The 72089-nt window shown below is 44.8% G+C and overlaps 1 protein-coding gene across 1 annotated transcript; it reads right to left on the bottom strand.

Moving 5' to 3' along the window:
• Positions 1-16562: 16562 nt before the first annotated feature.
• Ubl3 (ubiquitin like 3) lies at positions 16563-62987 on the bottom strand. Its single transcript, XM_032886308.1, has 5 exons — positions 62169-62987; positions 23771-23879; positions 21288-21374; positions 18433-18510; positions 16563-18171 (listed from the first exon to the last, which is right to left on the bottom strand). The coding sequence occupies exons 1-5, from the start codon at positions 62193-62195 to the stop codon at positions 18119-18121; spliced, it is 354 nt and encodes a 117-aa protein (XP_032742199.1). The 5' UTR covers positions 62196-62987; the 3' UTR covers positions 16563-18118.
• Between the last annotated feature and the right edge of the window lie 9102 nt (positions 62988-72089).

The following is a 72089-nucleotide window of genomic DNA, read 5'->3' as shown; positions in this document are numbered from 1 at the left end:
CAGCATCTAAAGGCAACAGATCTCTGTGCTGAAGGCGCCTACGCGGAGACCCTCTACATGTAGTCCTAGCAAATCCACAGCTTTGTGATGAGAACCAGCAGGATCTCAGCAGAGACAGCATGGGTGGTGGTGGCCTGTGGTTTCCGTTCCAGGGAGTAGCTCCTGAATTTGATTCTCTGAGCTCCTTACCTCACTTTCACTGTCACCTCTGGTGACACCAATGTGTCGCCATAGGTGACCAGATAAAGCTTTCCTCTCGCATTGTGCAGGATGACCTACTGTACCCAAGAGGCTCATATATTTTATGAGGTGCAGTCAAGGTTGCTATTTGCGAAAGCTGATGCATCCCAGTAATAAAGTGGGAAGCACGCCAGCTCCGGGATACAGCTAAATACAAGGGGTCAAGCCCTGAATGGCAAAGTAAATTAATTAAATGAAAATTAATGTTTTTAAATCTTATGCATATAAACATTTGCCCGTGTTTATGTTGTTACACGTATGTGCACCCTCAGGGGTGAGAGGGGGACATCAGATGTTATTCTCTCCCCTCTTCTCTCTTCCCACCTCCGGTCTTCGTCCTGCCCTCTCCCTCTTCCTTTGTACTTCTGTCATTGGCTGATGCCCGGCCAATATCGGGACCATGCCTTTGAGTCTGTGGAACTGCGAACTAAGTAAGCATTTTTTTCTTTATAAAACTAACCTTCCCCAGCTCCGGAAAAAAAACAAAAACAAAAACAAAAAAAACAAACAACTAACCTTGCCCGGGCTACTCAGTCACATTAACAGCAAAAGAATTAATATGCAATACACCATGAAAAAATAAGTTCCTGAGAAATCTGCTACACAAAAAATCAACTTGTGAAATTTAACGTAATTAGGCCCAATTTCCTCACATTTGGGAACTAATGTCTCTTCCTCAGAGTGGGGCCAAGATGATGGGGCCCAACTGTGGGAGGCATCCTGAGAGGCCATTGGTGAACTTCCCACGGAACTTTGACTGCAGGACTGGGAAGCCTCTATCTTTGTGTCTTATGAAGAAAGGGGTGGGGCCAGATTTCACACAATGACCGAATTGTTCTGCCAAGTCAATCATTCTGCAGGCTTCACGAGTCTCTGTCCTTTGGCGCAGATTAGCAGGGCCTCCAATGAACCCATCATGGTGCATACTCTGTCTAGCCGCTGCCCTTGGACCCTACACTGAGTTCTTTCTCTGCTCTGTCACCAATCGGCCTTCGCTGTGGCCAGAAGGGCTTGATAGACAAACCAGTAACGGAACATATGTAAGCTGTTTATTCCATCCATAAAGCACAGGCCGGCTCTGAGGAGGAGCCGTGTGACAGGAAAGGTAACAGCCCCCATCCATCATTCAGTGTAAGGATCAGCTGACGGTGGGGACTTGTTTCCAGCAACTGAATAAGCCATTTCACCTGTGTGCAGTCAACCTTGTGGAGAAAGGCAGCCAGACAAAGACAGGGCTGAAGTTGAACTAACGTGTGTTCATGAGCAGTGAGGCTCTTGATGAGGGGCGGGGCTTTCCTTGGAGTCTTGGAAAGGAATATTGTACTCCTTGGTCCAACCTGCACATTTCGGAGCTAAGGAAACCGTGGATGAAGCGATGCTGGTATCACGGTGATCAGCAGAAGAGCAGAGAAAAGCATCCTGACTCTGTCCTGTGTCTCCATGCATATGATGACCACAGACGTAAAGAGAAGCTCTGAGGTGGGGAAGGAGACAGCGCTAATTCTGAGTTAAAGGACCTGGTGCAGGTGGATACCGGACGAGGGAAAGCCAGAGGCTAACTCGGGCAGGAATGAGTGCAGGCACTTCCTGTTTTCCAGAGTCCTCTCTTCCTGCCAGTATCCCGCCTCCTATTTCCTGCCTTAGCTCATTGGCCATCAGCTCTTTTATTGACAGGTGATGCTTAGATTCTACAGTGTCACACTGAGGGTCTAGCTCAGGGGTACAGTACTTTCCGAGCATGAACAGGGACTTTAATCCCTTCACTGTGAGGAAACAAAAACTATAAACTCTATACAGAGAAAAATGTCTCCTTTTTAGGCTGAGGTACAGAACCCACAGATAGGGAAGGCTAACACCAAAACCAGGTGACCAAGCCAGCTCAATCCGCCAATGGGTTCTTCGGGGAAGGAGCAAGGATTAAAAGAAAAAGAGTTAAATAACACTGTAGCATGACCCCAGCAGGTTCTGAGGTGGAAGCGGGTTTATCTTTCTCCTGTCTACTTTTATATCATTCTGAGTACATGCAAAGAAATAAGGTCAGTTCTAGGTCAAGGCAATAAATAAGGTCCTGGATTCAGGGGCTCATCAAGATGATCAGGATCTTGAGCCTACTTCCTTGTCCCAGCCCAAAATCAAATTCCCGCCAAATTCCTAGACGCTGCCCCAAGAGCTCTTCCCAATCAGGCCCAAGCTTAACCAGAAAGAAGTCAGCAGTGTGCATTAGTTAGTGAACAAAGGTTAGACCAAAAACCAGGCCCCCATCTTGGCCAAAGCGCTGTAGCAGTCAGCAGGTGTCACACAGAGAAGTCACATGCAATTGAGGAAGTCACAGCTTTCAAGCCAGAAACCACAACCTGGCTGAGCAGCAAAATGGAGGCTTCACACGCGGTTTTGCTTTCCGCACACTTAGCTGAGAGTGGAAATCTCACCCGGGGCCATCTGTCAGGGGAGCCCTCTGTGCAGGCGTCGGAGAACGAAAGCATCCGGTCTTCACGGGGACGGTTCTGAGGAGCTACCCTCCAGAACCCACTCTGTAAAAAGGAGACTGTTTCTTATTTCTCAGCTAAAGAAGGGTCATTTCAGAAAGTGACTTTGAAAAATATTTCTTTGGACATGTCATGTGTGCCTCGTCTGTCACAAGAGGTCCTACAGTGTATTAAGACTGGTGCAGGCTTGAAGCAGAATCCATAGGCAGAAAGGAGAGTAATGAAACGTGAACTCAGAGCTCGGCAGTACTGAATGGCTGAAGTCCACAGGTAGAAACTGGGCCTCCTGTCCTCAGATCCCTACAACCTCTTCCACAACTCGACCCAGGCTGGGTGCCACCTAAACGGTTAGCATTGAGAAAGCTGAGTGCAAGGTAATGGGAGACTGGCAATAGCCAGATGGGGCACTATGGAGATTAGAATGGGATTACTCCAAACGGAAGCACCCGTCGTCCAAGGAGCCAGCCAGACTTCTCCCAGTGAGAAGTAGTGATCTGGGAGCAGATCACTACAGTTGCTCGTTTGTTTTGCATTCTCTCCTAATGTCCCTCCCACAGGAAGGCTTTGCCCTGGTCAATGATACCCATCTCTCAGGGCGTATCTGCTCCTTACACAGTCACTCGAGCCTTTCTTGGCTCCCCAAGACGCATAGGAATGGGGGAGGGGCACTGAGTAGGATCAAAGGACATTTCTCTGTATGCGCTTTGAATGAAAAATCTCCCAATGAAACCTACTGTTTTGTGTAATTAACATATTGCCATCAAAATCATTAAAGAGGCAAGTAATTAAATAACTGTGTGGAACCGTAGGCATCAGCAGCAGGCTTTCCCCTTCCTCCCGCCTGGCAAAATGAGACAAAGACTTCTGAAAGACTTCCTGGGAGTCAGGGGGTGATGTGAGCAGCGGAGGTGTAGAGGAGCAGGGAGATGGTGGAAAGGGAACCTTGAAGGGGCATCCTACCAAAAAACGTGTAGGGGATCAGCTGAAGCCCGAGGACAAGCCCACGTGGTGACATTAGCCACATTCCTCCAGCTAGGCCACGCGGGTTTCCTGGGTCAAACCAGCGGAGGTTGCAGGGGGCAGCTCTGGCCAGAGAGCCTGAGGCTGCACACGCGGCTTCCCCTCCTCCCCTCTGCCCACTCCATTTCTTTGACTTCAAGACCACTATAATCAGAGAACCGGCATGTAAAGTTGGAAAAAAAAAAAATCAAAGCCCTAGACGTCAGCTGAGAATCAAAGTGCTGACAAAAGAAAAGCAGTACGGAAACTGAGAGGAAGTGCGGATGAAGACTGTGGGACTGTTGTTCACACGCGCAGAAGAGAGACCAGACAGGCACAGGGCTGGAGAGAGCCGGAGGAGAAGCGGGGCTGGGGTGGGGGTGGGGTAAGGGGGTGGGGGTGGGGTTGACGGACGGGGCTGGTAAGGGGGTCACAAGACACAAGGATGAGTACAAAAGACAGGTCTGGTGGCCTCTGCTCTTAAGGCTCTAGGAACTCTGAGATGGGGTTGGGGCGTGGGGGTTTGCTTTAGCCCAGGAATCCAGTGTCTACCAGGGCAACAGAAGAAAGGAAGAGTGGTGAAAGGAGGAAGAAGGGAAGGGGTGTGTGTGTGTGTGTGTGTGTGTGTGTGTGTGTGCGCGCGCGCACACACGCGCACGCAAATCTTCCAGATAGAATTCAACCCACAGACTGAAGGTACACCTCGTGTTCTTGGGAATTTTGGTGCTGAAGTTTCTATGCCAAGACAAACTAGGAAATGTCCAATGTCCAGGCACCCAGGGGGAAAAAAAAATCAGTTGCAACAGAAACAACTTAGACGGGCCTGTGATCTCTACAATAATCAAAGCCCAGAGCTTTGATTATTAAAGGTGGACTGCACACCTTTAATCCCAGCACTCAGCACAGGCAAGTAGATCTCCGAGCCACAAGAACAGGTAATAACCACCAGTCTCTCCTCCTCTTCCTCCTCGCCTTCTACCGCTTCCGTTTCAAAATTATTCTTTCCACAATCCTGGAAAGGTCATAGGAAAGACCTTTCTAATGACAGAGACGCTTTTTGGGTGTTTTGGGGTGTTTTGTTTTTTGTTGTTTTTGGCTTTTTGTTTTTCAAAACTGTTTGCCACATTACAGGCAGCCCTGGCTGTCCCGGAACTCACAGAGATCTGCCCACCTTAAGTCTCCTTTATCAGTCCACCTAAAGTGAAAACCCATATATGAACACAAGGTTAAGAAATATGGTTCTGAGGGCTGGAGAGATGACTCAGTGGTTAAGAGCACTGACTGTTCTTCCAGAGGTCCTGAGTTCAATTCCCAGTGACCACATGGTGGCTCACAACCATCTGTAATGGGATCTGATGCCTCTTCTAGTGTGTCAGAAGACAGCTACAGTTTACTTATATATAATAAATAAATAAATCTTTTAAAAAAAAAAAAGAAATATGGCTCTGGACTGGCATGGTAGGGTACGCCTTTAATCCCAGCTCTTGGGACGGAGAGCAGGTGGATCTCTGAGTTCGAGGCCAGCGTGAGCTACATACTGAGTCCGTGTCTTAAAAAATAAACTAGGTGCAGGCCAGGGCAGGCAGTGCTACCGTGAGCAAGTATGTGGCAGAGAGATAGGAGAGGAAGAGAAGCGGTTTGTGCACGTCAGGAGAGAAGGAACTGTGAGGAGCCTGAGTGAGAGGCCTGGGCTGTGCCCTGAGACCATGGCGATGTTTGGTCCCCAAGCTGCCGCTGACGGCCATGTCTGAGTCTGTGGCCCTAACACAGAGAGTCTATGCCAACATCCGTGACCAAGGCTGCCACAGTTGGGGGCTGGGAATCGCCGCTGAAACCATATTAACACTGATCTCAGTTAAGCAAGAGTAGTTTATTGAACGCACACCCTAATACTCAGTGTTCCAGACCACAGAAAGGCCTTGGAAGCCTAGGTGAGGTACTAGTCTGCTCTCGAGGCAGGCTTTTCATAGAAGAACCGGGTTCAAAAGTGCAAAGGCAAGCAGTGACGTGCTACAGCGTTTTTGGCTAACTAGACGAGGTTTTATCAGCTAACCTTTAAGCTGATTGGTTCTGAGTGAGAGGTAAGAGGGGTGGTGGACAGGTGGTAAGCAGGGGAATTTCAGAACAGTGAGATAACAGGGTACGAGTGATTCAACCATAACTTTTTGGCTTATTAGAAGCATTCTTCAGTGTCAGCTCTGAATAATTGCTTCTGGGAAGTGGTGCCTAAGAACCCAAACTTAATTTCACCTTATCAGCAAAATGGAGACTGAATACAAAATGGCTACAGTCACGTTAAAAGGAACTGACCTCACCAACCACCAAAGGCCAAGAGGACATCTACGGTTTGGGCTGCTGTCTGAGGCCATGTTGATGTCCAAAGGCTGCACTAACTGGCCGGGCTCCTCGTAGCTACAGCAAGGTAGCACAGGTGACCTGGGTGCAGGAGAGCTGTCACTCACCTGGGTGTTCTGCGAGAGCCGGCCCCAGTGGCATGGGCTTGGGAGAGCTGGCAGGCTGACCAAACTCAGCCAACACCCAGGCCCAGATCCAGAGCTTTGAGTTGGCCCATCCCCCAACATCTACCTCATCTGTGACATGTGCAAGGGTCAGACCTGCAGATTCAAAGCTGCAGGATCTCCGTGACACAGGCCGGCAACAGGACATTCAAGAGGAATCCCTGTGAAGATCCAGTATTGATAATGTAGTGGAAGTCAGAGGCCTTAAACCAGATCAATGACTCATCGCAAGGGACATTTGCCAGTAAAAGTGTGGGCAAAAGAATATGCAGTGGGACCCACAGTGACAGGTGGCGACTTCCAGAGTAAGATGGCTTTGGCTTTTTAATTTTTAATTTTCTTTTTGGGGAGGTTACAAGGGCAAAGGGCAGATATGAAAGGGCTGGGAAATGAGTGGGATTGGGGTACACGATGTGAAATTCACAAAGAACCAGTAAAATGTTATAAAAACCAAAAAAAAAAAAAATGTTGTTCTGCCTGTTATCCACTTGAATTCTCTGTATGAACAGAAAGTCCTCCCCGTGCATTTTGCAAAACATTTCTATGCCTTGGAACCTTGGGTGCCTTCAGTTCTTTATAATCCAAATTTCTACAAAAAACAAAGAAATTTATAATTCATCAGATTAGAAATGTGGGAGGGGGGTCCTCTGCCAAGATGATGGTTGGGGTTCACTAATGAGCACAGTGGGGTGACACTGACAGATGCCAATGGTCTTGGGAAAAGTTCCAGATGCTGCGATCACTGTCCAAGGTTGCTCATGTTATGGTCCCTGCTTAGCTATCCAGACTTAGCTTTCTTTTTAAAAAAATATTTATTTATTTAAGGTATATTACAGATGGTTGTGAGCCACCATGTGGTTGCCGGGAATTGAACTCAGGACCTCTGGAAGAGCAGTCAGTGCTCTTAACCACTGAGCCATCTCTCCAGCCTCAGACTCCCTTTCTTAATTATTCCTGCTCTCACACCCTCCAGGCTCTGGTCATATTGAGGGGCTAGTAGTCTCCTGGCCAGCCCACACCCCTCACACTAGGGGCTTTGGTATTTCCATTCCCACAATGCCCCTCTTTCTTCTCTGATGCCCCACCCCCCACCCCCAGATCCTTACTCTTCTCAGTTCAGGAATTTCTTTGGACAATGCTAGAATAGAGTCCAGAATCTTCCATGTGCTAGGCGAGAACTGTGCCACTGAGCTACATCCCCAGCCCTGATATTTTATGTATGAAAAAGTACATACAACACTGAGGGTAAGATGCCCTCATATGTTTGAATGCTTATTCTCCAGGAAGTGGAACTGTTTGAAAGGATTAGAAGGATTAAGATGTGTGGCTTTGTTGGAGGAAGTGTGTCATTAGGGGTGGCCTCTGCAGTTTCAAAAGCCCAAGCCAAGCCCAGTTCCATCTCCTACCCTCCAACTCCATTCAGATCAGGTCATAGATGTCGCCATGTCTCCAGCACCACACCTCCCTGCCACCATGCTCTCTACCTTGATGATAATGGACCAAGCCTCTAAAGCCACTGGGCCAGCCCCTGGTTAAATTCTCTACTTTATAAGAGTTACCTTGGTTATAGTGTCTCTGCACCGCAAAGGAACCGTAACTTAGATAAAGGCATGGGTGACCATTTACATTTTTATTAGCATTTTTCGTATTTATTACATACATTTAGGATATCGTATTACCATCACCATTTAGTTTACATGACCTTTTCTTCCCTGTCTGCAGTTCTACAGCCATTGAATACCTCCCTCCTCCACTCCTCCTGTTTGATTGCAACAGCTACAATGTTGGCTTTCCATTCTCTGTGTGTTTACTACTCCTTTCACAGAACCTCCCTCCCTCTTTAAGGCTGACTATCCGCCAGCTCTGTGTCCATTCATATTTTTGCCCCCTGTCAGTTCACTGATGTGTGTTGGGTTTGTCCTCACCTTTGTGAACAACGCTGCCATGACCTGAGTCCGGCAACTTGCCCTTGTTTCTAGGATTTTGCTTAGACAGCAAGTGCGGGTCACTCAGCCCTGATTTCTTAACTCCGGGCTCTGTGTCTACCCACTGTATTCTCGTGAGAGCCTGTGGCTTATCACAATGGCCGCTTTCTCAGCTCTGTTTTCTGGCTTCCTGAGAGTGGAGACCATTTCATCTGACTAGGAATCTTTAACGCTTCCCCTAAGGCTTGGGTTGAAAGGAGCAATGGCTGTTTTGAAAGGGCATTTATTAGTCAAGGCTGCAGCACTTCGGAAATGTTTCCAGGCTAGTGATGTGAGAGAGAGAGAGAGAGAGAGAGAGAGAGAGAGAGAGAGAGAGAGAACAGTGATCCAGTAGACCATAGAGTTTGCTTTGTTACTATGTATTGTAATGCTAAATACTGGCCCCCAAGGTCTGGTTGCCCCAGGGAATGAGGAGATCCTCCTGTACACCAAGTGATGCTATGTAACCTTGCCCCTCAACTTATCCCTGATTGGTCAATAAAGATGCCTACAGCTGGTAGCTAAGAAGAAGAGAGGTAGTTGGGGGTTTGGTTCCCAGGCTTGGGGTTTGAGGTAGAGACCACAAGAAGGGAGAAAGGAGAAGATGCTATGGGGTAGGCAGATTGTGAGAGCGTGGCCATGAGGGCAGCAATTGGAGTAGGAGTGACCCAGGCAAAACAGGGCAAATGATATCTTGGGGGTTACTGACGAGGAAGTAGACAAAATAGCGTAGAGGGTTGATATCTGCCCAGCTCTACTGCTTTTTTTTTTTTTTTTGGTTCTTTTTTTCGGAGCTGGGGACCGAACCCAGGGCCTTGCGCTTCCTAGGCAAGCGCTCTACCACTGAGCTAAATCCCCAACCAGCTCTACTGCTTTTAAGGCCCATAGTAAATATAAAGATTTTTGTGTCTTTTATTTGGGAGCTAAATGGTCTAAGGTGGAGTAGAACCCCCCTCCCCATTAATATTCACCATCAACTGTAGGCAACCTGTAGTGAAGACTTAGCACAATCTTTACCTGATAGGGAAAAGGAAAGTGGGACCAATACAAAGAAAGGGTAGTAGGAATGTAGCTCTGTGTCCGGCCCATGTCCATCCTGGACCTGAGTTCAAACTCTAGCAATCTGAAGGCAAAAGGAGACAGAACATGAGAAAGGGGAGGAGGAGGAAGGCTGGGGGATGGGAAGTGGGAGGAGGGGGAACCAATCAGGTAAGTCTCTGATGACATCATACCCTCCAGCGGACTGCCAAGCCTGTAAGTTCTTTGTACCTTTGGGTGTGTTAGTCCGAATCTCCCAGAGAAATGGAACTAATGGGATGTGTGCAAAGGAAGGGTTTTGTTAGAAGGAACTGGCTCCCACAGTTATGGAGGTGGGCAAGCGCAGAGTCTGAAGTGAGAATTTTGTTTGTTTTTAAAAACAATAGTTACGTTATGTAAATATGTTTTTAACAGTTACGTTATGTAAATATGTTTTTGCTTTAATCCCAGGTATGGGGTAAGAAGCCGCTTCACAGCAGGTGATTATGATTTGCCTCATGCACTAGCAGGGGCGTGATTTTTGCCAGCTGCAAATAATTTGATTCTGGGGACTCCGGAGAGGGTATAAATGGGAGAGCACCGAGAGGAGCCATGGCAGCTGCTGCTCCCCATGATGCTGCTGCTGGTGGTGGTGGTGGTTCTTGTTGTTTTTGCTGGTTTGATATTACTGGATTGTTGAATACTATGACAATGAAGTTTGGACTTTCCCCTAGGAACCCACTGCCCCTTATCAACAGGAAGTAGTTTATTTTGTTGGTTAAAAGAGATCTATGTACTCCCCTCCCCCAACCTTCTTTCTCTCCTACCTACTGTTGGGGAGTTGGAAGGGATTAGAATGCAATAGACTGGAAGGGTGGTAGAAGAACCCAATAAAGCAGCCCAGAAAATACACCAGCCAAGGTCTGCAGCCAGTAGGCTGGGGCCCAGACAGCTGATAGTGAATGTCCAGTCCACAAGGACATATCTGGGAAGAGCCCGCGCTCTAGGCTGTGCTTAAAGGAAGAAAAGGGCAATGAAGGTCCTAGTTTGAAGGCCAGCAGGCAGCAGAAATCTCTCAATTCAGTACCTTCAACTGCTGGGCTAGGGTCTGCCTGCATGGAACATAGGGGGTCTGCTTCCTGCAGATCGCGCGTGTGATTTCCTAATCCAGATGTCTGAAGATAGGATGAGGAAGCAGTATTTTTTTCCCCTGACATATGGAGGATGCTTATTAAATACTTCCTTTTGCTTTGTTTTTATTGAGATCTAATTTATAGCCTTATCTCAGTTTCTGACAAAAACAGTTCAGTGGAGGAATGGTTGATTTCAGCTCGAGTTCAAGGGCACAGTCCATCATAGCGGGGAAGGCAAGACAGCAGGAGCTTGAAGCAGCTGCTCGGGTCGCACTGTGTCCAGTTAGGAAGAAGAAAGCAATGGATGAATGTTTGTGCTCAGCTCAGTTTTTCCTTTTTATATATCCTCCAGGACCCCTGGGGAATGGTGCCACCCACTCGGGCAGGCCTTCTCATCTCAACTAACCTGATTGTGGTGGTTTGAGTGAGAATGGCCCTCTTAGGCATATATGTTTAAATGCTTGGGTACCAGTTAGTGGAACTGTTGGGGAAGGATTAGGAGGCGTGGCCTCATTGGAAAAGATGTGTCACTAGGGTTGGGCTTTGAGGTTCCAAAAGCCCATGGCAGGTCTAGTCTCTCCCTTTGCTGCCTATGGATCAGGATGTAAAGGTACCTGCCACACTCGTCACCATGATGATCATGGACTAGCCTGAAACTGTAAGCAAGTCTCCAATTAAATGCCTCCTTTTATAAGTTGCCCAGTCATGGTGTTCCATCATAGCAATAGTAACCCTAATTAGGACACCAATAGGCCCACGTAGAAGCTAACCTAATCTACATAATGCCTCACGGGTGTACTGGGGCTGGTCTCCTAGGTGAACCTAGAACCTGGCAAGTAGACACTTCACACCAATCATTCCAGTCTCGAAATAAGTAACTACCATTGACTCAAGATACAGAACATTTTAGGACCCCTATAAAGCCCTTTGGCCTCCTGTGGTTAAAGGAATACCCTACAGGCTAGCCACTCTCTGTTCTTCACAAACTAATTACACAGCCACTGTCGTGAAATGCACACCCTGTTCTGTGACTCTGTTGGGAACGGCCTCAAGATGGTGGAAGCAGCCTTCATGTTAGAAAGCAATTGTGTTTTAGCCTTATGTTAGATCAAAGCAGCCATACCTACGCCTGAACCTGCAGCACTGCCTGAACTCAATAGATAGAAGAAATCTGGTTGTCAGGTCGCTTAGCACCGGTGGTCAGGTCACTAAGCAACCCACCCTACTGTTTCCCCGGCTGGCCAATTTACCCAGCCAATATCCTGGTCATCGAGCCAGGCCCATTCTTTTGTGGTTACCTAACCCCTCCCCACATCCTGCTTCTACCAGGTATATCTTCTGCCTGAGAAAAATTAAAAATTGCCAGCTTGATCAGACTTCTTGACTTGCTGTCCGTTCTTTGCATCTCTTGTCCCCCATTCTCTCCTAGGTGGACCCCAGACGCTGGTCCACTGCCCTCAGGGACGGGGCATGACTCCATGGTAGGTTTCTGGTAGTGACTACGTTTCATCCACAGGGAAGGATTCTGGAAATGGGAAGGTGGGGTAGGGAGTGGGAAGTGTTCTGTGGCCCTATGGGGTTCCAGGAAGGAAAGTTGTGGACTTGGGGTTTGGTTGTACGAGATTTCCTGTGGTCTCAGAGCCATGATGGTGAGTGTACCTGATAGGTCTTGTACTTCCCACAGCTGGTGGAAACTGGACAGAAGGACAGGCTTCTGTGGTGCAGAAACACCTTGTACCTGCTTCCTGCTTGAGGCGGTGGCTTGCCTGGTCCTGTTTGCATCTGCCATTCCACTGCTTTTATATACATAGCTGCTCCCAGTCATTTGCATAAACAAGGCACACAGTCTAAGTTACAAGCATTCAAATTTAATTTAAACAGTAAGAGACTCAGGCAAACATAAAAAGATTAAAATCTCGGGACAGGGAAGGAGCTCAGTTAGTAGAGGGCTGGCCTGCCTAGGACCCACCAGGCCCTGTGTTCTTTGGTCCCCATCACTGCATATCCCAGGTATTGGTGACTCCTGTTTGCAATCCCAGCACTCACAAGATAGAGGCAAGATCGGAAATTCAAGGTCGATTTGGCTACATACTGAGTTCAAGGCCAGCTTGTGGAGGAGTGGAGGCCTGGAGGAAGCCCTGAGTGTGCTGCTGTTATCATGGATATAATCATACCAAAGACCCAAATCCCCCAGACCTATGGGATTGGCAAAGCCATCCCTGGGTGAGGCTCAGAGGGATGAAATGTCTTCCTCTGGTCTGAGCACAAATGCCGTGTGCAGAAGCGATCGAGCACAGCTTCCTCCTTCTGGATGCCTGTAGCTGGAGACCCCTCTCCTACATAAACCCCCAATTGACATTAGCTAAACCTACTTGTTCATCTGTATCTAGTAAACCCACCTCCACCATTCAGATCCACCATCCAGATTTATAAACGGATGGGCTGAGTTTCTGGGTTGCAGTAATAGTCGGTGCTGCTCCATCAGAGCGTGCAGAGTCCACCCTAATCCCGGTTTTGCGGTCCGTGTATCTGTTCTTTTGAATTCCCTTGCCACTCTAGTCAGAGCAACTCAGAAGCTGTGTAGACCATGGTAAGCCTGTCCTACACAAGATCCTGTCTCAAATATAATGAATTCTAAAAGCCTATGTGATGGGTCTAAAAACGATGTGGGTGGTTCACGCGTTATCGTCAGGGACATCCCTTAGCAGAAAAAGAAAACACTCTCAGCTTATACATCTACAAGAACTCTTGGCAAATCACTTAGCAAAATCAACACCTCTGCTGGAGTTTCTTCCATCTACCCTGCAGCGTCAGGGTGACAGGTCTGCTCCCTGCCGCCTGCAAGGAGTCCAGTGTGTTTGTCTCATCCAGGGACAAATATTTCTTGCAAGGTCTCCAGAGAAACTTTCCCCCCCAATATAACCCTCATTACCAAATCTGTCATGGTGAGGTCTCTACTCGCTGCTAAGCCAATTACACAGAAGGGAAGGGGCTTGCCTCTAGGTTTGGCTAAGGTCCTCCCACTGTGCCAAACCAGAGAGCCACCTCCCTACAGAAGAGGTGAGAACTCAGCCAGCAGGACTGTAAAAGGCATGTGTCTGACTCATGTTTACTACAAACCCCAGCAACCTGCCTTTGCTTCTGGGTCAAAACAAGCTGAACCGTGGTTTTGAAAGCTTTACAGAATGACATTAGCAGCTCAAGAGCTAATCAGAGGCGGGTGAGACATCCTGAGTTTGAGCCCCAGGAACTATTAACAGGTTCCCAGGCATAGCCAACGCCACTAAAGAAGTAGTGTTCAGGCCATAACTGCACGCAGACAGCACTATCTACCCAAATGAAGATGAAGACCTAATTCATCATAGTCCAAAGTTCTGGAAAAGTCTCTAAATGTACTAACATTGCATTTTGGCTTCTGACTTCTTGTTAAATATGTTAATAGGACGTGTGTTTGTGTGTGTGTGTGTGTGTGTGTGTGTGTGTGTGTGTGTGTGCCCTTAAAAGCTCATCCTGAGAAAGGCGTGGGCTACACTGAGATCCCAAGTAACCAGTATAGTTGCTGGCCAGCTTACAAAAATTTTCTATTGGCTTAACCCACATCCCTGTAGCCTTCTCTGGTAGACCCCTCACAGCAGCATCCCATGATGGGGATGGTAACTTCCCTTCCCCCTAATAAATAACTGTAATAAAAATAAAATATTCCAAAAGATTCTGAGTCATCAAACTGCGATGTTACCCAGAGCACCTTGCTCACTCTTTCTGATGTGGAGCTGGGTGGCAGCCAGCAGCAGTAATCTAGATTAGCGACTCGGTCTAATTTCTCAGCGTTGGGATGAGCCCAGAGCCTTGCCAAGTAGCCACTCACTGAGCCCATTTTTAAAAATTTGTGCCTATTTAGTTGATTTACACTTTTTGAGACAAGGAGGCATCAGCATGTAGGCCTTGGCGGGACTCATTATGTAGACCATGCTGGTGTGGCATTCACGGAGATCTGCCTTTCCAATGCTGGGACTAAAGGCACAAGCTACCACACCCAGCTAGGCCTGTGTTAAAAAACAACCTGGAGCCAAACCATCCATCTTATCTGGGCCAGCTACATCTCATTGAGTCATTAGGCCTTTGCTAACACAGAGCCCGTTCTCCCATCTTGTCTCATCCTGGTCTTCCTTCTGATGTTTATCTGGATGCATCCACGTTATGTCCTCCAGCCTTTCTGCAAGCTGCTCTCTTGAAATTTAGGGTGACTATCCTGGTTCAGCACACTGATGCTTAGTGACAGGGCTGCCATATACATTCTTGGGCAGAGATGCTACCAAACAGCTGGAGACCCGAGGCCACAACACCGACTTTCCTGATGTCGCTCACTCTCAAAGCGTAGCTGTTTCTACGGACCTGAAATTCAAGGATGCAACAGTAGCAAACTGGAGAGACTTCGAAGTCCAGAAACTGTCCTGAGATAATTAGTGAGACCCTCAGTAAGTGACCCTCCTAGAGAAGACTACTTGGGGAGTGGGGGATGGGGAAGGGGTTGGGGGACACTGCCCCCCTCTGCAGAGCTCCCCACCAGGTTCCTCCATCTCAGCTGGTGGCCAGTCCCTCAGCAGAGTTGGATTCTCTGGCTTCAACTGCTCTAGCAAGTACCCCCACCCCCACCCGCCACGGCACCAACTGCCAACCAGCCTGGAGAAGCACTGGTAAAAGCAGGCTGAGTCTAACCCTCATCACCGTCATCCTGACTGCAGCTCTGTATCTGCACAGACGCCTGCAAGCAACCCCAACTGCTTGCGGAGACATTTCGGAAACAGAGTTTAACGGTGCATTCACCCGATTCCTTTCTCTTCCGTGAGTGACAGGACCCATGGTCCTTTCTCCAAACTTTTATTCTGAATTTTTAAAAAGTGGACCTTGTGGCCATGCACACCGACAGGGGAGCAGTCGCTGTCTCTCAGTTCCGTTCATGATTCCCTCTGCACAGCACTTTGTAAGGTATGGGGTGCCAGTCTGAGAAAAGCCCCCAGGGAGTGGGGTACATTAAGAGCCACAGCTGATGAACTATTGTCTGTGCCCAAGAACAGCTGGGCCATTGAAATGGTGCCGAGTGACAGTCTGTGGTTGTGTCTGGCTAACAAAATGATGGGGGGCGGGGATGCCACAATGCTCACCAATGAGGACAAACTGTGGTAAATTGGCTGCCCCCTGCCCCTAAGTTAGACAGCAGAGGCTAAGCCATGCTGAACTTCGAGAGTCATACATAAATTGGAAAGGAAAAAAGGAGTAGAAAGATAGAGAATAGGGAAAGTACCCCCAAATTACAAATGGAAGTCATTCAAAAGAAAAGGTCTATTTTCTGACAAGTGAGAAAGTTTTAACTTCTCTCCATGTTGAGCAGTGCTTACTACTGGCTAACAGAAATGGATGCAGCACTGGTCAAGATGACGTCAGGACAGAGGCCCTCTGCATGAATGTGTGTGTCAGATACAACTTCCCTTGGAGAGCGAGCCAACGATTCCAACCAAGACAGCATGCTCAGGCCTAACAAAAAGCCGCTCGCTCGCTGTGCAGAGCAGTCACGCTGAGCACGTGAGCCTCGAGTGTGGTCCATTCCATCTCAGCCAGCAGTAGTCTAAGGTTTGTTTTTTGTTTTTTAAGGGAAGAGTCCTTTGTTTCCACGTATACACTAGTAAACTTTTGATGTTTTCAGTATAGAATTTTACTTCTAATTTTAATCCTTTTAAATTTGGTACAACTATGGTATGAGGTATTGAGCTGGCTGATTCCTTGTCTAATGAGCTCTGGTGGCTGAAACTGAAGGGTGATGAAGGGGGGATGGGAACACAAATAAAACACAGGGAGGCAACTGTGAGTATTAACTGTCTGAAGTGCAGTCACAATGGACCCAAAGTGTTTAGCTTTGGGAAGAGTATCGGGAATCTAAGTGTTAAAAGATGATTAACCAGCAGGTTTGATTTCCTAAAGAACACAGCCACCATGGCTACCTGCCCCATTAACATCTTCCGCATTAACATCTTCGGGATAACAAACACACAACCCCAGCGCTGGGCCTCCCACATTAGCCAACTGACTGGGAGCCACACTGGGGCACTCCCAAGTAGCAACAGAGAAGCCTCAGGAGAGTAGAAAATTAACTGCAAAATAGATGAGACTATGCTTAAACCATCGCTGACCTTTAAATCACCAACAAAATGCACTACAATTTTTTTTTATTTAGTTTACAGAAGAAATCTATTAAGTACAGGCTGCAGAAAGAAAAGGTTTAGTGCTATTTACATTCATTTTAAAACTCTGCTCTATACAAATTTAATTCTGATCAGTATGAACAATATTTTCGTAGATCTACTGCATATAAAGCCTTCTCATGGAAGCATTAACAATGAATAAAGTAACCTGATTGCATTTAAACAAAGATGACCATAGAGACCATTTACATTTAATGCTGCTGAGGGCCGAGAACCCTCATTAAATACAGAACACAACGTAGTCTGCAACTTCATCTTTTAAAAGGCTGGATAAAGTTATTGATATGGAATACTGGTCTATATGCTACACGCCAATCTATATTTGCGTTCTACAGTTAGATATTTTATTATGTCTTTTTTATTAAATATAATCTACACATATTTGTAATTTCATCCAGGAAGATTTCTTCCCAGTGAAAAAAATATAAAATCTTTTTTTTTTACAGGTTTAGATGAAATTAGCTCATGCTTTAGTGCTGTGCAAATTGTTTATTTATAGCATCTCAATCTTTAAATTATTGGTAAAAATAAGAGTGGCGCTATTGATCATGTATGCCTTAAAACTCAGCTTGTGATTTTAATACAATTGCAAGCACTGATTCCGAATGCAAACTACAGAAAGTAACAAAATTAGCATCTGGAGACTTTAAAAGGATCCCTCTGCTCTAGTGAGCGAGTACACTCGGCACGGTTCGGATGAGTGATGGTGGCGCAAGCTTTCAATCTTCTGATACTCAAGTACACAACCGCTGAGGCTTCCCACCAGTTCTGCACAGTGACGGCACCGAGACACTGGCCCCTCCACATTAAGGCTAGGGACACACTGCGGCCCCTCTGTGCTGTCTGCATGAGCCCCCTGCGGGGAGGACTCGGTGGGCAGGCAGCAGGGGCACCCTCTACAGAGTGCTGTGAGCAGCAGGCATGGCTTCTCATTTGCTGTGGTGACAAGAGTCATGCCCAGTCTGACATCCTGCGAGGACAGCCACTGCGGCTGACTTTGGTAGAATTCACCCAGCATGTTAGATTCCTTCCCATTTCCCCTGTCCAACTGGCCTGGTATTAACTGCACCGATGATGGGCGTCCTCCAGGGTGGACTCCACACAGGAGAACGTCTGGGCGCCACAGACATGTGCAGATTACGCTGATGAGGAAAATAATAATTTTTTTAGTGCAAATTGAACTTGCAGCACTCGCCTTCTGACTTCTGTGGAGGAGTCTTTGTGGCAGCAAGGCGGTTTCTGCAGAGAGAGACTTGAGAGACTTGCTGTTTCCCCTGGAGACCACTGTGCATTTCAGACTGCTCAACACAGACAAGAGATACAGGAATAAAGGACCAGACTGGAAATGTTCTTGGTTCTTTTTACTTTGTGAGGAGAGATCACAGAGCTCATGAGTGGTTCAGTCTAGATGTGCGGGCGACTGTCCCACAGGTGTCGGAAGCTGCCGAGTCTCCTCTGTCCCCGCAGTGGTAACAGACTGCCACACCTGCGCTGGCGACGATGCTACAGGATCACACAGCAGTTGCTCTCACCAGTTTTCTCCCGGTTTCTCTGACCTGGGGAAACAGGGCCGGCCCGGGTTAGCCAAACTGTGTCTCAGGAAAAGGCAGAGGCACAGTCGAACTGCCTGGGTTTTGCTCGAAGCTTGTTTTAAAGGGTCGTTTAACTTTTGGCATTTTTCAAAAACAGATTACTTGCTCCACAGGTTCAATTCATAAACAACGACATTCCCTGTCCATCATCCAAATGTCTAAGTGGAAGCAGGCATGAATGCCTGTCTTGATGGCTCAAATGGGGTGCCCTCCAGGGGGGCTTACCTTGTGAATTGGGCTCTGGCAGGGTCTCTCTGGCCACCAAATGCATCACTGTTGTTTTGCCAAAAGGAAGTTTTAATGCTATGTAAAAAAGAAGAAACAATCTGTCACAGACACATTATTCTGTTAAATCACTAGCCAGGGCTGAAATGCTTCTGAGTGAGTCCCGACCTTGGCTCCTCTATAGGGAGACATTCCCTCACCAGAGGGAAGGGTACAGTTCCAAGGGACTCTCCAGTTATGCCACTGGCTAGACGCCAAATCTGTCTTATGTGAGAGAAAGCAGAGTCACCTCTGCAATGACCTCGTCCACGCCTGCTCTGCAGCCCGGCTTCAGGCCATGCTCTATATACTGCCTACAGACTGCCAGTTGTCAGTGTCACCATCACTAACTCACAGGTATACTGAATGCCATCTAGCAGGTGAGGCTGGCACGTCTCGTCTGCACCCAACTCAGTAACAAACAGCAAGCATGGCAGAAGGTGGAGGAGAAGCCAGACTGGGATTCCTTCCTTCAGAAGACTTTTCTACACATTAGTCACCATCCAGAAGACAGGATTTCAACTTTTCCTGTACACATAACAACCACCTGGGTCTGAGCTCAGAAGTCACCCTGGTGAGATACGGGCTGTATTTTAGATGAGCTGGCCTGGCAACTCAGAGGCAAAGTGTTTGCACAGCATGCTGCTGGCCTCGGGTGCACTCTAGCCATGCAAAAGTAAAGACGTGACCTGAGAGTGAAGGTGTGCCCCAGGCCATGCCACTCTCTCTCTGAACTACATTTGGAGCGTTCCCTGGGCCTCTCCTTTAGCAGAATGAAATTCTATGAGATTAACAAGATTACACCTAAAAAAAAAGGGGACCCAGGAATGTCCAAAGAGACCTGATGACCAAAATTTTAAACCTGAAGCTGACCAAACCACAGCATTTCAATAATGACAGGTGGAGTGAACAGGCGGGCCTCTAGTCTGACTACTCAGAAGGCTGAGGCAGGAGGGCTGTTGGAGTTCAGTGGTGCTAGGCCAAGTGGCACCATATACAGTGAGACCAGTCTTACAAAGTGGGTGGAGAGAGGAACAAAGGCTGAAGAGACCCTGGCCTCCTACTATGTGTGCCCACAGTGACAGAAAGCTATCCAGAGAGCCTGTACCTCACTACGTCCCCCTCCCCCACTGTTTCAACATTGCCTATGACAAGGACATCATTTGTTCCCACCATGGGCCATTCTTTTCCAAGCTGGTGAGATGGCTCAGCAGGCAAAGGTCACCTCAGAAAGAAGCCTGATGCCTGAACCCCAGGGAAAGCAGAAGAACTGACTGCAAAGCTGCCCTCTGTTCTCCATACCTGGGCCTTGTCCCTCACAGGAATAAAATAAAAATATTAAAATATTGTTGTCAAATACTTTTTTTTTCCTTTTCTATTTTTCGGAGCTGGGGATCGAACCCAGGGCCTTGCGATTGTTAGGCAAGCGCTCTACCACTGAGCTAAATCCCCAACCCCTGTCAAATACTTTTATTCTATTAAAAAAAGCCAACACAACTGCCTTCATTTGTAGCTGCAGGTCCTCAGTCTAACTACAGGCTACTGAGCAAGCCTGTAGCTCTCCCATAGCAGCCATGCATACACTGAAGCCAGCTGCCACTGCTGTGTGCCGCCCCTGTAACACTCCTAAGCAAAGGGAACCTGCAGCCGAGAAGGCAGCCAGCAGAACGCCAGCAGGGAGCCTAACCAAGCAGCCAGCAGTACTGTACTGTGCAGAGCTCGAACCTGGCCTGACCAAGTACCACTGTGCCCAACACCACCTATCTGAAGAATGAGAGCTGCTTTAATTTGCTTCCAAAAAAGGCTGACAGCTAAACAACTGTCTTGAGAGGAGTCATTTTACTGATTATTCTAAAAACAAAATTTTTTAAATCTGTAATTTAATGAGAATGAAGCGTCTTGATTTTAACAAAAATCCTGTGGCCTTTAACCTGACACGGAAACACCAGGGCTCGTGGGAGCTGCTCAATAACCAGTGTTCAGAGGGAGATGGACAGTCACTCTCATAGTCAAGAGAGGAAAGCCAATTAATGCTTATTAGCTTGTTCTTTATTAATCTTAATTCAAGATCTTGTTTGAACCATAACAAAAAAAGTGGCCCTATGACTGATCTATGACAAAACAGAGGGGTAACAGTCAACTCGCCTCACCGACAGAGGGCTGCTCTAAGTAGGCAAAACTACACAAAGCGCAGGAAGCAGACAAGTTCTGCCTTAATGGCAGTTAGTTTTTACATGTCTAAAACCTACAGCAGCTTTTAGAGCAAACGTAACACTGGAACAAACCAGCTCCACAGGAGCCTAAGCGCTGAAGAGCCCACTAGGGCCACACTGCCGGCCCTGAGGTCCCGAGCTCTGATGTACAATGAGCTTTGCACTGTGGCCTCTGTTGTCCCATGCAAGCCTGGAGCAACCCGGACGGGGTCTGATCACATCCAACCGTCCGCTCCGTGTTTATTAGTGCGGACACACGAAACCGCTCAGTAGCCACACGGTAACCCATCTACCTGGGGAAGAACGGACCGCAGACCTCACCGTTGGCAAGATGGCTGTGTCCACAGCAGCTGGTTACCGAATCCACTGAAAAGGCCCTCATTTTATAAATGAAAACCCTGCTGTCAGAAATGCACCTAGTCTGTGTGATGATTTTAACGTAACAGTAGCCCACCCAGACCATCCTCCAGAGTTTCTGTCCAGGGAGAAGGCACACCCAGAGTTGGGGACCTCAGGGTCTCAAGTTATCTCTTTTAGAAACCACAAAGGCACTGTCATTTAAAACAAGCAGTGGAGTAAAGCTGGCAAAGGGACATTGATTACCTCCTAGGGTGACGTTTCCGTGTAGAAATCTGCCTTGATAAATGAGTCGAAGAATGTTCGGGCTGCTGACCTGCTCTTCTTCCCAGTCTGAAAGAAAGGAGAACTGGTTAGACCCAGGCCCACACAGCGGAGCACACTCTGTAGAGGCCACCAGGAAGGGTGTGGCCAAGTCCCTGCCCAGGCTCTGCAGCCCTTGCTCCTTCCACCTTCCTCAAGTAGCAACGAAGAGCTGCAAAAGCCTGTTCTTTGCCCCTCAGAGATCAGAGTGTCAAGCTGTAGGCTGACGTTAAGGAAAACACTGAGCCAGAGGTCTAAGTCTTGGTAAAGGAATCTATCATTTGAAAATCAATTTCCATTATCAGTAATTAATGGAATACTATAATGTTCCAGGGCTTGCACTGTTCAGATGTGTGCACAAGGCAGCAACAAGTTCCTCAAAGACTTCCTGAGGTGCCTGGGATCCACTGCCATGCTGTCTTTCGCAGAGCCTGAGACAAACGGCTACCAGCTGTAATATGGGCGGCACAGCGGCTCCTGCAGAACCCGTGTCTGAAAACAGGCTTCCACAGACTGCTGTTCTGACAGGGTGAGCTTCCGCCCACAGTTCCATTCCCATCAGCTCCATGGTGCCGCAGCAACCGAAGCTCTGGGGTTAGTGAGATCTGAGACTCCCTGCTCACCCTTCCCAATCGCTCTAGTAGGCTCTGCTCTGCTCTGAGGGGGGGATAACGGACGGACAGAGAAGTCCAGAAGACGGAGTGATGGGAAGAGGGAAGAAAGCCTCCCCTGCACTGCTTCTGTCTCACGGAGTGTTCAAAACAATGCTTGTGTGTGCAGCCGCCGGCTCTGTCCTCTCAGTTCCCGCACCTGCCCCACGCCTGTCCTCTCTCAGCCCCCTTCTCCTCCTGGGATTCTGACTGTCCTCTCCTCTAGATAAGGATCAGGTGAGCCACTCTGCTTCACCAAAATTACTTTGCACGTGCTGCCTTTAGAGCCATCATTTATAGCATTTATGGGGAATGTCTGGCCAGGCATTCTTTTGCTGTAAACACAGTGACAGTAACTTTAATCCATCTAGGGAAGACATTAGGATTCTAAGAGGATCTGAAGCCTGAGAAAAGCACAGTGAGGCCAGACATTTTCACTATCTTTCATGGCCTTATGAGATCTGCCCTCACCCTCTGTAAGGCCCAGAGAGACACTTGCAGAACCCAGCTTAGGAGGACTCTGTAGTGTTACTGACGTGATTAGCAGACCAGACAGCCAAGGTGTCCACCTACCTGCCAGCCAGCTCCTTCCTCAGGTGCAGGGCACCCAAAGACTTTCTTCTACTGATCCAGAATTTACTATTTTTTTTCCCTTACAAGATCTAACAAACATTTTCTTTACTGACTTTTAGTGCATTATATAATATGGTTTAGACCTAAAGTTTTAATTTAAATAGTTTGTATAAAAGGAGCCCTTTTATGTGCTCTAGTATATGCTGAGTAGATCTGGCAGACTCGGGAAAGAAGGACTTAAAGACCTTTTTCAAAGCGAGTAACGTCGAGCTGAAGTGATCAACTTCCAGACCAGGTGGGAAGTCTCTTCATGGAGCATTTAACACTGGCACCTCACCTTTATCATTATTTGGGTTAGTTTAAGGAACTAAAACAACTTTCAAAGTTCCAATTGCTTTTGTAAACATATTCTATAGACCTGGCGTGGCAGCACATGCTTATACCAGGTTAAAACAGGAGTTTTCCTATTTGGTTTGCCTGATTTGAGAGCAGCCCAAGTAATTTAGCAAGACTTTATCAAAAAAAAAAAAAAAAATGGAGCTAGGAATACAGCTTAGTGCCGGAATATACAGCTTAGTGATGGAATACTTTCCTAGCATGTGCAAGGCCCTGGGTTCAACCCTCTGCACTGGAAAAAGTTAAAGGAGACGGACTATAGCAGTGTTAGCCAGTGGCACACGCCAGGGAAATCACTATGGGCACACTCTGGAAGGGAAAATTCAGGACTCACTGAAGAATCTCCTAGACAGGGAGGCAGCAGAGAGGGAAGGAGCTACCACATACACTCCGAGAGCTCACTGTGGTGCATCAAAAAGCAGAACTCATGGAGACTTCACTCTTCCTGGCCCTTCTTCACAGAATGCATGCAGTATGAACTAACTGCCGGTCAAGTCTGCCTCAAGCTTCATTTCCAACAGACTGTGCACAGGAGCCCACGGGCCCTGCTGCCTCTGTGAAGATCGGCTCCTTCCTTTTGGGTTTTGGTACAAATAGTTCACTGACCGACATGGGGTGGATGTGCACTGAGTACACTGTCCTGCACTAAGGCAAACATGGCTTCCGCATCCCTTGCTCCTTCGCTGCTTTTTTGAGAAAGGCAAAATCTAGGGCAGTGACCCAGCAAGCATGGGTCTCACGCCCTCAGTACTTTATCAAAACATGTGAAACAAGTCAGGGACAAAGAATAAAGCGGCCGGCACTCACCCATGGGCCAGTTGTCATACACGTGCTTTGCGATGTCAGAGGCAGAGTCGTTTGGGGAGAAGAGGAATTCTTTCGTCTTTCCACTCACCAAGATGAGGCGCAAATTAATCTGCAAGTAGACAAGTAGACATGGACACTGAATAAACCTCAGCCGGAATCCACAATCAACTGGATTCTGATCAGACAGAACAGACGTGGGCTCTGAATTAGAACTTGTACTCTAACTGTACACCTAACTCAACAGAGGAGAAAAAGGAACACTATTGCAGGTAAAAAGCTTTTAATGTATCCAGTAAGAATTTAGTGGTGCTTTAAAAATTGAGATTACATTTAAAAAAAAAAAAAAAAAAAAAAAAAGGCTTACTCTAGGAAGAGAGACGAGTCACAGTATAGTGAAGAAGTTCACGCGGAATATCCCTTCCCAAACCCAAGCTTTCTCACTGCACTTCAGGTTGTGGATTCTCAGCAAGTCAAATCCAAGCACTGCCTCTAAATAGGAAATACTCTGGCCTCAACCATCCGAGTAAGGGTCCGCCAAGCAGCGCTATGCAGAAACTGTGTTTCCCTGGAGCAAGCTCAGACAGCAGTCTACAAGGCGTACATAAACTGCTAGTTCGATCCCAGCATCCCTCCCTGCAACACTGCAAAGATGTTCCTAAGAAGACGTTCCTCTTCAAAACTAAACAGTAAAAAACTGTCACCAGCCACAGACACACACTCTGGTGGGCGTTAAAATTCGAGAGGGGATACATATTGGAAATCTGGGCCTTCCTCTTAATTTTGCTGGGAACTCAAACTGTTCTTTAATTTTTTTTTTTTGAAGAGCTATGCATATGGATATAGAAATGTAACATTTTAACACTAAGTTATAAGATATTCCTGGTATCATCTGAAGATTCTTCATTGAGTGTAAATTAAACCTTCTGGGTAAAACACCAATTTCTTTTATTATTCCTCTTACAATACATAACTGCACATCCTACTCCAAGTTCTCAGCCACTTCGTTTTTAAAAATTGCACCATGGTTAACCACTAAGTTGGTAATACATTTTTAGCTAAAAAAAAAAAAAAAAATCAGTTGTCTATTATCTGTTCAGAACACTAGAAACATCTGCCCTTTATGTTTATGGTGTCATCGTAAAATAATTACTGTCTAATATTTAGGGGTGGACCACATTTTCTGTTTGACACAGCCCTACTAACCCCCTACCGGTCTGCATCTTTATTACATCCTTAGGACCTATCCTGTCGAGCTGCAGGCTCGGTCGGTCGGGACTATGCGTATGGTTTTTCATCTTCTAAATGCTCTGGATGGAGGAGAGCAAATGCCAGCTCTAAGGCCAGGAGCTTATGCTCTTCCAGGAAGTTAGCAACAGAATGATAACAGCAGAAGTGTGCATGAGTTGACAAAGTGACTCCACGCTTGAAGCACCTGCTGTGCCTGGCACATGGTGGGAGTCTAGCCTGCTGGTTGGCCAAAATCTGAGCTCTGGTTTTAAGAATCCTCATGGAGATGCAAACAGGAAAGGTCACAGGCAAGGTGTGAAGCCATGCCCGGGAATTACTGATACCACACTGACCTGTATAGCAGGTAGCACGGCAGGAAGTGATGACTTCTGGGTAGTTCTATGGACATGTGGGTTGTTATCAGAGCTCCCAACGTGCCATGGTTACTACATGCTGTCACTGAGTGATATTCTGAAAGTAAAGCCACTTCTACAGCGACCACACACACATCTGGCCTAGCTTTCAAATGAATATAGACCCTCATATGCAGCCAAATAGTATGGGGGCTGTTCAGGGCAATGGAAGAAAACCCTGAATTCCAATCACTCAGACAAGCACCTAGCCACACAGGCTGGTATTGTAGTAAGAGTCTACTCAGAAACAGACAACCCTCTTTGAGGTAACAGGCTCCCCCACACAGCAATGAAGTAAAGACTTTTCTAAAGCTTAAACATGACGTCCTTTGTACACTTGTGGAGGACAACTTGGTATGAACGGAGCAGAATGTACCGGAATTCCCAGGAGGTGGCAGATGTACTACATGCTGAGGCAAGGCAAGGTGACTGTGACCACTGCTTCATGGCTCACAAAATACACATCTGTGTGTGACCCTGTGACATGAGCAGGTCTGGACAGCTCGTTCTTCCCAACATCTAATTCCAGTTGTGATGCTATTGTTATGTAAGATGCCGTCACTAGGGAAACCTGACATTTCTGTAATTTCTTCCGTGTGCTTATGAATTTTAAACTATTTCAAAATAAAAAGGTTCTTCTTCAGCTAGGCGTTGCGGTGGAGCCTACAGTTAGTTCTACCCACCTTTGAGGGCATGAGGCAGGAGCATGGAGACTATCCTGGGTGATGTGGGAAATACATGGTCTCAAAAAACCCCCACCAAACGATAATCAACACAAGTGCCCAGCTTCTTAGAAACTAACATGGGATTTAACATGGATCTATTCTGACTATTTTTCTTATTTCCATTCAAAGATGACAATATTTTTAAAAATATATTAAAATAGCGACTTAATTTAGAAAAAGATACAAGCCTGTCCTAGTTGTTTGTACTAGGGCACTATAGGAAATTGAAAACGGACATGTGGCTTTCCTTTTTTTAGAATGGAAGGTTAATAAATGCAGGTTTTGAATTTTGTTCAGTAGTACTACAAAAGAAACAAAGAATGAGAATATAAGACTGATTTAAAATAGGGATTATCTAAATATTTTTGCAGTACTAAAATATAAGAACCTGGAATTTAACAAACTCATTTACTTATCCATTCACTCAAATATCTGAACACGCTATGCATTGTGTCTGCATTAGGAAAACCTAGTATGAAAGCAGAATTGTGTAATCTTCATTAAAAGACTTGCTATTTTATCCTATTTTTAACTGGATGCACTTGAGTTCTGTGTGGGTATGTACACATCGGTGCTGGAGCCCATGGAGTCCAGCGGCATCAGGTATCCTGGAGCTGGAGTTCTAGGTAGCTGTGACTCACATGATGTGTGTGCTAGGTAGGGCCAACTAAGGTCCTCTTTACAGATGTACAAGTGCTTAAGTACTGGCCATCTCTCCATCACTGACATCATAGTCTTGGAGACATGAAACATGTAAATAAGCGACCATGAAGGGGGCTGACAGGATATAAAGTTAGAAATGCTCGATAAATACCTGCTGAATGAGTTTAAATACAAACCGAAGAGCACGGAGCAGAGAACGGAGAGCCAAGGCCCACAGTGTGCACCTTACTGAGCGCCTGCATGTCACACTGTTTAACCATCTACCCCACTACACAGTAGTGGGAGTGGGAGTGGGGTGGAGGTGTGCCCCCCAGTGCTCGTCCCCATGGCCCTGCCTTTTGTTTTCCAGAATCACTCTGTCTGAACAAAGCACAGGCATCTTAACTGGGTTCCTTGAAACCACTAAGGTCTCTCTCCACTTTGCTTCAAAGCCTGTTCCTTTACCTGGAACGCTCGGCACTCCCCAGCCATGCACGTCCTAAATCTTAGTGCACAGCTCTGCTGGACTCCACTGGCTGGGACCAAACTGCTCCCGTCTGCTTGACGGGGGAGGCATAACCCAGCCTCTAAGCTTAATCACTGCTGACGAAATACCAAAATTACCCTGTGGAAGAGAACTGGAAAAGAACCTCAAGGAAGAACTGGAGAAGTCAAGAAAGTGTTTATGTTCCCCACCGAAAAGGAGCAGTAAAATTATGTGTAAGGTTTCTTACAGCATCTGTGAAAACATCTAACCCACAGGAAACCCACCCCTGCAGTGCTCACTCAGCCTCAGTGGACTAAGGACCCGAGTGATGAGGAAGCATGCTGACACCTGCTGAGCCAAGTCTCTACAGTCTGTTCGTGCCTTACACATACAGATTCTAATCATACACTGCACATGAACCCTGTGTGTGGGAAACTCATTTAGTCATTCTAGAAACACCTGTGTACTCCTAGGTGCGAGAAAAGATCAGAACGGCTTCAACAGATTCCTCTAGACCAGCGGTTCTCAACCTGTGGGTCATAACCCCTTTGGGGAATCAGATATCCTGCATATCAGATATTTACATTACAATTCATAACAGCAGCAAAATTACAGCTGTGAGTAGTAACGAAATAACTTCCTGGTTGGCGATCACCTCGGCATGAGGAGCTATATGAAAGGGTTGCAGCATTAGGAGGGCTGAGAAGCCCTTGTCCTAGGAGGTTTTACATTTCCCCATTTACTTGTAATGTGGATTTCCAGAACCATATTCCAAACAGTATTTTATATTTTCTGAGTTGTTCAACAAATTATTGATTTAAAACAATCCCAGTTACAATCCAAGCCTCTATGAAGCTGTGAGGATGATCAGAGGGTAGCTAGGTTATTTGCTTTTCACATATAGATTTTTTTCTATTATCTGAATAAAGAAATCAGGGTTTTTGTAAGTACAGTTCAGAATCAATATACACAGTACAAAATATCAAAATATAAAGTTTCTAATGCATCACACAGTAAGTACTAATTACTTAACATAAATTACTGATGTAATACTATAATCAGCCTGGCAAGTCACTAAACATTACTACAGAATATGCTCCACTAAAGTACTTTACAATGCATTTTTATTTTGAAATAAGTTTGGGGAACTTTGGTAAAATTCAAACTCTATGAGAATACTGATACTGCGTACACGGGGGGAGGGTTGGTGGTCAGAGGACAACTCCTCAGGCCCCTGCCTCCTCTTAGGTAGGTCTCATTGGCCTGGTGCAGGTGTGTGCCAACAGCCCAACCTTTCCACTTAAGTCTCCTCTGACAAGTATTTTACCATCTTTTCCTATCCGCTATGCTTGGAAATTCTTGCAAATTACTATAAAAGTGTAAAAGTTAAAGTTTCAAATATTACAAACTTATAAAGCATGTCTCTGAAATCAAGTTTTGCTTCTGCACTGCATTAGGCCCAACTCTAAGCTAGTCATTTAAAATCTGCTCACAGGATACCTACTGGCTGCATCCGATGGATGTGCTATGCGAGGCTCTTCCACACTGCCATCTGAGGAACAGATGTGACTGACACTAATGCAGCTGCCCTGGGAGGGACACTGGCTTTCCATCGAGGGAAGTCTGTGTTCTAAAGAGGATTCTTCCATCCCAGCCTCACCAGAAGAAGGGCTGTTCATCCGGGACAGCTGTCCCTGACAAGCAGGCACTACAGGTCCTAAGTAAATGCAGGAGAAAGAGTTGCCAAGAGCACAGTAGTAGAGGCCCTTGGGGAAGACAGAGGCTTTCTCCAGTCTACACTCTCACACACTTCAAAAAGGTGACACCTCTCTTGCTGCTTCCCATCTCCTCTTAAAAACAACAGCAGTTCAATTTTTTAGCATAAGTCAGCCTGAAATCCCAGGAAAGGAAATCAAAGGCTTCGACCAGCACTGAGGTTTCCCAAATGGTTCTAGCAGGCTGCATCCCAACACCTTTACATCTGTCCAGCTCCAGTCACCTAGGTACACAGGTAAATCCAGGAATGACACCTGATAGAGCTTTCGGGTGTCACACTTGAATCTGTCTTAGTCTTGTACCTTTACTACGATCTTCTGCACTACTCCCTTTGAGGTGTTTGCCGTTTTGTGACTGTCCCTTCCTATTTCCATCGTCACCAAGTTCTCGGTACTACATCAAATCCCAGGCCTTCGACGACCCCCTCAATTATTTAGCATGGACTTTCAGGTCTGAAAGTAGTCTCAGAATTTCTCAAGCTCAGACAAGAAGGGACTGACAACTACAGTCCTGAGAGGCCAGCCATTAACAGCAAAGCACAATACAGATACCCGGTTTCTCTGCTAGACCAGGGCTTGCTCCTTCTCAATTGAGGCAAAGCCCCTCTTAACCACTCCCCTAGGGCTCCCTAATACCTTACTGCAGTCTTTTTAGTTCCAGCAGGAGGACTTGCTTTTCTCTCAGCATAGAGAATGAGTTTTTACACAAAATACTCTTTAATCTGTGATATACAAATGAAAAACTATTCCTGTTCTTCTCTGTACCATGGAACTTCAGGGGAATAGATTCTAAGAGAAAAAGAAAGTATTCCCTATGAAAGTTTATAAATGTGCTTCCTTAAAACAACCATTAGCAATGTATTTAATACCAATACATGGCTAAATCTGTCTTATGTGTGTTTTACTACAATTTAAAAACTAATTATAAAACCCTAAGAAAGTTTCTGTACTGCCTCTCAGGATCTTTCATAGGCCAAAATCTCCCAGGAGGGAAGTCCTTAGGGCACTAAAGACTGATCCTTACAAGGATACATGAAGGTGTAGTAAAGCACTAGGCTGGATACAGAAGGAAGGAAGGAAGGAAGGAAGGAAGGAAGGAAGGAAGGAAGGAAGGAAGGAAGGAAGGAAGGAAGGAAGAAAGGAAGGGAACCAACAAAAACAATCAAAACTCCACAGTTTTGGCCTTGCTCTCAGCCACTTCAGGAGGCAGTAGGGCACAAATAGCACTTTAAAATGGAAATTTATTGTTTTCAAATGTGTTGCCTATGACATTAATATGAAAACAATTTTTACTTTTTTACATAAGCACCTTTAAAACATACTCAAATAAGCAGATCACAGCAGCCACTGTAATCCCAAGAGACTGAAGAAGTCAGAGTGGGGGCCACACTGGCTGTGGAGTAAGACCTTTCTAAAACCACTGAGTTAAAATCACTGTACTTAAAACAACCTAGACCTGCTATTAGAGATGCCAAGGCAAGTTTCATATAATCATTATTCAATATATGTGTCCCATGTATATTATTTTATTGTACATAAAAATCATTATTTTATTTCTAAATTATACACTCCTTTACTTCAAACCAACCCTATATTACTAATGGTGGCAAGGACTTCAACAGGACTCCTGCCCGCTGGGAACCACTGTTTCTCCTTTTCATTGGTTAAAAACAAAAATACCTTCTTTCTTAGCAGTGGTTATAGCATCAAGTCTGAACCATTTCCTCATATTTTCCTAACAGGAAAGATAAGTCACCTATTTGAAACAGTCACCCATGATGTAACAATTAGTTCAAAGACAATCATGTGTAATGGCAGTCCCACCGATTACAATGGAGCTGAAAATCCCATCACTCATGCAGTGAGGTCCTGCCACTAGAAAGTCAGAGCATAGGCAAATAGCATGGCAAATTCCTCATGACGTGGTGACACTGCCATAAATCAGTCACTGTGCTGTCAGCAACACACACGTGTAGCATATACAATTAGGTGCAGCGTATAATGCCTGATAATGACCTTCAACTACTATGGTGCTGGCTTGTGTGTTTAATAACAGTAACTTTTATCATCATTCCAGATGGACCTACTCCTTCTAAAAAGAATACCCTGCAGTGCAGACATGGCGAGTGGGAGAGCGCTTGCCTGTCAAGTGGGTCCTCAGCTTAGTCCCCAGCACTCATCCACACACTGTGTCCTTACTCTTGAGCAGCATCTGCCTTAATTACCTAAAATACCTCAACTTAGACAGTAAGTTAAAACGATGACCCTACATAGACTACGCCAGTTACTATAACAAGAAGTGGTTTGCCTATGTTTGCTTTCCAATCCACAAGGGGTTATCTCATAGCTAGATTTAGTCAGAAGCAACAGTCGAAAGACCTCATCGCCAAATCTTTCTGTAGCCAGGCAAAATTATATGTGATGTTGGTTAGTTTTATGTCAACATGATACAAACTAGTCATTGGAGAGGAGGGATCTTTAATCAAGAAAATATCTCCAAAGATCAGGCTGTAGGCAAGCATTTTCTTTCTTCCTTTTAATATTTAATTATTTTATGTATGTGAGTGCTCTTGTCTTCACTCACACCAGAAGAGGGCATCAGATCCCATTACAAATGGTTGTGAGCCACCATGTGGGTGCGGGAATTGAACTCAGGACAACTCTTAACTGCCGGGCTATCTCTCCAGACCTGCAAGGCATTTTATTAATTAGTAAATCATGGGGCAAGGGGCCACCCTGGGCTGGTGGTCCTGAGTTCCATAAGAAAACAGGCTGAGGAAGCCATGAGGAGCAAGCCAGTAAGCGGCACCTATTTACGGCTTCTGCATCATCAGCTCTTGGCTCCAGGTTCCTGACCCCATATGGAAGCATAAGACAAATAAACCTTTTCCTCTTCGACGGTGCCTTACCGCGACAATACTGACCCCAACTAGGGCAGATCCCAAACACAATTTCAGAACACACTGGTGAATTTTTAAACCTTTGGTAATGTATAGAACAGACTGGACTGAGTGATCAACAGTGGACAAAATCTGAGAGAGAACAGGTGACAGGAGAGGACAAATTAGGGTGGGGTAAGTGATAGTTCCAAGCTTTGGTGCTGAGATGTAAGAGGAAGCCAGGAGAATTTCACAGAAATGAGGATCAGAAAAGGGATATTATCTAGAAAAGTTTAAGTTTAGCTTTTTGGCACATCAGTTTTCAAAAATCAGTCTTAAAAACTTAATTCTGGTAGCACCAAATACAATTTTCACATATTTCATGGATTCTAAAGATGAGGGGCCTTCAACTGTATTATTTGTGACTAAATCTTATTATTAGATCAAAATAGGGGAAATTATACATTTGAAAATAATCCATACAGTCACTGCCTAAAAAAAGAAGGCATTTTCATTTGTTTTTTGAGACAGGGTTTCTCTATGTAGCTCTGCTGTCCTGGAACTGAAGAGACTCACCCACCGCCTCTCCCTCCTAGCACTGGAACTAAAGGCGGCACCAGCACAGCTTCTGACTGGAAGGACAAACCATTAACAGACCAGGGCACGTCAGATTACAGCCAGGATCTGCGACAGTTCAGTGACACGTGTAACTAGAAGTCTACTAGAAATTACCAAGAAACAATGTTTTCGACTACTTTTGCTGTTAAACATAAGTAGGTAAAAACAAATTCACTATTCTACACTCTCACACAGACCAGAGTGATGACAGAAGACAATTTGCTCTGAGAAGTTAAGAAGGTTTAAAAATCATCTAATTCTTTAAATATGTCTGTCAATTCATTATTCCAGTGCTAGCAAGCTCTTCTGTTTATGAAGAAGTAGTTCTATCTGGCTATGAAGAAAGCGATTGTTCCATGCTGCTTGGACTCTGCAGTCCTATTCAGCTTGCACAGACAATTTGCATCAACCTGTGACTAGTGATACTGTCACTTAGTGGTGCCCTGATAGTTATGATCTCATGGGCTCTAAATATTGAGGTTCTCATCTATCAATTAACGTCTGTGGAACACTCATGAATTCTAAATTTAATACAATGGCATTTTATTTATTATCATTAATTAAAATTTAAAATCCAAATATACCCAGGGTTGGTATAACAAATTATTCAGCAGGAGGGCTCATAAAGACACAAACAGGAACAGAATAATTGAGTAATGGACACATCAATGTCACTATGTAATATTAAATACAATCTTTGGGAAAATACAGCACAAAACTGCATCTGCGCAGGCTTCTTGAGCTAACGGTACTCCCCAGCATGAACACTGGTGCAGTGAGCAGAGCTGGCTGCTTCAGACCATCAGTTTAAAGATCTCAGAATCATGAGCTATACGTGCCACAAATACAGCAGCATCAAAAACATTCATCCTAAGGCGAAGCTGAGTGAAGGCAGCAGATGGTTTCCGAGAAGGGAAGTCTAGAGAACACAGGAAGAGTCCATTAGACTTTGTGAAAGTCACATTTCCTATAATGAAAGCTAAAGTGAACGATGAAGATGGTTCTCCAAGTGAAAAGGAACAGAGTCTCTGACAGAAACAATGGGGGTGGGGATGGGGGTGGGGGTGGGGGTAGGGATGCTGTGTCAATCACTTGATGACTGACCCCTTAAGTTGCAGACATGGAGGCCAGCACTTCAAGCTTAACTACTCAGGTAGGATGAGGGTGGGCCAGTGGTTTGCCCTCTGACAAAGCAGGAACAAACAACAGCACAGTTGGAAATCTGTCCCCAACCCCCACCCTGACTCAGGAAGTACAAAATATTCATACACTGTAAGATCAGAGTGTGCCTCAAACTAGGGATGTCACCTCCTCCTGCCTTGGTCAGAGTAATCAGATCTTTCTGAGGGTGTCATAACACGTGTGGATCACACTGGGATCTTCAAATCTCCCTTGAATAACTTGTCTCAAACCACTCCAAGGTCTCTAGCAAGCATGACACATCAGTACCTAGTATCATCTCAGTACATTTTGTGAATGATGTAGGAAAGGTGTTTGTTTATAAAAAGAAATAGCGGGGTTGGGGATTTGGCTCAGTGGTAGAGCACTTGCCCAGCTCCGAAAAAAGAACCGAAAAAGAAAAAAAAGAAATAGCTATAACATTTTTATTTCAAAGGAAGTTGGTTATTATCTAGTTTTTATGACATCCAAAGAAAGACCAAAGAAGAGAAGAATTAAAAGATGCTGCAAAATGGAGGTATGTGAGAGAACTGGCCCAGGAGAGTAACAGGAGAAATGGAGTTGATTAACTAGTCATGAACAATCCTCCATGAACAGGACCAACTGTAGACCAAAATAGAAAGAAATTACATCTGTATTAAACGCCCATTTTTCCTTGTCATTCCTGCCTAGGCAATTGCAGGGCAGTTACTTACACGGCACTGTGCATTGGCTGTCACAAGTTTCTACAGGGGATCTCAGTGCATGCAGAATGCACTGGTTACAGACAAGGACCATGCCACTTCATAAGATTCGTCAGATTTTTCAGTGTCCCACAGGGGGTCCTGAAATTTCCCCTACTACACAGAAGGACAGCTGTAACTGGACTTTGACTACAATTATAAACTAGGATTCTATTACCTTTCAGATATTTAATGACCAATTCTTCCAATTACCTGATGATTCTTTCTAATGTAATAAACTAAATGCATGAGCAGGGCAGATCTTAAATTCTAGTAAACAGCACTGAAAACACACTGAAAAGATCAATAGTTGTACTGGCTAATTTTAAATCAACTTGACACAAACTTGAGTCAGAGAGGGGGGAGCTTCAATTGAGGAAATGCCTCTTTAAGATCAGGCTGTAGCTATAGACATTCTCTTAACTATCAATGGGGGATATACCACCAGAACGGCTACAGTCACAAAGATGGGCAAGCAAGAGTTGGCACACATGTGGAAACCATAACCCTCAAGTGTGGCTAAACGCCACGGGGTGGCCACTCTGAAAACACCCGCACAGCCATCCTGCTTTAGGTGACTTAGCACCTCCAAGCTCTGTGCCTGCTGTCCTCTCTCCTGATTGTGATAACGAAGCAGAGATCACACCGACTTTCACTTCTTCGGGATTTCTTATCCAATGATTCAGGGCAAAATGACAAGATAGGCTAGATTTCTTGAAATATCAAATTAAAAACAATTAATGGGGGAGGGAGATGGCACACAGGTTAAAGAGTATGTGTTATAACTGCAGGTGACAGTGATGGACAAGGCTCCATTTTGTCTGTAACTCTTCTACTTGGAAAAAGGCTGGGGACTTTCTATAAAGATAACAACTTAAAACTGGTGTTAAGTAGCATTTTCCAGGGGTTTACTCCCAGACATTTTTCTGGAAAGGATATAATCCTATCATCATAGTTTAGGGAACTTTTCTACGGAATACTTAGATTACTAGAGTGTCTCCAGGATCCAGGAGGCTGTTGGGATCAGGACGGATTCCTGCCTGCTCAAAACCAGCTGCTGTGGCACAGCTGCATGCCACTGACTGTCCCTGAGAGAGACAGGTCCCTCAGCACCTGCAGAGACCCTGAACACCTGCCCTGACACAGACAGGACCCTGACTATCAGCTGCCAGGCCTGTCAGAATAAAGCCTAGTCTTCTTACCTCCTACGGGCTACTGTTCTGATTTTAACTGGTATCCTCCAGATTTAGAGAAATTACAGAAAGACACTGGAGAAAAACCCTTATGTGAGGGAACATGATACACTGTAGAAAGAGACCACAGCTTGGTGTCTTGACGTCTTGAAACAGTGACATATCAATTGCAATTTTCTTACAATTAGTACAAATATTTTCTGAAGACACATCTTATCAAATAAGCTGTAAAGAAAAAAATTTAACGTATTTTTCCTGTTCTTCATATTTTACTTCCTGTTTTGCTTCAACACCAAAACTCCATTTCTTCAGTCAAAGGGGAAGAAAGAAAATCCTGTGCAAGGTTCTCTCTCTACAACTGCAGAGACAGAACGCGATGTGCAGCGAGGGAAAGGCATGTGTGGGATCAGAGAATCGAGCATTAAAGATGTGCATGTCTCTGTGCACTGATGTCAGTGTGACAGGGTTAGCCGAGCCTCGCTCTCTGTGCACTGATGTCAGTGTGACGGGGTTAGCCGAGCCTCGCTCTCTGTGCACTGATGTCAGTGTGACGGGGTTAGCCGAGCCTCGCTCTCTGCGCACTGATGTCAGTGTGACGGGGTTAGCCGAGCCTCGCTCTCTGCGCACTGATGTCAGTGTGACGGGGTTAGCCGAGCCTCGCTCTCTGTGCACTGATGTCAGTGTGACGGGGTTAGCCGAGCCTCGCTCTCTGTGCACTGATGTCAGTGTGACGGGGTTAGCTGAGCCTCGCTCTCTGTGCACTGATGTCAGTGTGACGGGGTTAGCTGAGCCTCCCGAGGCTCTTCTTCCCACTGGGCAGACAGTGAAAAAAGAACAATTTTAATGTGAGACCAGCGGTTTTCAACCACTCTAATGCTGTGATCCTTTAAAACGGTTCCTCATGTTGTGGTGACCAAACATAAAATTATTTTGTTGCTCCTTCATAACTGTAATTTTGCTACTGTTATGGATAATAATGTAAATATCTGATATGCAGAATATCTGATATGAAAAAATCCCGTGAAAAGGGGTAGCAACCCACAGGTTGAGAACCTCTGTGCTAGAGCAAAGCAAGGTACTGTCACCATCTCAACACTGACATTACATGCTAGCCATGTGCACTTGGAAACATGTAAAGATTAAGAAAAGAACTTACTGTGAACTCTACATCTTCCTAGTGCTGTGAGTCTAGATCTGTATGTGAAGAGTAATTAGCATCAATGAGCATGGCTTCTCCCTTTAGTAGACCCTCAAGGTCTAGCACATATTTAGGCCTGAAAGTCCTGAGTGTGAATTACGTCTGCATGTACACAACCCCCACAATTACACTGCAAACTCCTGGAGGGCAGAATCACGATGCCCGAGGAGTGCCCAGTTCCTTGCTCTCTTCCACTCTTCTCCCCACCTTTTTCACAGTATCTGTGGCAGCACAAGTAATAAATATCCTCACAAAAGCTCATACAAGAACTGCAGCAGCTGCTCATCCTCCCTAACGTGCGTCAATAAAACCACCCTGGGCCATTTAGAGAGGAAGGGAAACGCCATGATTGCCATGGCAGAGCAGGCCTCCCAGAGTCTCAGTGGCTGTGTTCCCATGGTAAGCACATAAGGTCCTCTTAGGGATCTACCGGCTACATTTTCACAGTCTCAACGCTAGTCCCTTAGGCCATCTCAGGCGAATACCTTCATGAAGCATACATGGCTAGAAAATTCACACAAGACAAAAAGCTTCTAGTGGCCTCACTTGCTACAACATGGCCATCACACAAAAGGACATTATTTATCATGAGATACAAAGTATCATTTGCAGACTCTTTTAATCTGTTATGGGGTACTTCTCTAAATTCCATGGTATTCCCCAGATCTCATGATTAGGATTCAAGGAATTAAATCAAACATATTAGAGAGAATCCTTGGATGCGGGAACACATTGTAGAATAAGAAAAACACAGTTCAGTGTTTCCTTTCTTTAAACAGTGACATGTCAATTCAAGTTACTGACAAATAATTAGTGAAAATGTTTTCTGAAAGCACAACTTACCAAATAAGCTTTAAAGAAAACCCCAAATTTAGGATTTTTTAAGAACTCACCAGACTTCAAATATTCAGTACATTGCTTCAAAAACTACTTTTAGTAATACTTGAAGTATTTTAATTGGTGCCGTTAACAGCAGGAATGGTAACACTGCTTACCATGTACAACTGTACAAGATCACTACCCTTCGTTTTTGTTAGCAAATTCCAGCTTCACTGAGGTTATGGACTGCAGCTCTCATTCTGTAAGGCTGAGGGTAAGCCTGAACTTCTGATCCTCCTGGATCCACCTCCTAAATCCTCAAAATGACAGGTATCCCATTACCCAGTGTGTAGGGTGCTGGGACTCACAGTCAGGACTTCACTCCTGCTAGGCAAACACTGCCAACTAACCGCATAATCAGCCCTCCAGCTCTATGTCTTCACCTACATCCTTAACCTGTGTCTCTACCTCAGTCTAAAGCGATTTATGGGGAAGCCCTTCACTGCGGGGTTGTTTCCAGTACTGTGGGATGTACAGGACCTGCAGCTGATTGATGCTCCACCCCAACCTCCCAAAGCCCCGGTCATAAAGATCTCTCTCCAGATACTGCCAAGTCTCCAGGAGCAAAACTGCTTGGTAACAGGCTTAGCCATGGTGTTGGCCATCAAGAGCACATCTGTTGACAATCTGAAGCAACAGGACGCTTTCACATTTTAAATTACTCAGAGGGGGAAGTATTTCAAACTGATGATAAGTAAATGGCTTCGGAAAAAATCTCAATAGTATCTAAACACACTAAATTATTTAATCATGTTTTCTTGCATATATGTACAAAGACTCTAAGATCAGGATCCTATAACAACACAAAAACTTAGTTGCCCGACTGTAGTCCTTCAGAGTCATCACTGGGGATAGATGCATGCAACTGCAGGAGAGGGAAGTGTCACATCATAATTTTACAAGTGTTTTCAAGCCTGACTTAGGGCCACTTGCCTTCTCGCCCTCACACCTCCTTTCTCCAGAGCACCCACATATAAACCATCATACTGTCCTTTACTCTGAAGCCTAGAGTGCTATGAAGCTTTAACACTACTTCCAAACTGTTTTTTGAATATTTTTTGTGTGCTTTCATAGTAAGTCTAATTTGAAAGGACATAGCTTGCTTACAATTGTAGATACTGGGAAAACCAAACCAAACCAAAAGAACCCCAAATGGCAGATCATACTCTTGAACTGTAATCAGGGTCTCCAGAAAAAAATCTAGAGAAAGCCAAGAATCAGCCATCAGAGAAGCACTCTCATCAGCTGGGAAGGTGGCCACACTCAGGGTTACAGCAGCAATAGCCACAGGAGAAGCCAGGACAGACCTCCCCATGGAGCTGGGTGCTTGGTGCTGACAAGAGAAGCAAGATGCCATTCCAAAGACTTCTGCTGCTGTGTCAGCAGGGCAGCCTGGAAACTCAGACCAAGGGACCCAAGACTGTGCAAGGAACCTGACGAACAATACCGTGAGACTGTGGAAAAGAAACCCGAATCAGATCTACATAGCATCTCAACAAAAGTTATAAATAAAAAAACAAACACAAAATTCCAACAGTACAAAAGAGCATATAAATGAGTTAATTTATGTATTAAATTATGTATTAAATTAGGAGATTAGAAAAGCCATATGGTATCAACTTGACAAAGCATTGTACTGCAATAAAAATAAAACATATGAAGTCAAGCCAACCTTCTGATGGGTGTCAATCTGTCACACTGTTGGAGTACCATCATGTAAATGACACATAAGTACACAAGGTTAAATGAGGCAGTCAATGAGCACACAAACACATGAGTCCCACAGTAAAAGGGGCTCACACACTGTCAGTGTTTCTTTCCAGTTCCTCTTTCCTGGCAGTAGTTGACTGCTGGTTCTAGAGACTGACTGATGAGAACAGTCAGCAGACAACAGACTGAATGCGGTCAAGACCCCCACTCACTCTGCCAGTGAACACAGAGAGCTAACTAATGGGTAGCCCTGTGCTGTAGGTGGAACAGGCAAGCGTTTAAAATTCTGAACATAAGAATTAGCAATCAGAGGGGGGTGGTGCTGGCACACACCTTTAGTTTCATCACTCAGGAAGCAGAGGCAGGAGGATCTCTGAGTTCAAAGCCAGCCTGGTTTACAGAGCAAGTTCCAGGACAGCAAGGGCTATACAGAGAAACCCTGTCTTGAAAGACAAAACAAAACAAAACAAAGCAAAGCAACAAACAATTAAAGATCAGATTACTTTATGAGTTACTCCAATGGAGGGGAGGGTTTTTTGTTTTTTGTTTTTTATTTTTTTACTGTTCATGAATGAAAAGTAAAAAACTATTATCAAATCAACTAAGGAAAGACAATGTTAAAATTGCAAAATTTTTTATTATCAAATCAACTAAGGAAAGACAATGTTAAAATTGCAAAATTTTTTAAATTTGAATTTGAATGTCAGAGGCCAGTGTTGTATTCTAAAGTGCCGGCCAGTATATGCAAGGCAATGAACTCAGTATCAAAAAAAGATGATTAGGGGTTGGGGATTTAGCTCAGTGGTAGAGCGCTTGCCTAGCAAACGCAAGGCTCTGGGTTCAGTCCCCAGCTCCTAAAAAAAGAAAAAAAAAAAAAAAAAAAGATGATTAAAGTTGGATTTTGTTATGCTTTTCATTTTAACCCTAACTAATAATAACTATAGATCCTGAATTTTAGAACTTCTTAAGTAGCTAACTTTTAAGTAAAGAAGAGAAAGTAAAAGGACACCTCAAGATTTACCCAAAGTGAAATTAAGTATCTTAAAACTATGATTATTTAACATCATGTGAAACAATTAAAACCTATACAATGAGGAAATATATAAGAGAGGAGACTGGCTTAATTTTGTTTAAACATATATTAATGCAATAAATAAAAGATAGATGTCCTAGTCAGGGTCTGTATTCCTGCACAAACATCATGACCAAGAAGCAAGTTGGGGAGGAAAGGGTTTATTCAGCTTACACTTCCACATTGCTGTTCATCACCAAAGGAAGTCAGGACTGGAACTCAAGCAGGTCAGGAAGCAGGAGCTGATGCAGAGGCCATGGAGGGATGTTACTCACTGGCTTGCTTCTCCTGCCTTGCTCAGCTTGCTTTTTTATAGAACCCAGGACCACCAGCCTAGGGACTGCACCACCCACAATGGGCTGGGCCCTCCCCCTCTCCCCCCCATCACTAATTGAGAAAATGCTTTACAGCTAGGTCTCATGGAGGCATTTCCTCAACTGAAGCTCCATTCTCTGTGATAAGTTGACACACAAAACTAGCCAGTACAATAGGAAAGGAGAAAAATATTCATAGAGGCAAAATGGGTAGAAAGAAGGCATTAATTAATCTCCCTTAGCACGGAGCTGAAAGCTGCCACACGAGGACTGCAGACTAACCTTTCTCAGGGCACAGTCAGGCCCACGAAGGTGGAGAGGAAACAGGCTGGTTTTTAAAGTCAGTTTCCCATCCCCATTACTTGTGTTCCCAGGGAGCCTGACAACTATGTACCTGCAGACTGGCCAGAAGCAAGGCAATCTCAGCTGTCGCTCTGCTAACAGCTCACATGTGATTAGTACTTGGCCGTCCATGTGCCAGGCACTAGCCAGGTGACTTGCATCTTTCCTAATGAGGGGGAAGCAACTGTGCTTTAAAGAGTACTTCCTATCCTAGGAAATGCTCATTTCATAATAGTTACCTTAAAACACAAACCAGAAAATTGCCGAGAAGATTTGTGAGTTCAAATTTCTGCTTTATCCTTTTGTACATTTCCCCATATTTGTACTTTTATGGACTCCCTGTATTCTTTGCTTTACAGAATGGTTGAAATAAGCGAACATCCAAGATGATGAAATGGTGCTGGAGACATGGCTCAGTGGTTAAAAGTGCTGGCTGCGCAACCACGGGGACCTGAGCTCAGATCCTGGGTCTCACGGCATGTTTATGTTCCCAGTGACACTGAGCTGTGAGGGGCAGGCAGGCGGGTCACTGTGGCTTCCTGGCTGTCAGGAGAGCCAGGGACAGAAGCTCCTTGTTCAAGGAGACTGCCTCAAAGAAGCAGGGCAATGAGTGACAGAAGACACTAGACAATCCCACCATCTGGCCTCTGCTTGCACACAGTCAGGTGTTTTTGAACACACACACACACACACACACACAGACACAGACACGGACACACACACACACACAAAATTATAAAGTCTGCCATTTTTGTAAACTATTAAAGACTTCTAGAAAACTATTAGAAATATTATTCCAGAATAAATTGGTGTGAACTCAAAGTACAGAACCACATTCTATGTCAGTAAATTATATACATGGCATCCAAAGGGAGAAACTGCTGTATAAAGGAAAAAACAGTATCCCACTAATGACAGTTGTCATATAAAGAATGACTAAGTCACTAACCCTTACAGTGTTCTTTTTCAAAAAAAAAAAAAAATCAGAAAATGCTTAATGCCAGGCTGGAAAACAGGGTTCAGCACTCTGCCAATTCCTACTGATTTCTAGTAATTTCCAGAAAAACAACACAACACAACCAACTACTCCATCAGGCATTGGATCCTGAGCCTTCTGGGTCAGTGTAAACAAGCTGGGATCGTCACAACTGCCATGAGCACAGTGTATGCAGTGCGGCAGGCCCAGGGTAAATGGATGCCAATTTACAAGCAATCATTAATGATCTACTCTGCCATCATAATCACCTCCCAAAGTCCTTGACTTTGGAGAGATTACATTTTATTTATGTTTTGGCATGTGTCAGGGCACACATGGAGGTTAGGGGATAACTAGCACAAGTTGGCTCTCTCTACTCTATGAGTCAGAGGGATTGGACAAAAGCACCCTAAGCCATTAAGTCATCTCACTGGCCCCTGAAGGGAAAAAAGACCAGTTAAAGCCTCACATGCAATCACCACTGTACTACTGGGTATCAAGGCTTTAGCTACCTCATGGACACCAACGCTTCTTACTCCTCAGCTTGTAGCTGACTCACCTTCCTGTCAACAGCCCTGGACTACGAAGGGGCAATGTCCCCAAAGTTATGTCTAGATCTAAGTGTGGAACACCTCCCTAACATGCATTCAAGTCACAGAAGAAAAAAAATCTAATTACCTGAAAATCAAAACACAGTCTAACATTCAAAAACATTATCATATTTTCTTCAAAATAAATTATTTTCCCACAGTATCAATCATCCATTTGGGACTTTTCTGGAGCACCTAACACAGACTCACTGGGAACACTGAACAAGAAGCCTCTTAACATGGCGCTCGTTGTGGCTATGTGGCAGGAAAGGCAAGACTTGAGCCAGGTGGCCATGCACCAGTCCTCCAATGGCAGCTACAGCCTTCTGGAAGCGGAAACTTGGAGAGGAGCTGGGCAGCAGAAGTGAAAAGCAGAGGCAAATGCACAGTCCACACTGCAGGCCCTGAGGCCCACACAAGCCAACTTGGGAAAGCAAAGAGAAATACTGTTGGTAAGAACGCTACGAACCAACTATCAGCCAAAGGCAAACATAGTTAGATAAAATATAAGAAGTTATAAGTCAGTAACTTAAGTTGCTATTTTTTAATTCAGTCTGCTTAAGCCTGTTTCAGTGAAAATAAAGGAGCCTTCAATCAACACACAATGCTCCCATGCTGGGGAAGGTGAACTGGAACCACCTTTTGAAACCTGAGGAAAGCATGCATAAGAAAAGACGTCACAGAATTAGTGACATTTTTCTGATTAATGAAATTAGGTTCGCAATTATAAAAGCACCCATGTGTTCAAGATTAACTTCTATTCTGAGTAACTAGGCCTACTCTAAGAGAAAATAGTATCTTTGAGGTCCCATTTATGATGTTTCTAAAAGTAGAATATGTAATTTTGCTACAGGTTTTGTGACCTATTTCCTTAAATATTACAAGCAATGAAGTTTTTCACCAGTTATATACTTCAGTGCGTATGTATGTATGTATGTATGTATGTATGTATGTATGTATGTATGTATGTATATAAACAAACAAATGCATTTTACCAGACAGCAAACATTAAGTAGTAAAGAAATTCATGGCAGCAATAAAAAAGTGCTAAAGATGAAACACAAACTCTTGTGTTTGGGTAACAGTAAGGTATACAGCAAGTACACAATGAAAGATGATGGTAACTTTATTTCTGAGGTGCCAGGCCAAATACTGCACATGGGTAGAGGAGAGGAGACCAATAGCCAGTCAAACTCAGGCAAGCACATCCTCTCTGATATTTGTGTCGTCAGGACCAGCACTAATGGCTTGAAGTTGGTGACAGAGAGCTCGAGTGGGCTACTGTCTGCAAATACAGCTTTATGACAGCCTGTGTAGCACTGCTGGGAGACACTGGTCTCGTATAATAGCAATCAGCCAAAGTCCCAAGACTGAGTTTTTACAGAATACATTTTATTATCCAATTTTAATGTCTACTACAGAAAAGTCACAAAATAAAAAGGAGGCAGCGCTGCCACACCTTGGGGGAACTGTCTTGCCTACGTTAGAGAACCAGCCCACACTGGCAAGTAGAGAAGACTCAGGAAGGCATCTGCCTCTGCATGGAAATGTTATTAAAAGAAAATCAATTTCTTCCTCTTCCATTAAATACATGCTGAATAAATATTTAAAGAATATTATTCTTAGTTCCCAGATGACATGGTGTGTGGCCTGTCCTGGAGCACAGGAGCAATGGCAATGTCACTGCAGTGTAATTAAGAACCCAACAGCTGTATCAACTGTGTCACACTGCACGAGGCCCTCAGGAACGGGGCTCCTTGAGAGAGAGAGAGAGAGAGAGAGAGAGAGAGAGAGAGAGAGAGAGAGAGAGAGAGAGAGAGACCAAAGAGGAGCTGGATGGTGAGGAGGGAACATGGAAAACACCCAAGTTCATGCATTCTGGCATTGAATTTGTTAGCATCCTGGAGTGGGGAAAAGTAAATTTGAGAGTGCCAGAAGTCAAAGAATAGACACAATACACGATTGAACACGAAACCCCCAATTTGACTTTTGTTCATCTAAAGGCTTAATCCCCCGCTGTGGTGCTGTTTCCTCGGCCTGCAGACCTCTAGACCCACAAGCAGGCTTCAGATGGGTTCCTCAAACTACTAAACAACTCTTGACTGAGCAGGTCCAAAGAGAGAACTGCGGGCCGTGTACAAGTCCCTCCTCTGTAGGGAAGGGCTGAATTTACTGTATGGAGGCCACACAAAGCTTGCTATCTACCTACAGTTAGCAGGTTTTGTGCAGAGCCACACAAACATCGTTTATTACACAACGATGACTCCAGTCCTTACCAGATAGACACTTAGGGTATTCTACTACACTTTCAGAATGCTGTGCTGGGAACCCTGCCAGCTTTTTTGGAATTTTTTCCCCTACTGTCAGCAGGGTTGACTTAGGATGAATGATCCATAAATGAAATATGAATGAAAGCATTCGAACTGTGTGGCCGTCTGTAAACACTGGAACAGCGTCTGGATCAGTAAGGAGTTTAGTGCTACTACTGTGCTACTACTTTACGGACAGTCCCTGTTTTCTCTCAAAGCTATTTGGCCTTGACCATGCTGCCTAGGTTAGAAAGATAACTGCCTGTGGGGTACTTACTTGGGAAGCAACCATTCTTACAGAAGCTGTCTTTCCAGACTATAACTGCAAAGGTCTTGTGATGGGCTCGGTTTTAAATTATTGTGTAAAATACTAGCAAATGTGTCAAAACAAAACAAGACAAACAAACAAAAAACCTCTAGGAGTGTGCTTTATAACTGTGGTTTTGCTGTTGGAGAGCAGAGATTGCTGTAAAGTGGAATCATCTATCTTGTCTTCCAAGATGTAGAACTCTTGGAAGTTTTACTGGCTGCATGCTGTGATTCTCCAAAAACAAAAGCCCCACCAATGCTACAGTTATTTATTTATTTTTTTACAGTAATCTGTATTCCAAGTCTCACAGCATAGCGAAATTATAGATGCTTTTTTTTTCTTTTCTTTTCTTTTTTTCGGAGCTGGGGACCAAACCCAGGGCCTTAAGCAAGTGCTCTACCGCTGAGCTAAATCCCCAACCCCATAGATGTTTTTTTTAAAGTCACATCACCAGATCAATACTAGAATCAGGTTTGTTAAATGGATTATTTCAATACAAATCCACATGTACTTGTATGCACGAATGTATGAGTTTGTATGTGTTTAAAACCTTCTCCAATTCCAAACCAAATAAGGGTTGAGCTGGATAAACAGCAACCAGACCCAGACATACAAAGGTACTTTCTCTGCCTGTCAAAGAGCCACAATGATATCTGATGCAGGAATATGACAGACCTGTCAAGCAGTGAGGGTTAGACGGCATAACTACTTGTTCTACCTTGAACTGGTAACAAAGGTTTCTTTAATGATTTGATCCAGCTGCCAGTTTGGTAGATTAATGTGGATCACCGAGAAACTGTATCTTAGGTCCTTGCTCAGGTTCCTAGTATACCATTTATTCTGTGTAAATACACTGCTCAGAAGCTGCACTACACCACCACTTAGTTCCAGCAAGGAAGGAAAATAAGAAAACTACCCCAGATCATCACTCACAAGCTTTCTTATTCACCATCAAGACATCTAAATTTAAACGGAGGGAGAAAGGATACTATCACACACATCCTTTCAGTCAGGAAGAGAAAGTTAATATCTGTAAAGCCTTCACACCACAGGATTTCAGAGACACTTCACATCAATTATTCAGCTAATCTCTTATAGAGCAAAGGAAGAGGAGGGTTAGGTCACTTGACCAGAGAATAAACACTGTTTGCTTCCTTCCTTTCCCTGCCAATAAAAAAGGAAGAGAGAAGCCTAATGAGTTCTCAGAGAAAGCAGATCAATCATTTTAAGGCTATTTCTCTGACCAAGAGCTATTTCTAAACAATGATGCACTTTTTGTAGCTATTAACCTTACCATAATTTAAAAGTGTTTATTTCATACAACATGTATGTTACAAATATGTTTGTGGTCAACACTAACAGCTAGTATGATAACAGTTTGTGTACTCATACAGCAAGACTTAAATAAAACCTCAGAACTCAAAAATTCTTGTGTAAGGTCTTCTCCTTTCTCAGTGTTCATAAAACAAAAGACATTTACAAACATCCTTCAGTGTTCTATTTGTAAAAGCCTTTGAAAATTGTATAAGAAAGTGACTATCTAAGCTTTGTATCTGAAATCGGATAATAGTAATACCGATGACTTTGAGACATGTTAGGGAATTATGGATGGTTTAAAAATAATTATACTGTAGTTATATAATCATGTATTTTGTCAGTTTTTATGTTCATTTTTCAAAATTATTCTTCCATCAAAAAGACCATCATTTTTTGTAAAGAAACAAAAGGTTAGAAAAGAACCATATTGGCAAATTAGAAACAATTCAGAGAGAATCCAAGGATGTGCCCTTTCACTCAGAATTAATCATCAACCTTCATTAATGTCAAGGAATGGACAGAAGATCTGAGACCTGTCACGGGGGATAACTCATGGACAATAAGCACTTTTGCCATCCCCATCCCAAAACTTTTCTACAGGAAGCTACAAGGATAAATCTCTTGAGAGCCCCACAAAGTTTTGTCTACACTGTTTGGCTAAAGCCTAGCAAGGTCTCCTAACTCACAGCACTGACACAGGCTACTCTTGCTTTGGGGAAAACTTCTAATGAAGTTCTCAGTGACAGCACATGTGAGCCACCCACAGGGAGGAAGAGCGCCCCCAGCCTCTTCACAGCAGAACAATGTTCCCCATTCCTTGCAACACACTGGCTTGCCACTCATGGTTCCTATTATTTGAAATTGTGTTCAACATTCAAAACTATGCGTGCCTTTTTCATGTGAGCCATTTTCCATTCTATTCTCGGTCTGTCATCCTAACGCCTTTCCTATGAAAAGCGCTAAACCCTACAGATTAGTTCTGGCCATTATCTGTGCAGTGAGCTTGACCAAATGCTAAAGACCCTGAGTAGAGCTTGTAGCTGCTACATCTGTGTTAGACGAGTGCTGCCCATGCTGTTTTGCTTTCCCTCTTCCAGACAGGCTGTCACTATGTCTTGCAGCCCTCAGCCCTCCCCACTCAGGTGCCCACCTGAGGTCATGGTTCACAGCACCCTGCCAGCCTCTCTATCCCTCCTAAGAAATAGTGTTGTACACCTTTCCTGAGTCCCAGCAAGCTCTGGAAACCAGGCCTGCAGTTAAATCCTGGCTTCATCAGGTAGCAGGAAATTGCTTAAAAGTCCCGTTTCGGCTTCCTTACTTGTAAATAGAGCAATACCTACCTCAGAGAATTGCAGGAAACTTTTATGAAGTTACCATGTATAAAGCACTTAGACTAGTGCTAACTCATCAATAATCCCTGCTCACTGAACTGTATTTAATTGCTGAAAGTTACACGAGGCAAAAAGACTTAGGTAGGAAAAGGATCTTTAATGAAACGCTGTTTACCATTTCCTTAACCTATTAACAAGATATGGATTTGATTACACCAGCTTCATCAGTCTCCCTTACTCCACTAAACTGACCACAGAGAACAATGAAACATCTAGCTTCTCTCTCTCTCTCTCTCTCTCTCTCTCTCTCTCTCTCTCTCACACACACACACACACACACACACACACACACACACACACACACACACAGAGCTATACTAACTCATTTCATAATAATCACAGTTGTTGGAGATAAAATAATCAATTTCAGTTCTAGGAGACCCAACGCCTTCTGGAGACATGGGCACCTGTACTAATGTCCACATACCTAATACAGAAACACATACATAATTAAAAATAATATTTAAAGCCATTAAAAAGCAATTACTAAAGTACAACTACAAAATGTTTGTAACCAATGACACAACCATATCAGATGCCCCAAAATAAAAACTTTAAAATTGAAAAATATCCAAAGATGGTGGCTTATTCTTGTAACCCCAGCACCTGGGAGGCAAGAGGAAAATCCAGAGACCTAAAGATTTTCATATCATGAATGAATGTGCATAGAAACAGAACACTAAACTAAAGATTTTCATACCATGAATGAATGTGCATAGAGACAGAGCACTAAACTGCATCTTTAAGACTTTCCTAGACTTCAAAATATATCACCAGTCATACATGTGCACACAACACACACACACACACACACACACACACACACACACACAGAGAATCAAATGGTAGAGAGGGAAAGCATTAACAGCATTCCAATCTAAGAAATAGAATTTTATAAACAATGTTCTCTTTAAAATGTTTTGTTTTGTAATAATTCTATTGTTTTTCTAATTAGTTACAAATTAGAATAAGACAGTAAGACAATTAGTTTAGAAATTTAAATGCACACAGATAAAAAGGACAGACTGTATGTAGCTAAAATTGGGGAAAATGGTACAAGGCTTTGGGAATTAACTGGAAAAATGGCTCGAGGGTAAAGTGCTTGCCATGCAGACAGGAGGACTTGAGTTCAGAGCCTCCACACTTGTACAAAAGCTGTGCACAGTAGAATAAATCTGTAACTCCATCACTGCTAGGAACAGATGGACAGCTCCCTAGAGTTCACTGGCCAACCGGTGTAACCAATGGATGAGCTTCAAGTTCAGTGAAAGGCCCTGATCTCAAAAGTAACAGAGAGAGACTTATGTGCATGCATGCACACTTGTAAGCCTAAACACACACACACGCACACACGCACGCACATTAAAGTCACAGAGGTTCATTCACTTTATTGAAAAGGTAGTGTATTACTACCCTGTCTGACAAAGTAGCCATCAGCTACATGTATCTACTTCTCCTTCAGTTAGTACGGTTCTCTGGCACACTAGCCACACTAGTAGTCCTCAACAGTGTCAGGTGACTAGCTTACTGCACCGATCTACAGGGCTAGTCAACATTTCCGAGTATTCTCTGTGCTAGGTACTGTACTAGGTACTGGTAACCAGCCAGCCTCCATCTTAGGCTAGAAAGCCATCATATAATAAAGACAAACTAGGTTCATCCCTATTTATGATTAAAGCTGTTCCTCAAGGATTGGCCTGTCCCACTTGTAACCTTAACTACAAATGGTTCTATACTGCCTATTCCAGAAATCAGCAACCATGTCTTTCTTTCAAGAAGTTGTAATGACCATATTGCAACCCTACCTTCCTTTTAAAAAAGGTTGTTAGAACTACCTTGACAACCTGTTACTATGACTACCTTGTTCCAACCACCTTGCAACCATGTCTGTTTCAGGTCATCATTACCAACTTGTTATGTTTATGTATGGCTCCTGTAACCCCACCTAGTTTGCCTTCCAAATCCTCCATTTGTAAACCCCCTACCCAAGCTAAAAAAAACCTTGTCTTCCTCACATCCAATGCTGACCTCTCAAACCTGCCTTAGGGGTTGCCAGCAGTGTACAGGAATTTTTTTTTAAAAGCTTGCTTTTATTAAATGACCACAATGAGCTGGGTCTGTGGTCTTTGTCCTCACATCTTTGGGATTAACAGTATTGTGCTAGGCACAGGCAGGGATATATAAAAACAAGCCAGCTCCGTCCTCAGAATACACTTTGTCCAGTGAGAAAACAGCAATGGTTACAATTGCTAGAATAGAGGTAGCAATATTTATGAGAGCAACTGATTCTGTGGTGCCTACTCTGAATTCTAGACCAATGACTAACAGTCCCACCCTTTAGCAACCTGCCTTTTCTCTGTGGACAACTTTGTTCATGCAGCCTTGCCCAGCAGGTAATGCTGTGACTGCTCCCTACATATCCCTGAGCCATCAGAACCAAAGATGCCAACATCTGGATAGAATGTTAGTACTGTCCCTCTATGCTTTATTCCAAAGGGAAAAACCATTCTGCTACACTGGTGTTTTTGTCTCTCCAAAGAGACAGCTTAGAAGGACTGTCTCTATCGGCAACCAAGTGCCAGACCACGTGTGGTACCTGATGACACTGGACACCATGGAGAAACTAACACCACAAGAGAAAGGGGAGGCAAATTTTAGGCAGAAAAGATGACTAGACTGCACGGAAAGAGAAAAAGCAGGAAAGGACAAGATTTGTGGACAAGCAGGGCAAACTGTAAGATATGAGACAGGACCATAACCCTAACTGCCAAAGCCTGAATGCTTCCCTGGCGGGGAGCCTGGTCCCATTAGCCAGTGAATGAAGACCGGCCACTGTCAAGCAAAACAGGCAGAGAATGAGAGGTTTTCAAAAAGCAAATCTGGGGAGAGGATGCAAGACATACAGTAACAGAAGAAGTCTCATGGAGGCTGAAGGTGGGAAGGGCAATGTAAGGGAACTGTTTTAAGAGACTTGCAGGAAAATAGTTGGCTCCAACCACTGACAGACTCTAATCAGCAGAGTAGCATCTAAAAATGTTTGCTGCCCAAATTTATGAGGAAGAAAATGAGATCACTTTAAATTAGTAGTAAACAAAGCCAGAAGCACAACTTTCCACTGAAAAGCGACTATAACATACTATGACCATCCCTGTCTCCGAAAATCTGGCTCTTTGAAGACAAGAGAGAGAGAAGGCAGAAGCAAGGACACGGGAAGATGCCATCCTCTTTGGGCACTAGGAAAGGTGCCAGCCAGAGAGAGCTTAATCCATCTTACCGGCAAAGACAGACCCTGAGATTCTATATTACCAAACTACCCAGGAATAAGGAACTCCAGGTAAAAGGGACCCTCAAATAGCAAGCCTGATGCCTTTGTCCTCCAAACATGTGCTGAATAAAGCACAGAGAGAGTCGGGAAGGCACAAAGAGGCTAAAAACAAAGCTAAGAAGGGTTCTCATCTGGCTTCACTATACTTGAAATCCAGAACTTACCAACAAGAAGCATCTTGGTAAATGCGTCAAACTTCAACTCAGACCTTGTTAGGGCCACGCACCAGATGGAAGGCTATGAGAATAAGCTGAATCTGGTCACATGCTGTATCTCACAGAGAAGTCCCTGTGAGAAGGTGCCTCTAATTGCTAAGTGAGCAGATGAGCTCCTGCTTGGAGAAACTGTCCGTCAGGTCTACAATTTTTTTCATCAGCATCCAAGGAAAAACAATCAGATAATAAAAAACAAGAGAACAAAAACATTTAAACACATACAAAAACACCCAAGAAAACACAGTGAGAAACTGAACTTACATGCACTTTAGGATTTCCAAGATAAAACCCAGTAACTGAATATTGGAAAGAAAAGATAAATGAATCAGAAGAGAAGTTAGCAGAAAATATCTGAATTGACCCAGGGGTGGGGGACCAGTGGAAACCATGAAATGACCCAACATCAGTATGGCAGGTCTAAGAGGGAAGACAACTGAATTCACACAGTGTATGTGTATTTACATAGGAATGCTTGTGAAGCCAGCACTCAGCTGAGGAGAAGGATCATGGGGTTAAGACTAGCTAAAGCGACAGAGAAGGCACACTAGGAAAATGTCCAAGTGACAAAAGTGGCAAGACAAAGGCAAATTCAAGGAAAGTATCTACCAACTCCTAAGTAACCACCAGAAAAGGCTCTCTATAAATCATAAGGCCTAAAACCAAAGACAGCAAAGAGAAATACTAACCATAAAAACAATGAGAGGCACCAAGGCTGACTGAAGGTTCGGGGAGGGAGGCGCGTGCCCTGGGAACTACCTTGAGGGTAAGAGGGTGCTCAAGCCACAGAGCCTAAATTTAAAGATGTAGGGAAATGCACATGCTTGCACCACAGAGACCTCATTACACTAAAATCGACACTGAGAGGAGTTTGTTTAGTGAAAGGAAAGTCACCCAGATACAAACCTGGGAATCTAGATCCCAGAGTGTAACCATTAGGATGATCTAAGTACTGACCATCTAAACAGCAGCATCACTGCTATTACCACTGTTACTATTATTTTCAACAACAATGGTATCTTTGGTTTAAAATAAACCAAAGAGTTAAGGAGGACTAGATGGGACTAAGAAGTAGGAAAGCCCTTCCTGTTTCCTGAGAGTGAAGACAGTAACTTTTACTGAAGGCCCAAATAAAGCACAGAGCATGGTCACCTCCGGGGTAAGCAGTGCAGACCAGGAAGAAGACTGATAACAAACACACTAAGGAGGGGAGTAAACATGTTTCTAACAGGAAACAAGAAACAGGAAGGACTGAGGGAGGGAGTGGAAAAGAGACCTAGAGAAGGCAGGAATCGGCTATCATGCTGTAGCAGCAAAGCCCACTGGGTGATACTCAGACTCGATTCAAGGCCAAAAAGAGTCACAGAGCAAAGCATGACAGTGAAAAGACAGTCGTAGCTGTAAGGGTGGCTCCCATGGGAAGTGGAACCCCCAGGAATGCATCCTCAGGCAACAAGGCAGGGCTTGAGAGAATGAAAGATCACAGAGTCATCACAAACTTGGAAAGTGTACTTTTTTCAACTGAATGTTGGGGGAGGGGGGTGGTAAGGTCAACAGCAAGGAACAGTTCAGTGGCTGCCTAACATGCCACAGGCCTGAGTTGGAACCCCAGAATCACAAGAACACAGGTAGAAAAATCCCCAATGTTTAAATGGGGTATAACCCATTTCTAAGTGATCCATGGGTCAACAGAAACAGCACAGTGGAAATCTTAAAGAACTATGAATTATTTTTGAGATTTAAAGATGTTTTGAATTAAGTGATAATAAAAAGAACATACATTAAACTTACATGGTCTAGCTAAATTTTTTCTTTTTTTTTGGTTCTTTTTTTGGAGCTGGGGACCGAACCCAGGGCCTTGCGCTTCCTAGGCAAGCGCTCTACCACTGAGCTAAATCCCCAACCCCGTCTAGCTAAATTTTTAAAGGGAGTTTTCCTACACACATGAATGCATGTACTAAGATGGGAGGGCTGGCAATGGACGACAGACTGAAGAATAGCAAGTACATTCTGTTAGAGTAGAAGGGAAAAGATAAAATAGAAACTAGCAGAAGAGGAATCTGAGATGGGCTCCTGAAATCACCGAGATAAGGAGACACAGCTTATTAAAAAGCTGGGATCACGAACATCACCAGCTGAAAAAATTCAAGTCAAGGAGAGTTCAGGTAACCTATCAGAACCCTGAAAAAGCAAAACCGGACATAGTAGCCCTCAGACAGTCCTGCAGGTGCGGAGGAAACGTCACCAATAATCTGCAGAAAACCCCAGCTGGTCCTGCTAGTGAACTCCTTGGAACATTTATGGATGAAATCAATACCCACAACATCTTACCAAAAAATTCTGAAACGTTTCCTAGATCATTTTATGAGGTCAGTGTAATATTGACACCTAGATCTGCCAAAGATTTTTACAAGAAATTAAAATTGTTAACCTTTTCCATGAGCAAAATCGCAAGCGTCTGATGTGAGAAATAAGCTAGCATACTGAAAAATGTGGGGCCGGAGAGATGACTCAGAGCACTTTGCTGCTCTTGCAGAGACCCAGGTCTGATTCCCAGCGTCCACACTGTCATTCATAACTATCAGTAAATCCAGTTCCAGGAGATCCAATGCCTTCTTGTGACCTCCTCAGATACCAGGCAAGCATGTGGCATGCCACACACACACACACACACACACACACACACACACACACACACTAAGATAAAGTCTTTTTAAAAGAGAAAAAGCAGCTATAAGTGGTGGCACATGCCTCTAATCCCAGCACTCAGGAGGATGGAGATCCAGGCTAACCTGGGCTATCTAGATACCCCTGGTAACCTGGTGTAGTGAAATAGCCGCATTTAACTGGAAGGTCAAGGGGTTTGTTTTGTTTTTTATTATGAAATTGGTACCTTCCCATCTATGACTTCAATAATTGACCTATTTTTTGGCACAACAACTACATTCCTAAGAATTTTATTTTAAGGACTACTCAGAAGACAGAAGTCACATTTGACAAGAGTCATAATACCACTGTTTCCCACAGGGTTACATACCTGCTGTGGTCTGAACATGCCCTGAAGACTCAGTCAGGCCTTGGGAACTCAATCCCTAGTGTGGCAGTGGTGTGGTGGGGACTTAAAGCTTAGGCCTCTCCCCACTTCTCCCAGTCCCCTCTCCTTCACCCTACCCATGCTCTCTAGACTTACAGCAGCAAGGAGTGAAAGAAAATGATGTTTGCAAATACACAATAAGTTAAGTAACTGACATCTGCTGGAATCAGTTTACATTACAAAGTGTATATGATGTTTGATGACTGCATAAAAAATCCCAAATATTCCTAGAGCAAAATTGTACTTTTAAAGAAAATCAAGCATATCACGAGAATATTCCGTCTAGACACAATAAAGTGTTGCTGAGATATAACGCTGACCTTCAACAGTCTTCTTTACCAGAAAGAACATTTTCTCCTCAAAAGCTAGTCATTACAAAAAGTAAACCCAGTCATGGAATACTGCCCAGAGAAGAGAGAGCATTAAAAACTGCTAGTAGGGGCTGGGGATTTAGCTCAGTGGTAGAGCGCTTACCTAGGAAGCGCAAGGCCCTGGGTTCGGTCCCAGCTCCAAAAAAAAAACCAAAAAAAAAAAAAAAAAAAAAAAAAAAAACTGCTAGTAGGTTTGTCTTGGTCAGTAGTCTCCATTGTACATAAGTCACTCCAGTCCGAGGCCAGAAGCAAGAGGCTTGGGAGCACTCAGCATACATGGCAACCTATGTGCTGCGTACATGAGGCATTCCGAGAGGCACCATACAGGGAAGGTCTACTGTGTAACCAAGGTAAATATAAGATTCAAGGTGCTCCCCATACACTTAAAGGAAGCCCCCAGCCCAGCAGTTAATGATGCAGCAGGCTTCTCTAAAACCATGCCAATCTCAACGTCACCAAACATGCCACAAAGCTGCATAACCTGGGTCTCATCTCAACTCTGATCAATTAGCAGTGACTAAAGATCTGGGAAGAAATCTAAGGCACCAGTAGGAAAATGTGCCCAAGGATTTTAGCAGTGTCTGTCTGTCTGCTTGGGTGGGGGAGGCAAAGAATGCCCACCACGATGCCATCTGACCCAAATCCCTTTCATGACTCAGTGCTCCTAGCTGTGAGACCTCAAGCTTATAGTTCTCTCTGAACCTAGGGTGTACAGAGCACTAGGCAACCAAAGATACACCGAGGCCTTGAACTAAGGACAATATAACAGGGCATTTTACTTTACTGAAGACAGATTCCTGAACAATCTGCACAGACATCATCTGCTCTTCTTTTTTTTTGGAGCTGGGGACCGAACCCAGGGCCTTGCGCTTCCTAGGCAAGCGCTCTACCACTGAGCTAAATCCCCAACCCCTCAGCTGCTCTTCTTAATGTGAATTAGTCTACAAAAAGCTTAATTTTTACATCCCCAGCAAATTTCAGCCAGCAACCATAAACAGAGAAGGGCAGGCAAACACCAGCTGAAACAGCCAGGAAGCTTGGTCACTTACTACGCTGGCTTCTGTACTATGCCATCCACACAGATGTGTACATCCATCTCTAAGTCACACTACTCACTTCGCAGAACTAAAGAAACAGAGTAGGGGTTGGGGATTTAGCTCAGCGGTAGAGCGCTTGCCTAGCAAGCGCAAGGCCCTGGGTTCAGTCCCCAGCTCTGGGAAAAAAAAAAGAAAGAAAGAAATAGAGTAAAATGTTGAGTTACTTATCTATGAACTAAGTATGAATCTATTTTAATCTGCAATCACTAAAAATATTAGCATGTTAATAAGAGTGCTGTTTCTGAACATGCCTGTCTCATTCTTAAAATAAGCTTCCCAGCAGGGAAGGTAAGTTTATGTTGACATTGATCTTTCTTTCATTATTGTTATTTTATTTGTTCTGTTTTCTGAGACAAGGTCTCATAGGTAGGCTAGGTTCAAACTCATAGTGACCATCCTGCCTCAGCTTCCCTGTAGCAGGATTACTGATGGGCTTTAAAAGCTTTCCTAGCTCACGAAGAGGTGCCGACCCAGGCAGGGTATCTCTGTCACCTACTAGCTTTGCACTCCACTACCAACTACGTTGTTAGAAGTCAGCTACCTAATAAAACTGAATTTATAAAACTGTGAATTAAATAAAATTGAACTTTACTGGATGCTTTTTCCCCCCAAACTGATTTTGCCTTTTGCTTCTGATGAGTTAAATTCACGGGAATATTTTTTTTTTTTTTTGCAGAGAAGCCCTTTCAACAGATAGGCAATATTTAAACATGCTCTTGGAATGGTCTCTCCACAGCACTGGATCCTTCTGAGCAGCAGGGATTTAGTCTTTGAGGGCAGAGCTCTGCCCCTCAGATCTCAATACGAAGCCATAGCAGCTCTATTAAGTGGACGGCACCACGGGGCAGCCACAACTCCTGAGCATCTGTGCCCTAGGTGCTGCTACTGGTCTCAGCCCAGAATTCTTACACCTTTCTTAACAAACTCCACTCACAGTTAATCAAGACAGCAGAAAGGGGTGAGGGTGGGGGTGGGGCAGGAAAGTTCACCCACACTTTGGGGCCAGAAGATACACAGGCAGCAAGCACGGTTTAATATTTTTATTCTCAGACTTTGACTGACTCGCCTCACTTCATTTTATAAACCAGGGATCCAAAAAGGGCAGAATATGCAGGGCCTGGCATTTACATACAGAACTGTGCAATTACAGTCTTTGCAGTAAACTCAGAACAGAGTTGGCAGCATTCAAAATGTTGGCTCTAAGCCATCAAAACTCAGCTAGACAGGTTTGTGGCCCACATTATAATCACAGCACTTAAACTGAGGCAGGAGCATTACTAGTGTGGAACTAGCCTGGGCAATGTAGCCAGTACTTAAATCAAAAAGACAGAAACAAGAAAAGTTAAACTAAGCACACTACATCCTATTTTAACAAAGTAGCAACTCAAAAGGATCACATTGGGTTGTTTCAAAACACAACCTTCATGAACTGGGAAAATGTCACCAATTCAAAACCCCAGGTGCCAGCCCAAGGTGCCAACTCAGGCTATAATGAAGAAAGTCAGAGAGTATATATGTCCTCCATGTTATGAAGAGTAGCACCGTTTATCACTAATAGAAAGACATCCCGGCTTTAATATTTAACAGCGTGTTTTCCATACTCAAAGTAATAGTCAAAGCAGGCAGCATAAACTTCCTACCTCCTAGCACGTGTGGGACACTTCTCCTTTCCTCTAAGTAACACACACAGTACTACTTCGTGAGTCAAAATGTCTCAACAGTTTTAAAACACCAATTCTGATTTAAACACCATGGAAGACATAACAGATCTAGGACACTTGCCCTTACACCTCACCAAGTATAAGACCAACACCAAAGCACAGGGGAAAACAATTCTGAGAAAGGAAGTAGACACGGGCCTAAAACAAACTAAAATCCATTCCGGCTCAAACTCTGAGTATCACACACAGTCAGATAAAACAACCCGGAGACAGGGGCTGGGGATTTAGCTCAGTGGTAGAGCGCTTACCTAGGAAGCGCAAGGCCCTGGGTTCGGTCCCCAGCTCCGAAAAAAAAAAAAAACCAAAAAAAAAAAAAAAAAAACAACCCAGAGACTCAACAGAGATGCTGCTGACTGTGTGCTATTACCAAGTCACACGCTTCTTCAGGTCCTTAGCTTGAAGGGCTCTCCCAGCTTCAACAGGGAAAAACCGGTGTTTGTGGCAGGAGAAAGAAAAGGATAAATGGAGTCTAAGCAAGGAAGGAACCCGCATTTCGTCACAGAATACTTTCCCCATGGTGACAGTTCTGTCTTCTGGATCCTGTCCTGGCATGGCTCCTCCTCACCATCATTGTATGTTAACTTAGGAAACCATCAAAGGTCACACTGAAAGAAATTTATTTTAGTTATTTCCTGCCCACTAGAGGGCTCCAAAAATATTTCTTTCTTGACTAGAAGAAATAAACCAAGCATTACAATTAAAGTATTCTATGAAGCATATGAAAGGTACTGACAAAACCAATTGCCACCATACCTTTTGCCCCCAGACTACAAACCTACGATCAGCACCTGCTTCGTCAACCTACCAAGCAGAGAGAGCACCAGCTGCTCTACAGAGCAGTGCGCCTCACCGTCTTCACACATCGCTGCAGTCTCCACCTTTCTGCTTTTGAGACAGGCTCTCATTGTACAGCTCCCGCTAGCCTAAAACTTACTTTGTAAAGCAGGCTGGCCTTGAACTCACAGCACCTGCCTGCCTCTGCCTCCTGAGCACTGGGATTAAAGGTGTGCACACCCGGCTCGCAGGTGATTTAGCAGATAGGGTTTGATGTAACGGATGTCCAAAAGCCATAAAGTGCAATTCTAGTCCAAAGTCCTAAGTTGTCTCCCAAAGAAACACTTTTATGAACGTAGCCCACATGCTGAGACCTTTCCCAATTCAGAGTGAGGTCTCTGTCCTCATCATGGGCTCCACCTGTCTCCCTCCCAAGTCCTATCACCCACATGTCACTACAAAGACACAAACAATGGCTACAGCCCAAGGAAAACCACAAATTGTGAACTCAGTTTTCAAAATGTAAAGGGAACTACTGTTTAAATATGATGTATTTAATAAAATTCTGCTCCAATATTTTCAGATTTTTTCCACACGCAGGAGAGATACTAGTAAATGTGTTTCCAACTATCACTATCCACAAAGAAGAAAAATCAGCATCTCTTGTAAATAAACTCATGTTCCTAGAACGTACGTGTGTGTGTGTGTGTGTGTGTGTGTGTGTGTGTGTGTATACACTGCAGAATGGTGAAAAGAAGGCTCCTTGCGAATTATTGTATAGAAGGTGCAACAAATCACAGACGCATTTTATCCTTCTGGATAAAGTATGTTTTTATAGTAAAGAAAGTAAATTTTAGTGACTCCTACTCACAAAATTAAAACTAGTGTTAAAATACCAGTCACAAAATGAGCTACAATCATAGCCATAAGAAGACTTTATCCAAATGTCAATTGAGTTAGCAATTATCATCCGTCTGGAAGGAATTACCGCAAATGAACCAGGGCAGGGGCTCTAACATCAGTGCCCCGCCCCACCTCCTGGGCAGGATGTTTCCAGGGCTGATGAGCACCATTAAGACGTAAAGGAGCAGGAGAACATTTGTTTCTAAATAGCACTTGAAAGGTTCATATTACAGCACCCAACAGAAAGGCAATTCTGCACTTCTAAGTTCAACCCTGTGACAGATCATATCCTAATCAATTTAGAGTCAGGCTTAAGGAAATGTTTCTTGGTGGGAACATCTCTGCTCCTGAAGAGATGGCTTTCAAAAATCAAAAAGTAATAAACCATCCTCACTTCAAGTCACCAAAGCAAACTCAAATTGTCAGTTTTTGGTATGAGGAGTTTAGCTATGAACAACTTCTAAGGAGGCAGTATTTAACACACACACACACACACACACACACGTGCATGTGTATATACATACATACATATATGTATGCAAGTATATATATAGAGAGAATTCTACACACTTATCAAACAAAGATACTTCTGACAAAAACTAAAATTTAAGTAATAGAAAATGGTTGTTTGAAAAGGATTTTCTCAAACAATCATATGGTCCAGCAGATGAACACAAGATACAAAACCCACTTAGACTTGGAAGTCTGCACAAGCTACCTCTGAGGAACATCACAAGGCATTCTATGTTTATTACATAATATTGCTTTGCCCTTGCATATCACCTTTAATCAGGGATCTCAAAGCACCACTGAGTCATCAAGGCCTTAACACACAATCTCAAACAGACGATAGTTGTAGTTTCTAATTATGGCTATTAATAAAACCCTTGCCCCTACGTCAGTCCCCCAATCCCAACACAGCTTCCAGTCATCAAGAGATGGCATCCCCAAAATCACCTCGATGTGTGGTTGATGCTGTACATCCCACTTTTTCTTTATCACTGGGCCCAAAGAAAGTGGCACTGCTTTAACTACACACATCTATTCCATTACAACTTCTCTGACAGAATAGATGGCACTCAGGTGGGTGTAGCCTTCACTGCGCTGATGCTATAAAATGGAGGCTTTACAAAGAGCAAATCTTTGCCCGAGGCTATGAGCCCACAGATCACTCATCAAACGGGAAGAAGCATTTGCAGTTCTGTGTAGAGACCTCTCCAGGCAACTCGAGAATAGTGTAAAGAGAACCTTGGCAGCCACTCAGGCAGGCAGGAGACTGTTCCCCCTGCACACATCAAGAAGGAAGAACAGCTAAAAGGACAGAGCCGAGTTTAAAGACTCCGGAAGCAAAGGCTGCAAGTAGTGTGGCCACCCGGGAGGCAGACCCAGTGGTTCCTTTGCATTTGAATAGCATATTAAGTGGAAAATCAAACAAACAAAATACCTTTAAACCAAGGTCAAAATACACAATTTAGGGTCATTTTTCTTTTAAACATATGTAAAACAGGTCATTCCTCCATAGAAATATCTGACATTTTAAAAATGCAGTCATTAGCAAAGTTCAATTTTGGGTTTGCACTGTAATTCACACACATTCAAATGTCAACTTGACATAAGTGGGCATGATTACATTAACTTCGATTCTTTCAGAAACAGGATTATTCATCTCCCTGTAACTTGCATTATGTCTGCCCTCAGGACTGCAAAGTGTCACTTCACACTCCCACAAACCCACCCCTCCGCACTGTAAGGCTACACAGTAACTGCCAGTCAACATACTCACAACCCTAACATTTAGAAACCAAAGGAAAAAGCCTCAATTAACAAGAGCACTTTTTGTTTCCAGTTCTCAACGCCCAGTGATGCAGGCTCAATAAACATGCTTAACTGGCTTAAAACAAACAATAGACAAACAAAAACCTAAAATGCAAAACTGTTAAATACTTGGTTCCAAGAAACCTTGGAATATCTATATTAAAAATGGATCCCTTACGCGATCAGCCTAGAATTGAAAAAACATTTAAATAGCTCGGATTGTCATAGCTGTTCGGCTAGACGTTTCCAAGGGCTCGCAGCAAGACTTTTTCCGAAGAGGTGCGCCGCTGTCCCTGAAACGTATCAAGTGTGCACCTACGTCTGAGCGATCTTGTCTGTCGCTGAGCTAGACAGCCTCTTCCTACCCTAGGTATCCAGCACGGCGCCCGTCCCCGGCTGTGCCCACACAGCCCCTGACGTTTTCTCGAAGCGTTTAAATCCAAGCCTTCAGAGCCTTCTAGCAATCGGGAAGGAATTTCCTCCGCTTCCACTGCATTTCCCTGCCTCTGGCGACTTAGAAAACACAACCGAACCAGTGACTCCCAGAGGTTTAAAAAGAAAAAAGAAAAAGAAAGAAAAAGAAGAAGCAAAACCACAACAAAAACTAGTGCTTCCTAAAAAAAAGAAAGGGGGGGGGGCGGATGAGGGGAGAAGAGCCAACTTCTCCAAAACCAAGTAGAATGGCTTTTCCAGAAGTGCCCCCATTTCCCCCCCACCGGGCCCCAGAAACCTTCGCCCCGACGCCAGCGTCGTCTTCCGATTAAATCAGATTGGAAACCACAATACAATCCGAACCTCAGAACTTATCGTTCACTTACCATATCCGCCGGGACATGACTGGACATCTTGCCTTTTGAGAGTGGGCCAGAGGTTTACGCAGAAAACAAAACAAAAACAAGAGCAGAAGTGCTGGAGCTTCGGAAATCCAAAAGCAAAAAGAAAACAAAAACAAAACAAAAACCCTTCACAATTCTGATCGGTTCGTGCTGAGCTTTCTCAAAAGAAAAAAAAAAAGAAAGAAGTAGAAGTTACGTGGGAGCACAAGAGCTTCTGGGGCGAGAGGCGCGAGGGGAGTCGATCGTCAGCAGCAGTAGCAGCTCCAGGACTCGCCGCGCCAGGTGGACAGAGCCGAGTGACACAGGGACATGGAGTGGGGTGGGAGGGGGTTAAATGCGCCGTCCTCTTTCCCCGGCCCAGGCGGTGATTCACTCGCGCTCGCGACTCAGGTCCTCATTAAAGCCCCGGCGACGAAGTGTACAGATAACTATGTGGCTACACATCGAGCGCCGAGCTGAGAGCGGCCGGGGCCGCCGAGAAGCTCAGCGCGCGCCGCGGGGCCGCACAGCCGAGCTGCGCGCAGCCGCGCTCAAGGGCATCGACCTCGCCGGCCGCCGAGCCGAGCCGAACCGGGCCGAGCCGAACCGAGCGCAGCGCCGGGGGGCTCAGGCCGCGGGCGCCTCAGCGCAGCCGCGCGGGTCGGGCCACATCGCGTCCCTGCTCCGGCCGCCTCCGCCTCGCTGCCTTCCGCGGCGTCTTCCGGGGGCTCCTCCCTTAGCTTGGGAACAGCTCCCCCTCAGAGCCCTGACTCTCCGCCTCCTCCTCCACTCCTCAATCCCACACGCCCCGGCCGCCTCCTGTCATCGCCTCAGCCCAACATGGCGGCGGTGGCGGCTGCTGGTGCCTGAGAGCCGACTTGGGAATAGCGCCCCCCTCCCCCGCCCCCGTCTGCGCTTGTTCCCTTCGTCACAACGGAACCCTCTCGGAGCATCATGGGAAATGTAGTTCTTGCAGGTGAGGGGAAGGGGCTGCCAGGGCGTCCTTGCGGGCATCAATGCCACGCCCCCGTATAGCAACAGTTGCTAGGAAAGGATAGCTTCCTTGTCTCCAGTTTAGAGGCTCTTGCCCTGCAGTCAGTTCCTACCTGTGTCCAGAAATGCCATGATTACGCGGATTGTTGGAGGAAAACAACTTGCACGAAGAAGTCCCTCGCGCACTGTGTAGACTCTGTTAAAATAGGACATACCATGGTGCAGAAGCATGCGTTTTAATTATTGCAAGTTCTCCACAACCTGCAATCTCAGACCATTTTATTGAGTGAGTTAATCTTTAGGTCTCCTCAACATGACAGTTTGAAGATCAGAAGCAATCATTGATTTCCAATAAGGCCACGGAAGTTCAACAGAAACAAGGCTCTCATGAAGCAGAGGCAATGTTTGAACACACGTTTTCTGAAGTGCCAGGGCCATAAAGCTACAATCTACTTAATTGAAATGACCAGAAACTGTATTAGGCACAATAGTGATATCATGCAAGATCTATAGCAGAGACTACCTGTAGATTCACCTACTTCCAGCCTAGCCCCTCTTTGACCCGGTGACGTAATTGTATTATGAATTTAAAACAGCATAATATAATGCTGGTGCTAGAAGATTTAGGTGGAAAAATATGTCTGCCACAGATATCGGATCAGAATAGAGAAACCACAAGTATTCAGTTGATCCTTAATCATATCTCAGACCTCTCGGAAGGGCAGTTTCAACACGATACTACTACACCCACCTACAGCTGTGACCTCACCTATCAAGCAGCCTTGCCTACCTTCCAGGGCTAAAGTCCGGGTGCTGTTATGTGGATGATTTCATACATGGCACAGAAATTGTTTTGTAAATAGCACACATCTTCTGACGTGAACTGTTGCTACTCATCCTCTTTCTCTCTCGGCACACAAATGCACCAAGCACTCTGCAGCCACTGAGAGTTCAGACGTGAGCTATGCAGTCCCTATCCCCACGGAGCTCACTGTCTAGGAGCCTATGTCAATCCCCATGACCATCTCCCCAGTCACGCTTGTCCTCATCGGATGGGAACTCACAGGACACTTAAGAGGACCTACCTGTCTTTTGAATGGTGGCCTGACTGAAGAAATTCCATGCACTCCTAGGGCCCTGTATCACAGACCCAACTCCCTAAGAATCCAAAGGTAGAGGAAAACAGAGGCCCAGGCTCACTCCAATGCGGCTTCCATATTTCAGCATCTGTGGGTTCTATGGTCTGTTAATGTAGTTTCTCTGTGTGTGTGTTGAATAACCACAGGACCCTTCCCCACCACCAATCCTCCTGGAAATCCAGACAACTGGAACTCTTCAATCCACCAGCAGATTCTGAAGAAGTACTTGATTACCATTTAAAAATGCTCACCATGTTAATTCCACCCCCACCCTCCTCCACCCCCCCCCCCACCTCCACCCCCCACCCACCCCACCCCCACCCCACCAATGGCTCTGCCAGACCTAAGTGCTAATGAAAGGCAAGAAGTCAAAGTTGGCAGAATGAAGCACCAGCCCCATTGCCAGGGATGTAATGACCCCTACTTGGAGCCCAAGACCTCAGCATGTCTGCCCTGCCCCTTCTGTATAAGGTCCCCGTCTTTTAAAAGTAAGCTTTCTGAACCTGGTTGCATTTCTAATTACTCAAATAAGACAACAGCAAAATTCATTGGAACCCTTTCCTGACATAATTCAGGCATGAAGGAGCATTGCCGAACACAAAGGGATTTCTCCACTCTGCCGCCTTTACTGTGGAGAGAAAAGTGAGGGGGGTGCAGAGAGCAGCCTGCCTGTCCACAGCAGGGAAGGTAACATCATCCGGTGCCTCCGATCTATTGTCAGCATCACCCGGGAGGCAGCGGATGACACAGCAGTTTTGATAGGGAAAAACTAACCTCACAAGAAACCAAAGAGCTAACTCTGCCACGAAGGAGTCTGTGGTGCTCCTCTGCCTCTCTGACGCTCTTCGGCTCCTCTGGGGAGCTTCATCTTTAATCCCTAAGGGCCCTTCTAAGAATGGGTGATGACATCGTGGGCCCATCAAAAAAAAAAAAAAAAAAAAAAAAAAAAGCTACGGTAAATTGTAAATTCATAGAGATGAAAGGGGTTGTCTGCGGCGGGATCACAGGGTCACTGAGATTAAAAAAAAAAATTAGAGAATTGGGTCGAGGCAATGGTCACGGCTGGGTATGGTGAAGGAAGCCCATAATCTCCTTCCCAGGGCAGCCAGGGTTATACAACAAGGCCCTGTCTCAAACAAGACCAAACAAAAATGGGCAAAACTGGGAATATTCTAGAAACTACTGACTGTGCACTTTAGAAATTCTTTTTCAAGCTTTAAAATGTGTGTGTGTGTGGGGGGGGTGGCTACTTGTGGAAGCCATTCAAGGGCATCAGAGTCTCAGGAAATGGAGTTACAGACAGTTGTGAGCCACCCTCTGTGGGTGCTGGGAACTGAGCCAGTGCTCATAACCAGACACATCCCTCCAGCCCGAGAAGGGTTTTTTGATGGTGGTGGTAGTGGGTTTTCCGTTTTGTTTTTTTTTTCTTGTTTGTTTTTGCATTTGAGACAGTGATTCTCTGTGTAACCCTGGATGTCCTGCAACTTGCTCTGTAGACCAAGCTGGCGGCAATCTGAGATCTTCCCGCCTCTGCCTCCTGAGTGCCGAGATTAAAGGTGAGCACCACCGCCACCTAAATGAAGTTTAATAAATACGTATAAATAAAACTTATCATGGTAACCTTTTCTCAGCCGGACAGTTCTGTGACCTTAAGTCGGTTCCCTCTTTGTGGGAGAGCCTTCCTCACCTCTGCTCTTCTCTTTCCTCTCTTTGACCAACTCCCCTCCCCTACTCCCTGCCTTCCGTTTAGACTACGGTTTCCCACTCTGTTCAGTACCTCAGGTGAAGGGAAAGAACACTTGTTTTTCTGTGAGTAGCCTGTTTCCTTTGGCATCTTCAAGGTTCACCCCTGTTAGAGCTGGTGATAATTTTTTCCCCTTCACTTTTTAAGGGGAATTAATAGTCCATTGTGTGTCTAGCTATGGGCAGACCTTCTCACTACTAAGAACTGGCTGGATGTATAAATCATATCTCGATAAAATAAATAATATATCTATATATTTTGATATATATATAAAGCAAATATGTAAAAACCTTGATATGTAAATAATATCTCAATAAAAGTTTCCAAAAGATCACAGGTAGGTGCCTTGTATAGAGTCTAAAGCACGTCTCCCCTCACACTTATCCTTTAAGTGTCTTCCCAAGCAAACTGGATGAAAGTGAGGCCAGAGAACAGGGTGGAGAATGAGGACCGGAAGGCCTGACATGCAGGCTACAAAATTAGCATAGGAGAAAAACCTGCCAGCCAAGGCCAACTAGAAATGGCAGGGGCCACTGGTACAGTGACAGAGATACTCCAGATTGTCTGAAGGTGACCTGTGCCTCGTGATACGGGTCATGTGATAAGCTGCACACACCCCTGGGTGGGGGTTTAAGATCACTAACTAGACACGTGACTCGTGAAGCAACACGCAGAGTTAGGTGAACAGAAGGTGCGTGGAAAAGCTTGCGCCATGCCAACGGCCCCCAAAGCCTCTGTTAGCCGATGTAAAAACGCCTCGTACAGCAGAGCTGAGAGTTTCTAAATGTCCTTGCTCGGGCCTGCTCCAACCCTTGCTATCCCTGGATATATAAATCATATCTCAATAAAATAAATAGTAAATATGTTTTTTATATACATATAAGGTAAATATATTTTTTAATCTCAATATGTAAATCATATCAATAAAAGTTTCCAAAAGGTTGTGGTGTGTCTAATAACCCCTCCCAGTTCTGTTCCCACCAGCTCATGTCTCTGGTCAACTGCCTGTTCTAAGACACCAGGAGCTAGAACCCTTCTGGATGTGCCCACCAAACCCAGATACCCACCCGGAACTAAAGAAATACTCGGTTTATACAATGGAGAAGTCAGTAAGGCAGCTGCGGGACCTGAGTTACGGCACCAGCTCTCACATTAAAAAGCCACATGGTCATGTGACCCGGAGACCGAGGGAGGAAACGAGAGCTCAGGCTCTCAAGCCAGCTACAGTAGCCAATGGGAGATCTCTGGACTCATGAGAGATTCTGTCTCAAAAACTAAGGTGGAGAGATAAGGAGATGGCTCCGTGGGACAAAGCGTTTCCCACAAAGGTTAAGGACATGAGTTCAGAGCCTCAGAACCCATGGAAAAGCCAGGTATGGGGTTTAAGCCTCTGTGGAAGACTCGGTGGAAGCTTGGGAGGTCACTAGCTGCCTAGCCTGGTCTATATAAGATGGTTTAAAACGGTGTTCTCAGCCTTCCTAATGCGGCAGCACTTTCATTCAGTTCCTCACGTTGCAGTGACCTTCCAATTATTTTCATTGCTTCCTCCTAACTGTAACTTTGCTACTGTTGTGAATCATAACATAAATATCTGTGTTTTCAATGGTCTTGGGCAACCCCTGTGAAAGGGCCATTCAACCCACAGAGGAGCCACAACCCCTGACCGAGAACCATTCCTCTAGAAAGGTGGGAAGATGAGCACGGCCTGGGAACGCTCTGATTGCTACATGCAGGCCCTGGCCTACAGGCACCAGACTGTAAGAATGTGCGTGTGCACTCATACACTCTCACATATCACACAGAGGCACACACACATATACACATATGCCCACATGCACACAAACATGCACACACTCTTCATATCACACAAATGTACACAAATACATGTCCACACGTGCAGACACACATACACACACTCATGCTTTCACATCACACCCACATACACACCCAGTCACACACAGACACAGACATAGACACACACACAGACACACACACACACACACACACACACACACACAATTTAAATTTGATAAAAGGCGAAGGGTGGTTAAGGAAAACACTTGGTATTGCCCTGTGGCATCTATATACATGTGCTTACATATACAGATAAAACAAAATAAAATCAAAGGGGGAAAATATCTCCTTCTGTGAGATATCCCTTTAAGTAGTCACCTCACTATGCCTTTGGTTTTTTACAAAATGATCAGCTAGTAGGGCAATGCCCTGAGGAGCAGAGAAAGGCTTCCTCAGTGCCTTGGGGTGAGGGGACCCAGTGGACATATCACACGCCATGAGCTTGGGAGGATCTGAGCTTGCAAAATGGTCTTGGTCACCATCTGAGCTTGTTCAAGGGGATCCAGTCTACAGGTACCCAGAACCCAGGCTCAGATCAAGACACTGGGACCAAGGAAGTCTCTAGTCATGTAACGTGCTTAAGTCTTTCATTGACTCAAGCCAGCAAAGAGTCAAATCCTATCATGCTTATGCAATGACCTAAGATTAGACATATAGGCAAGAGGTTCTCTGAGTTTTGGAAGCCCTTTTTCATGCTATTATGAAAACCCAGTCCTTACCCCCATCAAAGCCTTTTGATGTCTTCCATTACTCTCCAAGAATAGACCCAAGCAGCTCATTTGAATCACCAAGGCCCTGGTGATTTGCCTCCTTCCTCTAGCCTCCCCTAACCCTGGTGCAACTCCAACTCCCAGCAGCCACTGGGGCAATGGAGTGTTTCAGCCACTTCTCCATGAACCCCTTGTGCTTGAGTACTCAGCACAGGTATTCCCTTCCCGACCAGCCTGTCTTTCTCATGCCTGAATGTTAAGTACCTCAGGGTTCTCTGCCTCTCCCTTTCTGCTCTCAGGCGCCCAGGGCTTATTCCCACCAAGGCGCTCGTGCCCTCATGACATGAAGGCTTTAATTTTCATCTAGTCTGTATCTCTTACTGGACTCTCAAGCAAGGAGGGTGGAAAGCATTTTGGGACACCCACTTAGTTTAGTCAATGTCTTGGTAGTTAGATACAGCATGGAGGGGAGAACAAAGAGCTTCTTCCTTGGTCCACTGGGATGCGGCCACAGACACCTTTACAAATACATTATGGGTGGTCCAAACCGGGAGACACTCCAAGGGGATGACTTGTGTTCTGTCCTGTACCAGTGTCCCACAATGCACTTCTTCCTGCCGTGCCTACACTGCGGGATCATCAAAGGAGCAGTTGTTGATGGCGGAAGAAAGATTAGAGATGACATCATTCCCATCTTCCTCTTTTTTAACTAAGGAGGAAGGGAAGACTTCTTCGGAAGCAGCCACGTTCTCTCTCAGATGGTCTGAGAAACAAAGACAGAAGGCCCCCTATGATGTTGTGGAATTGTTGAGTTACTGCACAGCTTTACATGAAATCATGACAAATATGCTCTCGAGTATAGAGCTCACCACTGAATCAACATCATAAGACACAATGATCAGTATTTCTGGTGTTCGTTGTCATAGCACAATTATAGGGTTATTTCATGAAAAAAATGTTAATGCCAAATCTATTCAAGACATTCTCCAGTTCTGTGTAAGCAGCATATTCCGCTCAGTGCGGCAACTAAATTCTCCTTAGTACTAATGTTCTAATTGTGTTTCTCTTGAGACCCAGTAAACTCCAGCCCAGTTGTAGCATGTAGTTTTGTGGGTGTTTTAACTTTATTTTTTATTGATAGAATTGTCATCCATCATTATTCCGCACATTCAGATTTTATTGTCTTTCATTCACCAAGGGGGACTGCCAAGTTCTAAGTCTGGCGATATCCTTCTGCAACCCCAGTGCTGGGGAGGCTAAGATTGGAGGGTTTCAAGTTTGAAGCCGGCTTGAGCTCGAGTGAACGGATACATCAGTAAAGCTACTGAAATTGTTTTAATATTTAAAAGAGCTGCATCGAGAATCAATGATATGTTTCTCCAACCCTCCAGCCTGTTCTTGGAGGTTTGCCATTGACAAAGAGACCATGACAGTTGGGAAGTGGATACAACCAAAGCATGGCCTATCCGTCATGGTTGATTCAGTTCTTGAGTCAGGCCTGTTGGGCAAGAGCTCACGAGTGTGGATTTCACGACCATGTGTCCTAAACTGAATAACATAGTTAGCGTGCACCTTCTCCAGCACACTGACAGAAACTTCAGGAAAGAACCGGTCCTCACTGGCTCACGGGGCCGTCATAGAAAGAGCCGATTACCTTCTCACTTAGCATCTGGTCTGACTGCCAGGAGCCTGCCCATCAGATTACAAGGTCATCTTTCTGGCAAGATTCACAGATGATTAATTGATCAGGATGCCACCCTTTGACTTGATGCCACAGAGAAGAAAGGACCTGGAGTGAACTTAGACAGACAGACACACAGACAGACAAACAAGAGAATATCCTGAGTCAGAGTGTAGATCCAACCTTCAAACCTGACCAACATTTACCAGATGGGGATGCTGGGTAACTTAATAGTTTTCTTCATCTATTAATATTTTTTAAAAGGAAAGCAGACATTTAAAAGTAGAAAAGCATATATTTGGGCCGTTGAGTCGAAACACATATTTGGGGTTCAGTGGTTACGAGCACTGGCTACTTCTATTCAGTGGACCCAGGTTCCATTTCCAGAGCTCACACAGTGGCTCACAAGTGCCTGAACACGAATTCTAGGGGATCTGACGCCCTGCATAGGCAAACCATGGAGGCAAAATACTCCTCTACATAAAACAAGAAACACAGTGTGTTTCCACCTGCTCCTGCAGGTTCAGCACCAGTCTGCCCACAGTGTCTGCCTTTCCTTATAGAGATCAATGGGAATGCATTATGAGGCGATTAGCTCAAGGACTGAAACAGTAAAAGGAAGAAGGCTGCGAACATGCATTCAAAGCGAAAGCTCCCTGGATGCTCGCTTCACAGAGAAAGGGGTCAAGCCAGGGATTGCTCAGATTCCGACCCATATGATTAGCTGCCAGCATCCACCCTTGCTCTATTTCGTGGGGACCCCCCTCCCTTCTTCCTTTCTAGTCTCCACCTCTACCTACATTAGTTCCCCCAACCCCATCTTCACAAACTTGTCTCAACAAACCGGCCTTCCCCTCCCTATGGCTGCCTGCTGTCCTTGTCTTCCGACTCTTCCGCTAAGAGTTGACTGCATACTGCATCGTTGCACCAAGGAAATGGTAGAGGAAAGAGAGCATTGCTGCCAGGGAGTGGGCAAGTTGGCTCTGCCCCACACAAAGTAGTGGACTTTTCCTTAGAATGGAAACTCGTTGCAACTGCCTTTCTTAAGAAACCAGGCTGACTTATTTCTGGATGGTCTCTCCCACCCTCGTTCCCGTAACATTAAGAATCCCTCAAATTCAGCCAAGGAGCCAACCGACTGCACTGAAAGTATTTGCAGAGGACTGCAAAGCTGCATTTTCAGGGAATAGGTGCACGCTTCTCTTCTCTCTTGCCATGACAAAGTGTGCTTGTCATTGCCAACACACTTGGCATCACTTGGGCAGTGGTTCTGTCGGGTTAGGAATTATGTATGAATGACAGATGACTTAAGGCACATGGGAAGATGTGTGTAGCTTGCCAGGAAATACCGCCGCACGTCATATGGGTACTTGAGTATCTCAGGCATCTGTGCTGATGCCAGAACCACTCAGAAGGATGTCCCTTCGCATTCCGCTGGCGCTCAAAGCTGCTGCATAGGGGCACACAGGAGGCCTCCACTCTCACGTGTGTGTCTGTGTCTGCGTGTGTCTGTGTGAATGTGTGTTTGTGTTTATGTGTTTGTGTGGACCTGTGGATGTTTGTGTGTATATGTTTATGTATGTGTGTTTGTGTATGTGTGTGTTTCTGTGTGTGTGTGTATGCATGTTTGTGTGTATGTTCCATAGAGTTTAATCAGGGTTTCTTGTATGAATGCTGGAATCCACATGCATGGTGTCCCTGGGAGCAGTATGGTAAGCCCAGGTAAAGCCATGCTTTGAGGCCCCCCACCTACTTTAAGGGGCATCTGTTTCTCTTATCCTGCACACTGCACCCCAGCTCGTG

This window comes from Rattus rattus, chromosome 16 (assembly GCF_011064425.1).
Source record: "Rattus rattus isolate New Zealand chromosome 16, Rrattus_CSIRO_v1, whole genome shotgun sequence".
Lineage (NCBI taxonomy): Eukaryota > Metazoa > Chordata > Mammalia > Rodentia > Muridae > Rattus > Rattus rattus.
The sequence above is the reverse complement of the archived record's forward strand: the minus strand, read 5'-3'. Positions and strand labels throughout refer to the sequence as shown.

What these genes read in the sequence shown, in the direction of transcription:
- Ubl3 (XM_032886308.1), bottom strand. Translation starts at nt 62,195, where the DNA reads ATGTCCAGTCATGTCCCGGCGGATATG. An exon ending in GTCATGTCCCGGCGGATATG is followed by an intron (nt 23,880 to 62,168) that starts GTAAGTGAACGA and finishes GTCTACTTGCAG; the next exon opens with ATTAATTTGCGCCTCATCTT. An exon ending in GCCAGAGCCCAATTCACAAG is followed by an intron (nt 18,172 to 18,432) that starts GTAAGCCCCCCT and finishes CTGTTTCCCCAG; the next exon opens with GTCAGAGAAACCGGGAGAAA.